This window comes from Nuphar pumila, chromosome 3 (assembly GCF_984573655.1).
Source record: "Nuphar pumila chromosome 3, dmNupPumi1.hap1.1, whole genome shotgun sequence".
Lineage (NCBI taxonomy): Eukaryota > Viridiplantae > Streptophyta > Magnoliopsida > Nymphaeales > Nymphaeaceae > Nuphar > Nuphar pumila.
In genome coordinates, this window is record NC_143251.1 from 13391946 (window position 1) to 13464034 (window position 72089).

The following is a 72089-nucleotide window of genomic DNA, read 5'->3' on the forward strand; positions in this document are numbered from 1 at the left end:
AGTTCATAAATAACGACATAAACATCATATGAATTCACACAAGTTCGTAAATAATAGAGTACATTCACACAAAATAACTGTAAAACTTCTTGCCTCGCATCACATTGTGTGAATGTCTTCTACTTCACAAATAATGGAGTACTTTCATATACAATTAGAAATTCATAGAATCAGAAATTCACCTACTGAATATGCATTAAATTCAAACATTCACATGTTATATATTCAAATCTCATATTGATTCAGAAATTCATCTGTTGTGTATAAATTTAAATTCAAACATACATTCGTATGTTATATATTCAAATCATATACATTCAAAAATTCAAATGTTTAGAAATTCACCAGTTGTATAAAAATTTAAATTCAAACATGCATTCACATCAATAATATATATTTAGATTTAAATGCATATAAACAACTAATCAATCAAATTTATAAAAGTATTCAATTACAAAAGTCACAGGTATGCAAATACAAAAATATTCAAATAGAGATGTCATTGTTGTAGATATGTTATATATATATACATACATATATAATAATTTAATGAATATATATTCAAACTAGTTATCCTAAAAATATTCTTTACACGTACATGTCAAATTATAGTAATCAACAGTTATTTTACAAACATGCTTTTGATTTAGACTGATATGTAGCATTTTAAATACTCAACTACAAGAATCAAACTAGTTATACTAAAAACATGCTTTATATATATATATATATATATATATATATATATATATATATATATATATATATATGATAATTTGCTGTGAGAAGTACATGTCCACCAACGAACCTTGTTTGTCGGTGCAACTACTTCCTTGAATCATGCACTTACTCCTCCAATAGCTTATCTGTCACCTCCACCTTAAAGTCCTTAGCCCCTTGAAGACCCTCACTCTCCTACATGTCTTGAGGACCATCCATATCAATATTCACCTTAGCATCTCCAACTTCTATATTAATTCTTCACAATCATTTTTACCTCAGTTTTTGCATCCTCCCATTGCTAGGGTACTTCCTCCACCCTTTCCCTCTCTCTCTTCATCTCACCACTCTGCAAGTGTTCACATCTCTAACATCCTCTAACCAGGTATTGAGGTTAGCAACAACCTTATGCTAAGCCAACGACTCCATCTTCTTCACCACCGACTGTACACACGAGTCCCCTTCTCTTTCTTTGATGCTTCTAGGATGAAAGTCATAGATTTTCAGCCTACATTTTTTTTATAGTAAACAACGAACACCCAAGCTTCTAACCACAAAAAATGGTCCCTCTCTACCCACTTGTGTATGGTTTAGGTAACTAAGCATTATGATCATTAAGCCCTTAAGTGACAATGTTACTTGTAGAAGTCATTGTTGTTTGACCAATTGTAGTTCACATACAATGGACATGACATGCATTAATTTGTCTTATTATAATTCTAGTATGAATATAGGAACTTATGAAAGTATTTTACTAAGTAACATGAGTAGATATCACACACCAAACTTAACCATGGAGGACGCCTCAACATACAATGATAATAATGAAAATTCATTAAAAAATGATTGGGTAATTGAATTTCCAAAATATTTTGAATCTCTGTATGAGATTTTACATGTTTTCATTAAATTTGTTCTGCATGTTTGTTTTTATAAGTATAGACTCTCATCTGATTCTAACACAGGTAGGTTTTTATAAGATTTAAAAATCAATCGTTTAAATTTTTTTATAAATATTTAAGGCTTAAAAAATTATATTTTTCTAAAAAACAAAATTCAATTGTCATTTCCTACCTAATCAACCATGCCCAACACATCTATAGGGTTAGATTTGCAAAAAATAATCTGAAAATGCTTGTTTGCTTGCAGGGTAAAAAAGTGGTAGGCAACTACCACTTTTCACACACACACACTATATATATATATATATATATATATATATATATATATATATATATATATATATATATATATATATATATATATATATATATACGTGTGTTTAATGGATTTAAAAGCCTATTGTAGCTGGTTGAAACTCCCGACTTGCAAATTATAAGTGCCAAGTTGGAATTCCATTATTAGAGTATTTTAAATAATAGTTTTTTTTAATCTTTTCAGATTTTTTCATATCAATCCGTAACTTACAAACTATTTACAAATCCATCCCTTCCTTATAGCGACTGCGATATTCATCCTTGCCATTTAATTAATCCTTCCGAAATCATCCTTAAGGTTAATTGTCGTGAGCTGAACTAACGAAAGCCATCAGAATTAATGAAATGACAAACTTGCCCTCGAGGATGAATAAGGAAAAAGGATAAGGTAAGAATGGATTTAAGAATTTGGCACAACGTGGAGATTGATTTTAGAAAATGTTGTTAACTTACTTATAACTAGGGGTGGCAATCGGGTCGGGTTGGCGTGTCAGCATACCTCAACCCGAACGACCCGTTTATTAAACGGGTCGGCTGTGGCAAACACGAACCCGACCCGTTTAATAAACGGGTAACCCGACACGACCCGTCAACCCATTTAATAAATGGGTTGGGTCGGGTAAACGGGTTTTCAGGTTGGCGGGTCAGGTTGGCGGGTCGGGTTGGTGGGTTGACGGATCGGGTTGGCAGGTAGGCAGGTTGACGGGTCGGATTGGCGGGTTGACGGGTCGGGCAGACGGGTTGGCGGGTTGACCCACCCACCTAACCCGTTTATTAAACGGGTCAGCCGGGTTGGCATACCCCCAACCCGAACCCGATCTGTTTAATAAACGGGTTACGCGGGTCGACCCGTTTATTAAACGGGTTGGCTTAAGCCCAACCCGAACCCGCCTAAGAGGCGGGTTGGCGGGTCGTGTCAGAAATTGCCACCCCTACTTATAACCTGGGCCATTGAGATATTAGGGTTGAGGTTCTCTCTCTCTCTCTCAATTTTGCATGTGAAATCCCACGAAACAAGTGTTGCTAGGGCACCTTAGTAAGGTAGGCCAATTTATCATAAAATTCACCCCCTGCGTAAGCCGAAGCTTGGCGACTCCCAAGGTTGAAGGAGTAAGCCCTCAAAGTTTTATGCCGACATGATCATAGTAAGACAGGTTGAGCCAGTGCGGCTAGGTCTCTGCGCCTGGTGGTTTTTGCTAAAAAAAAAAAAAACAAATTAAAAAAAAGGTTCAAATCCAAACCGCACAATAATTGTTTGTCACGGTCTCTACATAACATGTACATGATGTGTGTTTACCACCAAGGTGGTATCCCATGTGGTAAGTGGGGTCTTGTGTCAAGCTGAAGGCCTAGTATCGAATCCTTCTGCCACATGGTTGTTCTGGTAGGGGTCCGCCTAACCCCAGCTTGCCTTTCAAAAAATCTAAGATTGATCAAGCTTCGCACATTTTATGTTTAACGAGCCTGAGCTTTTGTTCAAGCTTGGCTCATTTACTCACCCGAACCAGTTTGAGCCGAGCCGAGCTTGAGCTAGCTCGTTGTGCAACCATACTTCAGGAGACTTTCTTGGGTTAGGTGGCATTATCAGAATGGATGGAAGTAGGGATGCAGATGGGTCCGATTCAAGATAGAGGTCTTACAATTTTTGGCCGTTTCGGATCCCATTCCGATCTGAATCTTCATGTATTTAGTTCCGGATCAGAAGATTCAGAACGGTTTGCATCCCTAGATAGAAGTATCAGATTTGAAATCCCAGGGCGTTATCTCAAGTTTACCTATCAAAGAAAAAAGACAAAGCTCCACTTGCTTTTGGTCCTTACTTGACCCGACCCGACCCATTTATCAGTTTTGAAAGCCGCTGAATCAACTTTAACTGCCACGTCGCTTGCCGGTGCCGCGAGAAGAGTCGTAAGAACGAAATAAAAAATTCTTCCCTTTTTTGTTTCTTCGATCCGTTCGTCTTTCGCTCTTTCTTGCGGATCGTGGAAGAGGAAAAAAAACGCCAAAAAAAAGATCGTCTTCGATTTGGGCCTCTTTGCCCTTGTTTCCAATCGCGAGGAATCTTCAGAAAGTTGGGAAATTAGGGTTCTGTTGTGTGACGCAGATGAGCGATCGAGCTTCGGTTCGATCGTTCTTCTTCTGAGAGATCACCTATCAACAAACCAGCGATGGAGGGCAATGCGATGAGTCTGGGGAGTTCGTTGAAGCACGAGAGGAGGTGGCGATCCCACGCCAGATCCTCCTCTCAGAGAAGCATATCAGTCATCCTCATGGCCTTCTTCTCCTGCCTCGCCTCCCTCTACATCGCCGGACGGTCTCTTCCTTCTCCCACGCCCCCACTCCGTTACGTTTCATATCGAGTGCTATCGGTGGCCTAACTCGTTCGTTCGTTTGATTGATGTCGTTTGCCAGGTTATGGCAGGACGCCGAGAACAGGATCCTCTTGGTTACCCTTCTTCAGAAGAACAGCGCACAGGTCTCCCTCTTCGTCTTCGTATCTTCCTTTGCTTCCTTGGTTCTTCCTTCTTCTCGTTACCGCTGTTGACTCACTCTTAAACGATTTTTTCTAGCGAAAACATTCATCCGCGCACAAAAATGTGAGTTTTCGACGGATCGAAGCGTAAAACGTTTTAGCTCCTTGAACTATTTCTGGAAATGCTGTTGTTGGGATTGTGGCATTGTGTTTTAGGCATCGTCATCTTCATGATTTTATTTGGTCTTTGTAATTTGATTAGTGATCAGACGCGCATTTTGTGTGTTTTGGATATTAGGTCCCCAAAGTTCTTTCTGTGGAAGATAAACTACTGAGCCTCGGATGCAAGTGAGTTATATTGGAATGGGGAATCAAATTTCATGTGGGAGAGTTTCTTTGTTAGATGCTTTTGGTTTCGATATGTGGTTGATGCATTGGTTTTATGGTTTTCAGGGATTTGTCAAGAAGGATTGTGGAAGCCGAGATGGATTTGACGCTGGCGAGGAGTCAAGGGTACCTTAGAAATCAGTTGGTCAGGGATGGTTCTTCGTCTGGTCGAAAGTATCTTGCTGTTATAGGAATCTATACTGGGTTCAGTAGCCGCCTGAGCAGGAACCGGATTCGGAATACTTGGTTGCCAAAAGGTCAGAACGGTTGAGTAATTGGGTCTCCTTTTCACGGTTCACTAATAATTGTGATGTGTGCGTAGGTTGTAGAACGCTTTCTGCTATCATGAGTTTCATCATGGTTACATTTGGTATGAAATTGCTTTGTCTCTTATATGGTTCTTGCACAGTTAGTTTTGGTGGAATGTGTTCTCCTGAACTGCTGGTATACTTCCATATGATCGATGAGTTTCCTTGTGATTGGTTCTATTTGAAATTCGTGGTGAGATGGTTGGAACTGGAAAGTGTTCAGTTTACTTTGTTTGACTCGCAACATTCAAGCAAACTTATGCGGAGGAAAAGAGGAAAAGATGCATTCTGCATTTATATAATTGAGCATATTGCTTTTATATTGGAACTGGGAACTGTTCAGTTTAACTTACTTGACTTGCAACATTCAAGCAAACTTATGCGGAGGAAAAGATGCACTCTGCATTTATATAATTGAGCATATTGCTTTTATAATGGCAGGTGATGTTGTCAGCATGATGGATAATCATGAGGATTTTTTTTTCTCCTCTGAATTGCAGAGTGTGTTTTCTTATTGTTTTAGGAGAACACACACACATGCATGCACAGAGACGAGCATGCACATTAATGAACCATCATGCAGAATCATGATCCGTACTTAACTTTGGAAAACCGTTTCACTTGATATTGGAATCAAGTATTATCATGCAGATATGTTTCGATGTTACATTTATTGGAAGCAGAAAGTTCCTGTTTCCCATGCAAATGATCCTTGGATCAGCGTGATATAATTAGACGAACTCGTTACCACTCCATAGTTGGCTTAGAAACCTGCTGATTCATAAATGATATTTCTATTTAAGTTTTTTAGTTGTTAAAACTGATATCACATTATTATTTTTTTAATTGAAGAAAATGTTGAATGCCATTTGTCATGATCTTAGGTGATGCCTTGCGGGAACTTGAGGAAAAGGGTGTCATCATTCGGTTTGTGATTGGAAGAAGGTCTGGTTCCTGCATTCATGAACTTGAACCCAAAATGGTTGTAGTGATGAATTGCATGTCTGTTCTTCTTGATTTTTGTCAATGTATAGTTTGTGACTTCTGCAATTTCTTTTATACATCGCTGAGGGAATTCTCTTTAATGTCCTTGATTGAATGAGTATACCATTTTTGCATTGATACATGGCAGTGCAAATCGTGGTGATAGCCTAGACCGTAACATTGATGAGGAGTCTCATCGAGCAAAGGATTTCTTGATTCTAGTAAGCTATTTACTCTTTTTAATGATCTTGTCCTTTATACTATTTGTTATGGTTTTATGCACAATCACTTCATGGTATTAGAAATTTATTATGTATTGCTGGTCGGCAAATACTTGTCCTCCTGAACTCTGTATGATTTTAGGAGTATGGAGCTGTCAACTTATTACTTGTCGCTAGCAAGCATAAAACTAGGCTGTAATGAAACATCTTGAATCCCTCATGAATGATAATTGTACTATGAAGTTAAAACAGAATCTGAAATGTTCTTTGAAATCATTCTTTCTTCTCTTGAGGTTTTTTCTTCTGAGCAAAAGAGGAAATTTTCCTCAAGTTTGAATAATCACTTCTCATTTTCTTGTTTTCACGAGTCCTAACTTCACGGCTTTTCCTCTTTTGATTTGTCAGCTGCTCATTATCGCTGATGTGAAACTCTAGTGCTAGTTCCCATGAAAATGTTCCAAGATTGCAAGTGATTTAGCTCATTCGTTGATTGACATGTGTCCATGATTGCTATGCATGCGTGTATTGTATGCATTTGTTTGTGTGTGCCATATAACTCTAATGCAAAACTTAATGCTGATTCACATGAGAAAAATTTCAAGAATGATGGTGCTGTTCAACTTCAAACATGTTTTGGTTGTTTGACTAAAAGTCTCATCATTGTTAAAACCACGGTCCTGGTTGTATTATTGCAAATCCTTAAGTGATTCAGTACTACTACAGTTAGTGCATACTGTATGTTGTATCTCATTAGGATTAAGTTGTTTCTTATGATGGAGAAATAGAGCTTCCTATTTCTTCTGCTAGTTGAGTGGCTGCATCTTTTCTGTTCATCACTATTACAGATTGCAAAATGTTTTGCTTCTTTTATTTCAAACTTTAGCTTGAAAAAATGTTTCTATAATGAATTCACTTACTAATAGATGCATGACATGGTACATAAGTTGTAATCAGTGGCGGAGCCAGAAGTTTTTCGTTGGGTGGGCAGACTTGGGGTCTCGGGGACAATGCTATGGTCTTGAAGGACGATCCATTTATCCGGACCAGTGGCGGAGCCAGAATTTTTTTGCCCACCCATCGTCTGAAGAAATTTTGGTTGTGCGTGATAGATCTGACATGCTCTTCCAGAAGCAGCCTCCCTGGCCGAAGAAGGCGATGGCCATCAAGTTGATGGTACCATCTGGTTTCATCATTCTGAGGGCCTTCATGGCATCGGCCTGCCCGTGGTCAGGCTACAACACACTTTCAATCCCTCTTTTCCTCCATTTAGTGAAGCAAGCATAGTGTTTTGCATGGCACCCATAACCAGATTTAGGTTCCAGTCATCCATATCGTCATTCCTGTGATTAGGACCTCACCGATGCAAGTTGTTTTCATCAAATTGGACCCTGTGTATGTGATCTACATCATCCATTTAGTGAAGATTGGCATTTGAATAGACAGAATCCGACTTATGTGCAGGACTTTTTGCTGATTCAAAAATCAATAACCATTAATAAAAACATGGTTTTTTTTTGTTAAAGAACACTGTCAAAATAAATTGAAAATCATGTTTTTTTTTTGTTAAAGAACACTATCAAAAGATTGATTTCTATTAAATCAACCGTGCTGAACCCATCGATAGGGCCAGATTGATCAAAACAACTTAGTACCAATGAGATCCCCGGGGGAGTTATGACCACAGAGGATGATACAGGGATGAGTGGAGCCGGGTTCCCCATAAACGTAGGTTACACGGTTTCACAAAGAACAAATGACAAAAGAAGAAGCTGGGGAAAAGCACACAGATCTTAGTTGAATATTCACAAGAGAGAACTCCAACTCCCACGAACTAATAACCCGTCTCTTCTGCAGTTTTTACACAGTTCAATAAGGTAAAAAAAATTAAAGGAAAAGATTAGCACTACCATCGCAGAAGAAAACACACATGGACGCATATTCTTTCTTTAACATCGTCAGAAGATTTTTTTTTCCGGTTTCTAATTCTGGGGTGGGTGACCGCCCACCCATGCCCACCCCTGGCTCCGCCAGTGGTTGTAATGATTGCAGTAATGCCGAGAAATGTTGGTACAACCAAGGAAAATAACATTGCATCATACACATGGAAATGATGCTCACTGAATATTATGATCATTTGTGGGTATTATTTTAGGTCAATCTAGCCTCATCATCATTCTGCCAACTTTATATTTGGGTACTACATCTTCAAGCAAATCAAAATCCATATGACTATTGTTGAGGCAAATTAATTTTGCATATGATGGATGGCACCTTTATTTCATGCTTTCATTACCACGGTATTTGCCTAAGGCCATTTCTCAACAGGAAAAAAGGACCTTATGACCTCTAGGACAATGAGAGGATAAATGTTTTTATTATTGTGATAAAAATTAAAAAGTCAAATCAAAAGTGTAGAGTTAGAGATCGTAACAGCACATGAATGCATGACAATGTGAATCTTGAAAGGAAGAACTGAAGATACTAGTAAGAGAGTAAGAGAGGAGACACAGGAAGAAAGTAGTTCAAGAAGAAGAAAGTCGTTGATTCTTTATTAATCTTAAACTACACATTGCACAGATATTATTATAAGATAGAACAACAAGAAACTCAAATTCCTAGAATTTAAAATCTAATGCAATTACAATGACTACATAAGGAAACAAAGACCAGGATGCCCAATATGAGCAACATTTCCCCTCAAGTTTTGGCACACTGCAAAGAGGTTAATGATGTCAAATTGCTCAGTGTATTAGAGGTTAACTTTTTATCTTTCATTTTATTTTAGATGTTGGCAAAAATAATTCCTTTTAGACAAAGGAATATAAATTCATTAAGAAAAAAATGAAAAGATGAAATGAGAGGACATTCGATGATTTGATCACTTGGACAAAAGCAGTTACTTCAAGATGATGATAGAAAGGGAAGACACCAATCTGCAAATGGTTGGGCATGATATGGTGCATGTAGCTGTTCCCAATTCGATATTCCTTGCCAACATGAGGAACAAAGAACATCCTTATCTGCTTATAGATAAATTTTCTTATCTATTTGATTTGTTTTTGTCCTCTTGTGATGTATGGAAATATGGACATTGCCTTCATATCACAAAATCAAAGTCATATGCCACCGTCACAACAACAACAACTACGCCTTCATCCCAAAACAATTAGGGTCGGCGATATGAACCAAAAAAGAAAATCATTCTGGGTCTTCCACATGAATCCTTCTCCTCCAATCATTTCTATCCAATGCCATGTCCTCGGTGAGGTTCAAAGCATTCATATCCTTTCCTATCATCTCCATCCAAGTCTTCTTAGGCCTACCCCGACCTCTTTTAACTAATATATTTTCCCATTTCTCCATCCTTCTAATTGGAGCATCATTAGGCCTTTGTCGAATATGTCCAAACCACCGTAAACGATTCTCTCTCATCTTATTTTCAATGGGTGCAACGCCTACCTTCTTATGTATCTCCTGTGAAATTGTCTATGAAGAGACAATACTCATACAAGCACAAATACTCTATAAAAGAAGTGCACGAAAGCACTCTCACAACACTTGAACAAAATATGCAAAAAGCATATAAATAATAAACATGCAATAATGCATGTATTTCATAAATAAAAGCAAATGCTTGAGACTCTCAAGCTTGAAGAATTACAAGGGGGAACACCCCTATTTATACAAGAAATGAGAGGTGCAAGGGGGCTCCCCAAAGGAGTCGTTGGGGAGCTCCCAATGGTCACAATTGTGACCGTTGGGGGCTCCCCAACGACTCTATTGGGGAGACCCCCAAGGCACCTTTTTGTAATTACAAAAAGGAAAAATATAAAAAATAAAAAAAATTAAAAATAAAGAAAAAAGGTACAACATATTCCAAATGGAATATGTGCAAAATGTAAAAGGACTAAAATACCCTTTTCAGGTAAAAAGGGAAAAATGTATAAATATATATACTTATATATAGAGATACTTATACATATAACATATGTATACGTATCTCTATGTATATAAGTATATATATTTATACTTACAATAATGTTTTGAGTATACATTTTAACACCCCCCTCAAACTTACGGTGTGATAACCGCAAGTTTGTCAAGAAGGAAATGAAATCTAGGCGAACAAAGTGCCTTTGTGAAGAAGTCCGCAAGTTGATACTCAGACGTCACGTATGGTAGATCAATGACCTTCTTCAAGTATTCTTCCCTGACATAATGGCAGTCCATCTCTATATGCTTTGTTCGCTCGTGAAATGTGTGGTTTTTGGCAATGTAGATTGCACTTTTATTGTCACAGCAAAGCTTTGTTGGTTCTTTGACAACTACTCCCATATCTTCCAAAAGACGTCTAATCCATATTATTTCCATGGTGGTAGATGCCATGGCTTTGTATTCGGCTTCAGTAGATGATAAGGAGACCTTCTGTTGCTTTTTACATCGCCATGAGATCAAAGATTCTCCTAAGAAAATACAAAACCCAGTGGTGGAGTGACGGTTACTAGGGTCACCTCCCCAATCTGAGTCAGTATAAGCAAGCAATTTTAATTCAGAAGAAGAGGATAGGAATACTCTCTTATTTACCGTTCCCTTCAAATATCTGATGATGCGAAGCACAACACTCATATGAATGGTTGTAGGAGCATGCTAAAACTGGCTGGCTATGTGTATAGCGTGTGACAAATCGGGTCGAGTAATGCTGAGATACATTAAAGAACCTACCAACTGTCTGTAAGGAGTAGGATCGATTAGAGGAACACCGTCGTCAATCTTCATTTTTGCTCCCACGACTTCAGGGGTTTCGCATACTTTGTCATCAGAGATTCCTGATTTGTCAATAATCTCACAAGCAAGCTTAGACTGAGATAAAAAATAACCACGTTGCGAATAGGCAACCTCAATTCCAAGAAAATATGTCAGAAAACCCAAGTCTGACATCTCAAATTTTGAAGTCAAGACGGACTTAATACCCTTGACTCCTTGAACATCATCACCTGTAATTAACATGTCATCAACATATAGTAATAATATTACAATCCCTGCCTTAGATTTTCTAGTAAATAGAGCAGTGTCAGTATAACAGGAGGAGAAACCATTTTCCAGCATTACACTGGTAAATCTGTCATACCAGGCTTTGGGGGCCTGTTTCAAACCATAAAGGGCCTTTCGAAGACGAAGGACTTTATCTTTAGGGATCTCCAGGCCTGGTGGAGCATCCATATACACTTCTTCATTAAGATCACCATTTAAAAAGTCATTTTTCACATCCATTTGAAAGATATTCCAATTTTTAATAGATGCAATAGTGATAAGACATCTAACTGTAACCATTCGTGCTACAGGAGCAAAAGTTTCTTTATAATCAATTCCATACTCTTGCCCATACCCTTTTGCAACTAAGCGAGCCTTATACCTTTCAAGGGATCCGTCGTTCTTAGTTTTAATCTTAAAAACCCATCGACAACCTATAGTTTTCTTTCCTATGGGTAGAGTTTGGAAATCCCAAGTTTCAGCCTTTTTAAGAGCATTAAGTTCATTTTGCATAGCTTCTTGCCATTCTATACATTTTTTTGCTTTTTCAAAATTTCTTGGTTCAAAATAAGAGTGATTGGCACTAAGGCAAGCCCTATATCGGGGTGAGAAGGAGTCAAAGGAGACAAAACGAGTGGGAGGTCTCCTATTCCTCTTCGATCTTCGGTGATCGAGAGCAGGAACAAGTTCACTATATTGATCTATAACACTTCTAAAGGTGTCTTGGTTTCTACGAGAGTATGTTATAGGATCACTTGAAATCCTGCCTTCTTGTTGGTTATGCTCTTCGACATTACTTTCAATGTTCTCATCATGGTTTGATGATACATCATCATCACTAGATGTATCATCATTACTAGATAACAAGTCAAAAAGGAAGGAATAATCAAAATTTTCTTGTTGAGAAACATTTTTTTCAAATCTACTTTCATTTTCCAAAAAAGTTACATTTCTAGAGACATAACTTATCTTCTCGAGGATCATAGCATCGAAATCCCTTTTGAGTTTCAGAATATCCAAGAAAAGCGCAGTGAATAGCTTTGGGAGATAGTTTGTCATTCTTATCTGTAAGTATGAAACACTTACACCCGAAGACTCGTAACCTATTATAATCCGGTTCGAGTTTATATAAAATTTCAAAAGGGGATATTTTCCCTACTATTCTAGAAGGCAAGCGATTTATCAGATAAACAGAAGCAAGAGCTGCTTCAGCCCAAAAATTTTTAGGGATGTTTTGGGAAATAAGAAGGGTTCTAGTGGTCTCAATGATATGCCTATGTTTTCTTTCGGCCAAACCATTCTGTTGTGGGGTTTTAGGACAAGATCTTTGGTGAATGATTCCTTGATCTTCAAGATATATTTTAAATTGGTTGGAGAGATATTCTCCTCCAGAATTACTTCTAAAAATCTTTATGTTACTATTAAATTGATTCTTGATCATTGAATGAAAGGTTCTAAAGCATGAAAAGACTTCATGTTTGAATTTAAGAAAAAAGATCCATGAATATCTAGAGAAACCATCCACAAAAATAACATAATAAGAAAAGCCTCCTTTTGAGACTACAGGTGCGGGTCCCCAAACATCGGAATGAACAATTTCAAAGGGTTTTGATGAGAACATAGTTCTTTGCTCAAAAGGTAAACTTTGCATTTTTCCGAGAATAAAGTCATTACAAGAAAAAGAACTTTTACATAGATCCTTTGCAAAATGTAAATAAGATAACTTGATGATATTAGGATGACCAAGTCTTTTGTGCCACATATTTATATCTTTGTTTCGGGCAACATTACAAAAAGATTTTGGAACTTGAAGAGATTCCATATAGTATAAATCACCTTTTCTAAAGCTTTCCCCAATCAATTTCCCGGACAGGCGATCCTGTATTAAACATTTATCACATGAAAATTTAATATCACAACCATGGTCCGAGAGTTGAGAAACAGAGAGAAGATTTAAGTTAAGTTTGGGTATAAATCTAATTTTAGGAATAAAAAAATCTTGAGTTTCAAAATTGCCTATTCCTTTAATTTCAAGAGAGGTTCCATCCGCAGTGGAAACAAAGGACGGAGAAACATTTTTTGAATAATCGGAAAGTGAAAACATGTTTGGGGACATATGAAAAGATGCACCTGAGTCCAAAAGCCAAGAGACTTTACCTGGAATGGAAGAAGTAGATACGACGGCACCGAATGTAGCTCCCTTGAGAAGAGGTTGAAGGGCTTCCATTATTTGGTTCAACGAGAGTGACCCACTTGATGATGCCTCTTCCTTTTGTGGTGCACCGGTGGTGGCCATAGCGAGAAGCTTCTTCCATTTGGGACATACAGGCTTGATATGCCCCAGTTCTTTACAAAAATGACATATAGTCTTGCTATAGTCCCTCTTTCCTCTTTGTCCACTATCTCCTCCTTGATTTTGGAATTTAAAATGAGGGGGACGATAGGTCTTTGCATTATTTCCGGGTCTTGATACGGCATTAACCTCATTGTTTTCTTCATGATTACAAGGAACCATAAGAACACTTGGTCCTTGTTTGCATAAACTCATACGAGTCTCCTCACCACTTAATTTGGTGAGAACATCTTCAAGAGAGGGAAGAGAAAATGTAGATAGAAGTGATGACCTTATTTGCTCAAATTTCGGTCTCAACCCATTTAAAAAATTGAAGAAACGATCTTCTTCAAGTTGCTTGTGGCGAAGTTCAATTGCCTCTCCACTCCATTTTGGTTCGAGCATAGAGAGCTCATCCCAAATAGAGGAAAGATCGACAAAATATTCCCTAATCGACATTTAACCTTGAGTAAGGGAGAGGGCCTTCTTTTGAAGGTAATACTTATGGGATAGATCTCTCGATGTATACATTTTCTCGAGATAATGCCAAGCTTCCGATGCTCTTTTGAATTTGATAATGTTGGCATTAATCTTTGTTTCGACGGATGCGAAGAATCAAGAAAGAATCTTGAAGTTCTTCATTTCCCATTCGTCGTGTTTCTTGGAGTATTCCTCAAGAGCTTTGATTCTTTCCTCTCCCTCAAGAATCTTGATTTCGCTTCCGTCCTTTACGGTTATCTTGGGTTCCGGTTCCGGAATCGTTCCTTGCACATAACCCCACAATCCTTTTCCTTTTATGTGGGCCTCCATATTCTCGGCCCAAATATGATAGTTGGACCCATTCAACTTGAAGCCAAGGGCAAAGTGAGACTCTTTCTCACCCATTAAGGCGTAAAGAGAAGGAAAAAAAAAGACGTACCAATACAATGTTTCAACTTCTACTTTGCACAAGATCCTTCTAAAATATTTGAGAAGCAAGATCCACCACTTCAATCTCTAAAGATCCGAATGCACGGTTTTCGAGGCACTCGAACAAAAGAGGATCCCACGATCTTCAATCACCAACCGAGCTTTGATACCATGTGAAATTGTCTATGAAGAGACAATACTCATACAAGCACAAATACTCTATGAAAGAAGTGCACAAAAGCACTCTCACAACACTTGAACAAAATATGCAAAAAGCATATAAATAATAAACATGCAATAATGCATGTATTTCATAAATAAAAGCAAATGCTTGAGACTCTCAAGCTTAAAGAATTACAACGGGGAACACCCCTATTTATACAAGAAATGAGAGGTGCAAGGGGGCTCCCCAAAGGAGTCGTTGGGGAGCTCCCAACGGTCACAATTGTGACCGTTGGGGGCTCCCCAACGACTCTATTGGGGAGACCCCCAAGGCACCTTTTTGTAATTACAAAAAGGAAAAATATAAAAAATAAAAGAAATTAAAAATAAAGAAAAAAGGTACAACATATTCCAAATGGAATATGCGCAAAATGTAAAAGGACTAAAATACCCTTTTCGGGTAAAAAGGGAAAAATGTATAAATATATATACTTATATATAGAGATACGTATACATATAACATATGTATACGTATCTCTATGTATATAAGTATATATATTTATACTTACAATAATGTTTTTGAGTATACATTTTAACATCTTCTAGTTCTGAATCTTATCTTTTATTGTATTTCCACACATTCATCTCAGCATACGCATCTCAGCTACACTCATTTTTTGAATATGATGTCTCTTGGCAGCCCAACATTCCGTACCATATAGTAAAGTGGGCCTAATAGTCGTCCTATAAAACTTTCCCTTCAACCGCAATGGCATTCTACGATCGCACAACACTCCAGTTGCACTCTTCCATTTCATCCACCCAACCTTTATCTTATGATTTACATCTCCATCAATTTCTCCATACTTTTGAATGATAGATCCCAAATATTTGAAACAGTCATCCACCAGTATTTCTTGCTCACCAAGCTTCACTACACTCCCATCACTACTTCGTTGCTTACTAAACTGACATTCTATATATTCTGTCTTACTCTTACTCAACTTAAAACCTCTTGCTTCCAATGTCTGTCTTCATAATTCTAACTTAGCATTAACCCCAACTCTAGACTCATCAATCAAAACAATATCATCAGCAAACAACATACACCACGACACATTTTCTTGAATTAATCTTGCAAGCTCATCCATCACTATAGCAAATAGATCCTTGATGTAACCCAACCGTTATAGGAAAATTGGTTGTCACCCCTCCACAAGTGCGAACATTGGTTACTACTCCTTCGTACATATCTTTAATTATACTAATGTACTTGAAAGAAACTCCTTTCTTCATCATTGTCCACCAGAGAACATCCCTAGGTACTCTATCGTATGTCTTCTCCAAATCAATAAAAACCATATGCAAATCTTTGTTCCTCTCGCTATATCTCTCAATAAGTTGTCTAAGAAGATGTATAGCTTTCATAGTTGATCTTCCAGGCATAAAACCAAATTGATTCTCCGATATCATGACAACCTTCCTCAACCTATACTCAATCACCCTCTCCCAAAGTTTCATAGTATGACTCATGAGTTTTATACCACGATAGTTTGTGCAATCTTGTATATCACCCTTATTCTTATATAGAGGCACCAAAGTACTCTTCCTCCACTCATTAGGCATCTTATTTGTCCGCCAAATCTTGTTAAAAAGATTTGTCAACCATTCTAAACCTTTCTCACCTAAGCATTTCCAAGCCTCGATAGGTATACCATCTGGGCCAATTGCCCTTCTTGATTTCATTTTCTTCAAAGCCTCTGCAATTTCTTTCTTTTGAAGCTTGCACATGAAGTCACGATTCATCTCATGAAAAGGAACGGAGAAGTCTCCAAGATCCTGAGCATGACTTCTATTAAATAACTTATCAAAATAATATTTCCATCTCTTCTTAATCTCCTCATATTTGACTAAAACCCTTTGTGTTTCATCTTTGATACATCTAACCATACCCAGATCCCTCAATTTCCTATCTCTCATCTTTGCAAGCCTATAAATATCCTTCTCGCCCTCTTTGGTATCCAACTTGTCATAAACCTCTTTATATACCTTATCTCTTGCGTTTTGAACTACTTTTTTGGCTTCCTTCTTTGCTATCATATACTTCTCAAAATTCTCATTATCACGACTCTTACTTAGATTTCTATAACACTCTCTTTTAACCTTAATAGCTAATTTGACATCCTCATTCCACCATGATGTATCCTTACTTAGTGGTGCACCGCCTTTAGACTCACCCAATACCTCCTTGACCACCTTTCTCATGCCACCCGCTATCTTATTCTACATTGATTCTGAATCCTCCTCGAGACACCAATCAACTTCCTTAACTACCTGCTCTACAAACATTCCTTGTTTAGCTTCTTTCAATGCCTATCACTTAATTTTAGGATCTATCCTATGTCTATCCCTTTTGCTGCATTTTCTAATTCTAAGATCTAAAATTAAGACTCTATGTTGTGTAGCTACACTTTCTCCCGGTATAACCTTACAATTGATGCAACAACCCCTATCTCTCTTTCTAAGTAGGAAAAAATCTATGTTACTAGGTGAGACTCCCTCTTCCTAAACCAAGTGTTTGCTAAGATCATATCATAGGACAAACCAAAATCTAAAATCCTTTCTCCGCTTTCGTTTCTTTCTCCTATACCATAGCCTCCATGGATACTCTCAAATCCATCCCTACTAATGCCTACATGTCCATTAAGGTCACCGCCGATGAAAAACTTTTCTCCATAAGATATCCCTTGTACTACTCTATCTAAATCTTCCTAAAATTGATGCTTAATGGAATCATCTAAACCTACTTGAGGTGCATAAACACTAATAATATTAATAATATCCGTACCTAATACTAATTGAATAAGTAAAATCCTATCACCCTTCCTACGGACCTCAACTACATTATCTATAAACTCACGACTAATAACAATCCCTACTCCATTTCTATTCCTATTCCTATTTATTCTTGTATACCAAATCTTATATCCCCAAGGTTCTATCACTTTTGCTTTCTCACCTACCCATTTGGTCTCTTGTAGACATAAAATATCCATCTTTCTCCTACACATAACATCTACTAACTCTACCAACTTACCAGTTAAAGACCCTATGTTCCAAGTGGCTAACCTAATTTTATGGTCTTGAACTATCTTCTTTACCCCCACCCGTCCAACAAAGTGAGAGAACCCTTGCCCTTGACACCACACCCGGGCGCCGGTGTGACGCGTCGCTTCTGGGCGACGACCTAGCAACCCTTGCCGATTTATCATTGCCTCCGGGCCTATAGAGTACAACGCGTCGCTCAGTAGGGAACGCCCCTGTATGACGAGAAAATGAAATTTGTGTAAACATATGATTTTTGATACCACAGGTGCTTTTATCATGTTCAAACATAACACATCATTTGCTCTATATACTTGACTGAGACATTGGTTCCAATTTCTCTTTGTATATAGATGGACATTGCCTTGCATATCACAAAATCAAAGTCATATGCCACTGACGAGAAAATGAAATTTGTGTAAACATATGATTTGATACCAGAGGTGCTTTTATCATGTTCGAACATAACACATCATTTGCTCTATATACTTGAGACATTGGTTCCAATTTCTCTTTGTATATAGATTGCAATGTTTCATTTCTTTTAAAGTGATGTTGGTACTGAGTGTCTCCTTACTTTTTTCATCATGGAAGTAAAACTCCCTCTTGTCCATTTGTTCATGTGGGATATCTGCTTGTCACACTATTTATCAGTGCTTTATTCAATGCTTACCCTTAATCCTTGAATGCTAGTTAGGTGAATATTTGTTTACTTGTAGAGGCTACTTGTTTCCGTATTGTGGACTTCAGATGCTTATTTCTTCATGTTTTATATGCAAAATATTATATCAAATTTATTATGTGATCTTTGGATTTATGCTTTAATGCCATTCCTGGAACCTGGATTATAGTGATCAACTGCTCTTCTTTCCTTTAGGAAGGGCATGAGGAAGCTCAAGAAGAATTGCCTAAAAAAGCTAAATTCTTCTTTAGTTCGGCAGTTGAAATGTGGGATGCTGATTTCTATGTTAAGCTTGATGACAATGTCAATATTGACCTTGGTAAAGTATTTCAGTAATTTAACCTATTAGAATTTACTACCTCCAACTCTTGATTTGTCCATCCTTTTGAGTAAGTCATTAAGATATCTTGCCTTTCTCCATCAGATGGACTGATCGGGATTCTTCAAAGTTTTCATGGTCAGGACAGGGCTTATGTAGGATGCATGAAGTCTGGGGAGGTCATAAGCGAAGAGTAATTCACTTCTTAACCAAGCATGATTCTTCTGATGCCAACCTTTTGTTTTCTTTATCATTCCAACTTCTTTTCCTTTACATAGGCTCGTATTAGATCTATTTTTTTTGGCTTATTCTTTTTGTCATGTAATGCTAATTGCAGCTGTACTATTGCTTCCCTATTGTTCTCAAGCAGAATATATTCATGTTTTTCTGGGTTTCATCCAGAGTTACTAGAAGCTTCTTAGGTAGGTGGGAAGCTCATTTCTAGGAAACTCGCTTCGAAAGCGTGATACTCCTCACTTCCAAAACTTCATGGGAATCTCGATTCCCCCACGCTTCTTGTTATGCTTCCCACACGCACGGTCTATGCTTTCTCATGTTTTTTTTCATGTTTTTCATGTATTTTCTCTCACGCTTCCACTCACTTCTCATGTACTTTTGGTAACCATCATTGTTAGATTTTAACAAAAATTTAACTCTTTTACTGAAAAATCATGAAATATGAGAATAATCAATTTTATTTTAGTTTTTATTTGTTTCTTGTTCGATTCATATTCAGTTACCAACTTACCATATTGCTTCATTTTTTTATTCATATTTTGCTTTCAACTTCATACTTCGCTTCCCGCTTCCTATAAATTTTAAAATGCCTTGCTTCTCGCTTTCGCTTCCCGTATCGTTTCCCGCTTCCGCTTCTGCTTCCTAGTTTGACAGCCTTAGTTTCATCCAATACTTCTGAAGTTTGATATTTTATTCAAAGTTCACACTGTTGGATAGTTGAAATCTTTACCTACTTGAAATTTTGGTGAGCAGAATCTAACTAATCTATCTTTGTCCCACGTATATGCCTTATGATATTGAATTAAATGGTGATTAAATCTTTAATGGCAGAGAAATACAAAAAAGAAAAACAGAAAACTTATGTGTAAATACAAATTTTTGCAATAAACATCTCATTCTATGAGGTACACTTCAGCAAAAGCTATATGGAAGTGGAGATGAAGATGAGTGATGGCCTCGAAGGGCAAAAAGTTTGCAAGTTGCATCTTGTTAGAAAGATGAAAAGACTTGGGGAATCATTGTCAACACAGTGCACTGGTTGCTCCAATTTCATTTTCTTGAGAATGTGGAGGTTGATAGTATGCATCTTGGTTAAAGGTTCACATGCATCTTCTATGATTTTTTGTCGACATCTTCACTTTCAATTCACTCAGTGGTGTTTTTTTATCTTTGAGGTTCTTATGGTATTTAGTTCATGAACTTCTCTATCCTCTTCCCTAGTTTTGCAAGCTTCCCAATATACTCATGTTTTACCTTAGAGAGGTTTCAAAGGGGGTTATAGTTTACTTGTGAAAAAACAAGCTTTACATGAGTCAGATTTCCTGATTTTATAGGATAAAATTAATAATTTTATTTAACATGCTTATCATAAAAATAGCCAACCGTAGATATGACAGATTTCTACTATTCCATGTACAGAGAGTAAGCATCGCCAAGTCACATATGATCTTGGAAATATTTTGGAATGTTGGGAGCCAAGTGCTGCACCATACACCTCAACCAACACAAAATAAAAACACTTTAAAATAAAAACACTTTGTTCTCTGCCTCCAAATGGTCCGCCTGTTTCTGTTGAATAGTTAATATAGTAGTATCCTGTGTATCACTAGCTATTTGTGCTACCCTCCCTTTAGTGTAAGTGTACATATCTTTATTCTTTGGGGGTATTTATGTAATATGTTAATCAGTTATAGTCCACTGTTTCTGTTATTTAGTGGGATAAGGGGGTCCTTCTATTGGCCAAGGTGTGAGGTGGCCACTTAAGGGTTCAATCAAATCCAGCCACCTCACCGCTCATCCTCATTGGGCGTCTTGGAGGTGCCGCCCAAGGGGGACTATCCTCTTACTCTTGGTGGCTCTCTATTGGCCAACCAAGAGGAGAGTAAGACCTTTATTGGCCTCTTGGGAGGTGGCCTTCCAAGGGACCAATGGGAGCCACAACCACTTTCTTCGCTCTTTAAAAGAGCTCCAGAAAATTGTGGGGGGTTTTTTTTTTTTTGCATCTTTGAAAAATTTGGAAAAGTTTTGAGAAAAAACTTGGAGAAAGAATGAGCAATTTTGGTGTTTTGAGCTGAACTTAGAGTATTCAATCTTGGAGCAGCTGAGTAGGGCACCCTCCATCCTCGTTGCATCGTGCTTTATGTGAAGGGCGTCCACCATTGCTGTTCGAAGTGCATCGTTGCTGCTGTTTGTGACTCATAGTGCTGCGTGTGTTCCTTGGTGGCAGTTTTAGACTGCACTTCTTATCTTGTGACCATTGGAGTTGAAGAAACGTGTTTGTGGCTTGAACCAGCCAATTTTTGTCTCCATTGGTTTAGCTATAACCTGGTTGCTTTATTAAACTTATGTTGTGGATGTTATTATTGCTTCTTGAATCTGTCATCTCATTGATAGAGTTGGATTGTGTTTGCACCATATTTGGAATCTGTTTGTCTTTGAAAGAATTCTGATTTGTGAAGCTATTTCTTGAAATCATGTGTGGTTGAATATATTTCATGTTTGGGTTGAGCATTGTCTAACCGGAGTTGGGTTTCGGTAGAAGTGTATTTTTCATGCAGTGTGAACTTTAATCGTCCAAAAATTAAAAATCGGAAATAAAAACTTGTGTGTTTGTGTTTGTTGTGTGTTTCTGCATTCTGACCCGTCTGACTCAGTCTCAGTAATTAGAGTGTATCTCCTTAGATATAGGTCTGTTTTGTGCGTGCTCAGATTCGTTGAAAAGCTAAAGAACTCCCCTATATTTCTCGTGTTCGGTCCACTGACAAATTCTGTCTTTACAGTCACTGAAAACAGACCCGAATAGAGAGTATAATCATTCGGTTGACTGTATTTCTGGTGCGTCAGTCAGACCTGTTATTCGTATCATATCTTGGCACCCCGATATCGAAAAATTATAATTTTTTATTCGTTGGAAAGACATTTCTGTTGTCTGCGTTTTCTCTGTTGATCATTTTATCAAATTCAGTGACTTACTGAGGCGAATTCCAGTAGCATCAGTCACTGTCATATTCTTGAAATTTCACTTTGACTGCTTCTGTAATAGAATTTCGTTTTGGTGTCTTGGTCGCGAACCGACTCGTTGTCGGTCTGTACCACATGTTCTCACCAAGACCTGTGAAGTGTTGTTTCTTGGGGGTTTTCATGGAAAAAAGGGTATAAATGCTATGACCCAATTGAGCGAAGGGTTTGAGTATCATGGCATGTTATCTTTCATGAGGACACACCTTACTTTGATAAAGGAGAGCATGAAGGAAAGGAAGTTGTTGACTTTTCTTGTTTTCATTTCCTGAAGGAGTAGTCAAGAAGAGTGTGGAGGTTAAAGGGGTGGAACTTATTGATAGGAGTAAAGGATTTGCTCAGACTTATGTTAGGAAGCAGGAAAATATAGTCGAAATACCTTTCTTGTATAAAATGGAGTTAGAGGATATAGGGAACCTAAAGGCTAATTTTGATTCTTCCCCAGTTGATCCAGAGCACATGAGATTAGAGTCAGTATCACCTCTCTAGAGTGTCTCCCCCCCAACTCGTTTTGTATTCTATGATTCTTTTTCTTCTTAGCATCGTGCCTATTTAGCTCTAATCTTCTCCTATGTCGAGCCTAACTCTTATGCAGAGGCTTCCTTTAAAGACGAGTAGTAACATGTTATGGCTGAGGAGCTGAGTGCACTGGAGAGGATGCATGCTTGGGATCTTGTGGAACTTTCACCGGAGAAAAATGTTGTTGGGTGTACAAGAGTCTATAAGATCAAGACTAATGCTGATCGGTCTATTGAAAGTTATCAAGCCAAATTTGTAGCTAAGGGATATAGCCATCAATTCGGGATTGATTTTGCTGAAACGTTTACTCCAGTTGCTTGCATGACTACCATAAGAACATTACTTGTTGTGGCTGCAATAAAGCAATGGAGTCTTTAGCAGTTGGATGTCAATAAATGCATTTTTGAATGAAGATTTGGAAGATAAAGTGTATATGGAACTTCTTGGTTATTTAGATTCTCGAGGCAAGGTGTGGAGGTTGAGACGAGCTCTGTATGGGATCGAGTAGGCACCTCGTGTTTGGTTTAAGAAGATCAGCACTGTAGGGAAATCACTTGGGTTTGTGCAAAGTCATCATGATCCTGCTTTGTTTGTGGCTTCTTCTGCCCCAAAAAGTGTATATTCCTCTTGTATGTAGATGACATGATTATCACAGGCGATAATGTGCAGAAAATAATTGATACCAAGAGCAAACTAGCATGTATCTTTGAGATGAAACACTTAGGATATTTGAAGTATTTCTTGGGACTTGAGGTTGCTTACTTTAGAAGAGGGCTCTTTTTGTTACAACACACAAACTAGCAAGGTTGGTAGATGACTGTAAAAAGGTTTCCACTCCTATGGAAACAAATATCAAGCTGAGAAGTTCAAATGATGAGAAACTTGCGGATCTTGTGGTATATAGGAAGCTAGTGGGCAGCTTGATATATATGACCATCATTAGGCCAGACATTACTCATGCAGTACATGCACTCAGTCAGTTCATGAGCTTACCTACATTAGTGCATCTGGCTGTTGTGCGTAGGATTATCCTATATGTGAGGGGCACTATGCATTTCGGGATGTTTTTCTCTTCCTCATCCTCTACAGATATTAGAGCCTTTTGTGATTTAGACTTTGGAGGATCGACAAAAGATCGCCTCTCTACTGCTGGTTTTTGTGCGTTTATTGGGAGCTCTTTGATATCATGAAGACTAAAAAACAACTGTTGGTTGCTCTGTCTACTGCAAAAGCAAAATAATCATGGAAGAGTAAAAATTACATAACTTGATAGATCACAATCTCATTGGTTGATCTCAACAAAGAAGTTTTAGGGCTTACACTTCCCAACAGCATTTTACACCTGATGTGTTAATAGATAGTGAATGTCAGTGCTATAGAGGAGAGAGGGCTCTAGGTCTTTCATTTATTTAGGAAAGCCTTTAAATGGGTAATTACAAAAAATTTATAAATGTGACAATATAATCACAATGTGCCATGAGTAAGTGACATAACACAAAATTACAGGTATGCCCTTGCATGCATATCTTAACAGGTAGTGCTTGAGCTGAAGGCACAATGCATTTGTGTGTGCATGCACGTGTCATGGCAATAAATATCAGCCTATGTCACATGGGTGCGGGTGGAGGGAGCGGGATAGTCTCAAGAAATCCTATTTTCAAGAACCTAGAGAAATTCTGTGCTAGTGTCTGATAGAGAATCCATTGCCAGTATGTACGCAACATAGCTTCTGAAATGGTTAATCTTTGTAATGGTTTCATAATTGGCATTATGTTGATTAGCCTTTTTTTTCCTGCTTTTCATTGTGTTTGTTTTTGGTCTACAGGGGAAAACCGTGGTATGAACCTAACTGGTGGAAATTTGGTGATGAGAAGTCGTGGGTATCTGATTACTAGTTAAACTTTTGAACGTCTTTAATGTTATTTAATCTTTAGCAATGTCTCATATTTATGTTTCATTTTCTTGTAATATCTTCTCCAAGATAGATTTTGGTCCTTTATTGCAGCTATTTGTTATTGATCTTGCTGTATTTGGTGGCATAATTTGTTAAATGCAGGTATTTTCGTCATGCCTCTGGGTCAGTATATTTTCTCTCGAAAAATTTGGCCCGTTATATCAACATAAACAGGTCTGTATTGCGGCTCTTAATCTTGTCTATGTTTAGTTTCTTGTGTTTTAGTTTGCATGTTGATCAAAAATGATTTAGTGGAAAATAACATGAATTTTGGAGGTGTAGAGAAAATTATAATATGATAATAAAGCATGTTTTTGTCATTTAGCCTATCATTAGTGAACCAAAGTATATGACAGGTCTTAAATAACTTCTCAATTTTTTCATAACAAGACCTTAACATAATTTTGCTGAAAGCTAAAAGTATGGTTTTCTCTATCGATCATTGTCCATTTTCTCAAGCAATTGTTTAAACTATTCAAACCATGTCGTGACATGATATTTTCTTTTATATTCTTGTAGTAGGATGAATTTGAAATAGAAATGGCTAGTTGTGAGAAGCGCCTTAGGGCATCAAAAACACACATCAGAGATGTGAAACCTATGCGCTTCGAAAGAAAAAGATGGAAGCTGGCTAACCCTTGTATGGCGATCAAACTTCCATGATATTTGAATTGTATTCCTCTACTAGAATAACCTGAACTTGGGATGAGTTTTTATTTTCATGGTAAAACTAAAAAAATGTATTTAGATAAAACACAGATTCCTGACACTTTCAGTATCTACCTGCTTCCTAGTTTCTGCTTCCAGTGCTTCTTAAACGTGTCATTGTATCTTCTGTACACTTGTTTCTCACCACTTGTTTTTCTAATTAATTCTTGCCCCACTTGCTCTGGCAACTATGCATCACAGGCCACACTACACAGATTATACTAGTAGATCCGTGTTCAGTTGACTCATAAAACAGCTGTCTGAGTAGAATTTCACGTTGCATCAATACTTGTTCTTGGCCAAACCTCATAAAATAGCTTTAACTTGTTCTTGACCAAACAACTTCGTAAAACAGCTTTGTGCTTTGCAATTATGGAACTATAATATTTGTGGGTTGATGCCGGTCTGCAACACAGTTTTTCCTTGCTGTAACTAACCAGTTCTATTTAATTTATCTTGGCAGTGCTTCATTGCTGATGTATGCTCATGAGGATATTTCAGTAGGCTCATGGATGATGGGCCTGACAGCAAATTTTGTTGACGATACTCATCTCTGCTGCAGCAGTTCATCACAAGGTCTCTCTCTCTCTCTCTCTCTCTCTCTCTCTCTCTCTCTCTCTCTTTCTCTCTCTCTCTGATCGACGGAGATGGTCGGACGACCTCCTCCTCAGAGTAGAGCAACATCTCCCTCTCTTCTCCCGCAGCAAAGCACATCGTCGCCCTCCATCTCCCCAACAACGAGAAGAGCAGGGCCAGATCAACACTCTTTCTCCCTCTCTCACCAGCCCAAATCTCTGCAACTCAGGAGGCAGAGCAAGGCAGGAGAGCTGGTTTGGTTCAACACACAGGGAGGAGCGCTCGGGGCATTCTACCGCGAAGCCGCCAGAGGACCTCATCTTATTTCTGCTACGGAGATCGAGAGTCATGGCTTCAAGTTCCGGAGAGAACAGGTTTTGGAATGGTGAAAATGCCCCTTTAGTTGGTAGTTCAGATCAGTTACCGAAGCTTCTTAGGCTGAAGACATTGTTTCATGACTAGAATTTTGCATCTGTATGACCCTCTCCATCACCACTTTGTACTACCCTGGCCTCCACCATCTCTTCCTGAATCACGATCTTCTTCGACGATCCCTCCACCTCCATTCCGCAACACCTCTCTCTCTCTCTCTATATATATATATATATATATATGCCCCGACGACCCGTTTTTGGGGCCTCGCTTGTTGGGCTCGAACCAGCAAGCCCTCCATTTCATCCAGGTTGCTATCAATGATTGGGGGCTGCCTTTGCTCTCCGTCGGTGGGGTATTGACGTTGTCCTCCCTTTCAGGCTCAAATATAGGTTTTTCTCTTTGCTTTTGGCGTCGCTGCGCTCCTGCCTTGCCGTGGGCTCGCTTCTCATCTCGGATGTTCAACATTTCCTGCGTGGAGTAAGGCTGGAGCCTCTCGTCGCGTGCTTTGCTCAGGCAATGCTGGTTCCACTATTCTTCTTTCGTGTGCCATCGGTTTGGGCGGCAGATAAGTCGTGGCAGCAGGTTCCCTCTTCCTGGCAACGTTCCTTTCATGCCTTTCGCTCTAGATCTCAGTTAAGCCTTGCTAGGCCGGGGGATTGGTGGTGTGCTGCTTGTTTCTTCCTGAATTTTCATAAGCGCCTTCACTGTCACAAGTTCGATGCCTCCTTTTTCTCTCGACGTCACCCGGTTTGGATGCACAAACGTTCTGCCTTTTCTCCTTCGCTCTTGGTGGGTCCGTCTCTTCCATCCCAAGCCCATGCTGGGTTGGGGCATTTTCATGCTCACCGAAGTAATCCTCGGCCAATCAGACATCTATCTTTCTCACTGTGGGTGCAAATCGGTGATCTTCAGTAGCCGACGAATTCCTTCCTCGCGGTCAAGATTGGGTCTATCTGGGTCCCGGTCCGGCCGCCGCCCAGTGCTAAGGTTTCTCAGTCGTTGTCTCCGACTTCCCCTGTCTCTTCTCCGGTGAAGGATATCCTCGTTCTGACCCAGCTCGATGCGCATGTCTCCCAACCGTCGGTTGTTCTGTGCGGGTCTGGTTTTCCTGACGCTCTTTTCCGAGTCTCTTTGGCGGCTCCTTCAGGTATGCTTGAATGCAGTGGGGAATCAGACCTTCATCATTCAGTGTCGTCGCTCGTGCTGCCTGGTATGGGCTCGCATGCCTATGCCCAGGCCTGCATTGATTTTTCTGTTGCAGCTCATACGGTCAATTTGTCTTCTTCTTGGGACCTGACACCTTTTTCATCCATCTCCAGGACGTCGGCCGTTCTGCATGGGGAAGGACCCATGCACTCTGTCCCTTTCAATGATTTCTCTTCTCGGGACCTGGAGCTTTTTTCTCCTCCTGGGCAGGGCCTTCAGTCTGCTTATTCTTGCGCGCCTTCCCAAGTCTCGTTGGTGACACCTTCAGGTTTGCTTGCTCGAGGTGGGCTTGTGGTGCTTCTGCTTTCTCCTTCGTAGCTCGTGCTACCAGGTTTGGGCTCGCAGTCTCATGCCAAGGCATGCTCTCTTTTCCATTCTCCATGTTAGTCGGTCATTTCTTCGCATCTTTGGGACCCAACGTTTTCTTTGACCTTCTCCCTTTCCAGCTGCTGCTCGATGGCGCGGGTGGACAATCTTGCTCATGGTGGCCTTAGTTCAATCGCTTCCTTCATTCTCTTTTCATTCCGAAATTCTGCTTACCCTGTTATCCATATTATGGTGACTCATGCTATTTCCAACCAGGCTAGTAACAGCATGGTGATTGGCTTCTCGATTCCTCATCCTTGCCCCTTTTTCCCTCGTGCCCCGAAGGTTATCTCATATTCCTCGTGTCCAGTTTTTTCTCCTATCATTGGCCCCGACGGAGGTCTGTCGGGGTGTGTGTCGACCCACTTGCCTTCCTCTCTGCTCCATCTTCATCCCGGTCCGCACCTCCTGGGTATTGAGATCGGCGACACTGCTCGACTGCTGGATATCTCTCTATCAGCATCTCAGTTGCTAGCTCTATCGGCTGTCATGGATTCGACTATTTCTGGTCTCCATTCTATTTTCGAAGATATCTTTTGCCCCCCTTTTTGTTTCGTTCGGTTCTTCGCAGGATGACTTTCCCGTCAGGAATGTTCAATGTTCCCCCATTGGTAACCATAGATGGAGGAGGACTATCTTTCTATATTCGGTTTCTCCTGGTTGGTCTCCTCGTAGATCGCCCAGGTTGCGGCATCCACAGGTCTTTTCAGATTTTGTGTCATGAAGCTCGTTTGTTTGAATATTAGGGGCCTCAATTCTGCCCCAAGCACTTGTTTTTGGTGAGTTGGATTAAACAGGCTAATCCTTACCTGTTTGCCATTTGTGAAACTAAAATGGGGGACATCTCGTTTGCGGTCGCTTCTTCCATTTGGTGGGATCCATATTTTTTCTTTAAGCCAGCGGTCAACCATGCCGGTGGTATTCTCTTCTTTGGTAAAAAGTCTTCAAATTTATCGTAGCTGAACGTGGGTCTCTACTCTTTGTCTATTGCCTTCAGCTTACAATCGACTGGTTGGAGAGCAGTGGTGTCCGTGGTTTATGGACCTAACCTCGCTAACAGGAGACCTGTGTTTTGGGATGACCTTGATAGGGTGGTTACTTCTAATGATCAGTGCCACCTTCTTATGGGCGATTGTAATTGTTTGCTTTTTCCTCATGATTCCAATTCTATCGTCCTTCCTAATCTCTTTATTCGAGGCTTCCAAGACTTTGTTCGCCGGTATCTCCTTTATCCTCTTCCTCTTACCAGCGAGCGCTTCTCTTGGTCGAATAGGCGATCGCGCTCGTGCTGTCGGGTTCTGGACAGAGTATTTGTCACCCCTTCTTTGTTGGACCTCATCCCTGACGTTAAATGTGTTTTGCTTGCGCCCTCTATCTCTGACCTTGGTCAGCTCATCACTCTTTGGGGGGATGACTTCTCCTTCATCAGACACTTTGTTTTTTAGCAATGGTGGCTTCAGGAGTCGGATTTCAATTCGGTTATTTCGGCCTCTTGGTCTAAACCTTCTGTCGAGCACTAGGTTGCTCTTCGGGTTATTAGCAAGCTTTCGCGTCTTGCTAAAGATATCAGGGCCTGGATCCAGAATTGCAACTTTGTGAAATTTCAGCGTTTGGATGCCTGGGAGCGTGAACTTTCTAAATTGTACCAGTCTATGTCTTTTCCTGACGCTTTTTCTGAACCTCAACTTTTGAGTTTCCAGGGCAGGTCCATTGAGCTATCTATATTGTTGAATAACTGGAGAGTCAGGGATGAAATCCATTGTAAGCAGCGATCCAGGGTGAAGTGACTCAAAGTCGGTGATGGCAACACTAAATTTTTTCACTCCTATGTGTCCCATCGCCATGGGAGGAAGGCCATCCCTTCTATCTCTATTGAGAACATATCTTTCTCTGATCAACTTGTCAACTAGGCCGTCACGCGCTATTTCAAGTCTATTTATGCCTCTTCAGTGGTTGCAGAGGAAAATATTGGGTCTGTCATGATACAAGCGATTTCCCATGACCAAGCTTGTGCTTTACAAAGAAGATTCTCAGATGTTGAGATCCTTCGTGCTATCAAGGATCTGTTTGGTTGGAAAGCGCCCGACTTTGATGTGTTCCATGTTGACTTTTTCAGGATTTTTTGGGATTCTGTCAAACCAGACATGGTTAGCCTCTTCGATGAGTTTTATCGCAATTTCAGGCTGCCCTACCTTTTTTATTTAGCCATTATTTTGCTTATTCCTAAAGACGTCGACGCTTCGGATATCTCTCGGTTTCGCTCGATCTCGGTGATGAGTGCTCTTTACCGTATGATTGCCAAGGTTTTGGCAAACAGGTTGAAATCGGTGGCTCAGCAGATCTTCTCCGACTCTCAGTTCGCCTTCATCCATAATAAGAAGGTTCATCATTCTTTTATCATGGCAACCGAGGTTGTGCACTCTTTGCATCTTTGTGGTCAGCCTTCTTTCGTTCTTAAATTAGATTTTCATAAGGCTTTTGATTATGTGTAATGGCCCTTCTTATTTCAAATGTTATCGAACTTCGGGTTTGGTCGTCGGTTCTATGGTTGGGTTAGGGAACTAGTCTCGAATTCTCAGGCTATGTTGAATATCAATGGCACTTTCGGGGAACAGTTCAAGCTGGAGCGGAGTCTGCATCAAGGTTGCCCTTTTTTGCCTTTATTGTTTAATGCGGTCGTCGAGGGTTTTGTTGTGCTGCTTAAGCGGGCCGCTGCCTGCATTTTCATTGACCCCTTACCGGTCCAGGACTTCCACGCTCATGCTCTTATTTATGCTGATGATATGATTATTTTCGGCCGCGCTAGTGTTCATCAGATGCTTCAATTCAAGCTTATTCTTCAAATTTCTCTCTTTTCGGCCTTTCTCTCAATGAGCAAAAGTGTTCCCTTTCTATGTTCCACGTCCAACCCTCTATGTTAGCTGCTGGGATGAAGATTTTTAAATGTGTTATATCTGAGCTGCCGATGTTGTACTTGGGTTTGCCGTTACAAGTTAAGCGCCTTTCCTTTGTGGCCTGGGCTCCGACGCTTCTTAAAGTTAAGCGCAAATTACTTTCGTGACAAGCTTCTTATCTCTCGTACGCTAGCCGCATAACTTTAGTGAAGCACATTCTCTCGACCATTCCGGAATTCTTCATGTCCATGTTTCTGATGCATGTGGATGTGGAAAAGCAGCTGACACGTCTGCTGGCAGGCTTCTTTTGGTCTGGGTGTCATCTCAAGGGTAAGCGCCACCTGGTTGGCTGGCGTTCGGTGGTCTTGCCGCGTTCTATGACCGGTTTAGGTGTTCCTGCGCCTAGACTTAGGAGTATTGCCCTGGTCTCTAAGCAATGCTGGCTTGCTCATTAATCGGGTAATCCTTGCACTATTTTTCTTCTCTCTAAGTATGGGCTTCCTGCTTTCCTTCCGGTTTTCCTCTGCTCGCGGCGTGGAGCGTTTTCCCATTTGCGTGAGTCATGGTTGTCAGCTTTAGCTTTCTTCAGCGACAATTTTGATGATCAAGCCGATATTGGTAACTGGGTGCATGGGCTATTGCTCCTGTCGGGAGGTTCCTGAATCGTTGCTTCTCCCGGGGGCTGCCGGGTTGCTCGAATCTGCGCTCTGGGCGAAGGGCCCTTCACCCCGTTCTCGGGTCCCGGCTTAGTTAATCTTTCACGATAAGGTCCAAACTCACTCTACCTTAAAGAGGTGGGGCTTCCAGCTTCCGAGCTGATGTGTGTTTTGTCATGCTATTGAAGAATCCTCGTTCCACCTCTTTTGGTCTTGCCTTACCTTTGTGGAGATCTTTCGTAGGACTTGGAGACACCCGGAGGTCCTGGTTATGGAGGAATCCTTTGCGTTAGACCTCATCTTGGGTTTGCCTTCAGCACAGTAAGCAGTGAGTTAATCTGGAGGTCGTGGTTGTTTGCCATTTAGTGGTTCGTTTGAATGGCGCGCAACAATGCCCTTTTTCAGGAATCTCCGGTCGACATTAATCATCTTGCGCAAAAAAAATTAGTGGACGTTTACGCGATTCTGCGTATTCATCTTCCCGTTCTAACGTCTCCTCCTGTTGTCACTCCGCTCCCTCCAGACCTTATTGGTTTTGCGGCTCCTGTGTGAGCCGCTTGTTTTTTCGTTTGTTTGCTCCTGCCCTTTCTGTGGCTATGTTGAAATCCGGTTTCGGCTCTTTCTCTCTCAGTGGACAATTATTCTTGCTCGGTGGTGGATGCTGGTCCTGATCCACCTTTAAAATTATGACAATCCATAGGTTTGAGATTCTATTCTCTTACCAAGTAATAAGAAAAAGGTTTATAATTATGACTGGTTTTATGGTTTGTGCTGCAGACAAGATATGCTCATTGGTTTAAAGGCGTGTTGATGGGCCTCTTTTTGAGTCTTATGAGTTCATCCACTGCACTACTATTGTGAATATTCACATTGCTCACACAGGCCGGTACATTTGCTGGCTGCCGAAATCCGATTCACTTATTGAAAAAAGCAGAAAGACCTGATAACGGAGCATGTATAATATTCTGTCGAACATGTGAAAGTGAAAACCATTACATACAATTCATGTAGCGGTTACTGCTTTTTGTTTAACAGATTCAATTAATGAAAACGATATACAATTTGCCTAGCAGTTTTAGTTTCTTGTCTTCTTGTCTTGTTATTGATTCATTATTACAAGGCTTATTTACCGAAAACAAAGTAGCATAAAAGTTGGAATTCATATCATACACTGGGAATAAAGGTTTAGTTGGAAAGTAGTAAGCATCGATTGATTGCAAGTTTGAGCATTACGAGTGGGAAGATATTTTGTTAGAAACTGATACACATGATTGTCCACCATATTTTACAGTAAATTTTCCTGTTTAGTTTTGCTTACAAAAGCAGTGTCTCTTGTTCACCACATCAAAATAAATTTAGAAACGGGGCATAACCAAGATATAACATCGGGATAATATTTAGTATGCAAGTGAAGGACCTCAAAGCCTAATCAACATTGTACCAACCAACTATGGTCGCCATCCCACCTTGCAGTTAATTTATGAAGAAGTTTTGGGGTTCGTTTGTTATGTGCAGTCCTGGAAGCCAGTTTTGCAGTAAACAGGCTCCACGTGGGGGGTAAGATCCCATTTTCATACGAAAATGGGGGGATCCCGTTTACATGGGATGGGCCCTACAGCCACTTCCCCGTCCCTGGTGGGAAATAGCCTCCCTTTCAAACATATGAAAGGTGCTGAAACAAATGTCTCATTGGGGGGCATTTGAATCGCTGAACAAAGCTGCCTGGACCCACCAGGCGGCTTTTGTCCAGAATACAAATGTCATGAGAAATCACTTTGTAACTGCAAAAATGCAAACTTGGAATGAATATGAAAAAGAAAAGTGCAGATGATGTTGAATTTAACAACTATTGTGGCTTATATTAAAAGAGGTATGGAGGTATTAAACATCGTATTCATAATAAAAGAAAGATGGGATTATTTAGTCAAACTGAGGTGGGTCTTTATAATGCTTTTCCGATATGGACAGAATAAAGTGGGTCTTTCCCAACACGACTCTTCGGGTCAAGGCAATGCTTGTAGGAAAAGATCTCACCTCGAAGACTTTTCAAAGAGAATGGATAATTGTTCTTTTCAATAATATTCAAAATAGAACGAAAGTCGGTACCACAACTAAATTTTGAATCTCAAAAGTTGATGGGGCCTCTGTTCTTAGTAATACTTAATATGCATTTGATCGAGTAGTTTGATAAGGAAATTCATCATTTAAAAGGTGATCATAATTTATCTAATAATATAGATTATAATGCGCATACCATATACACTAATTCCATTCTAACAAAAGTATATAATGATATCTCATATTTGTACCTACAATGACCATTCTACTATTCTAGTTCCACCATTTGTAGGCTGCTTCTAGGATCATGGGTTATGCGTGCGTGTGTGTGTGGGTGCACATGCATGTGCTTTGATTCTAGTCTTGTGACATGGATCAATTCATCATATCCTCATTTATACTACTCTCAGCGAAGAATTTCACAAAAGTGGATGTGTCTGTCCTTGCGACATAGATTCTAGTCGTGATATGAAATTATGAAAATGCAAGTTTCTTTTCAGTTACATTGATGATGTCAGTTAAATGATAAGATATTGAATAAGTTAGTCTAAGGTAAACTTTTCAATTTTATATTTCAATTTATTTCTATAATCTTTTTAAGATGGTGATAATCTACCAATAATTGTAGCTGCTTTGAATGATTCATCAAGATGCATACTCTCAGATTAACTTAATCTGATTTGTCAGAATTTACATCTTATAGACTTGAAGTGGTAGTGATAAAAAAATTTAAAATTCATAAACTTATTAACCAAAAATTTATGATTTCTCTCATCCTCCATCTTGTATTTGCTTTTGAATGCTTGTCATAGCTTCTTAGCTATACCAACTTTGAGTATAGGTTGAACAAGGTGTCCGAAAGAACATTCAGGATGTGGTCGTGATGTACGAAGTCATCTTTCTTTCACTTTCTTCTTTTTTTATTTTCAACGATGGCATCATTCTCCCGTTCTTTTGGATATGTATCCCTGAGTACATACCTCAATTATGAGAAAAATGCAAACCTTATACTATCAACTTTTGAAATTAGTGTCATCCAATGAGACAACTTAGGTGACTTTGGTTGCCAATATTCACAATTGCAATTATGCAGATCTTTCGCTTGAAAATTATTGAAAAAATTCACTCAATATTTATGCCAACTAAGCTTGAACCAAGTGCGTTAAGAGAAACAAGTTAGACATGATATCTTTTAAGCAATAGTTATTTCACTTAGGATAAGTCCTTGATGTAATGAGTATTCATGCAATTTTGCTAACAAGATACAACTGAGCTTTTGTTTACTTGGGAAGGTCGGCTCACGCCTTGCATTGTGTGAGACCAAAAAACTCGATACAAATCACCTTGAATAGCCTTTTGACTAATTTAGGTAGACCCTAAGCTGAACTTAGGTAGAGACCTTGGGCTTAACTTAAGTAGAGTCTTGACTAAGTTAAGTTCTAAACTCATTAGAGTGAGAAATAAGAAAAACACAAAGACGATAGAAATGAGAGAGGACTGCGGTATATATAGGTCCATCCCCAACAATTAGTAATCAAAGGCCCGGGCTGGCCAAACTGCCAGTCATAAAGGCCTAAACAGCTAGTCAAAACAGACATACTGGCTAAGCATGGTAAATATACGAAAAGGACCAAGTAAGGGTTTGGAATGACTATCCAGGCAAAAAATGTTCAGAATCTGGAGCGTAGTCAGCAAAGCATGGGCAGCTAAGGGACATTGGGTAATAAATGGTTACATGCATGCCCGTTAGATCAGGTCAAGGATGCTGCAACAACTAAGTTGATTGGGTCTTCGATCCAAATGGTTGGTCAATGCTCTTAAATGGGTCAGTCAAAAGCTAGAGGGCCAATCTTGGTCTTGGGGATAAAACTATCTCAAGAACAAAAAAAGAATGATCAAAGTTTAAAAATGACCATGATCAAACCAAACCAAGGCTGAGCCCGACAACTCTAAAGACCAAAATTCGAAGTTCAATTGATATGTTTCCATTGCAACTCTACACTATTTAAAGCATGTGAAGTTCTTTAGATTCTTCAACGTGGGACTACTTTTGAAATGTTCAATAAAACTCCTTAACTAAGTAAATGTGAGACAGAGTAGGCTACATAGTTTTGAGACAAAACCCCAACAAAATGTTCCAAGCTATTTCTTTTTCAACACTACTTAATAAGTTTTACACCTCCCCCCCCCCCCCCCCCCTCTCTCTCTCCTCCCAGGTAATTAAGTAGATTTTTGTTGGGGTAAAATTATTTTGAACGATATTAGAGATAGACTCAGACTTGAACCAGAAATAATCCAACCCAAATTGAAGCAATAATGCTCCCACCCCAAGTGTAGAATCCTGGTGCCCCGCTAGTAATTTTCATTGATGGCTTCAACAAAGAATCATGTTTCCTTAATAAAGAATTATAATTTTAAAGCTTTTCAAAGTTGTGTGCATTTAGATGAAAGGCAATGCGATTACAACCAAAGGGCTTTGCTTGAAGATGTTAAATATGCCTCTAGTGAATGCGAAGTGTTTTGCAAGGTAATGCAACCAGCCACACAAAACATGGATTGATGTGCCTGACCATTCTTTATAATGTTTATAAGCAAAATATGCTCTGTAGTTTAACCCTACATGATTAACCAATTTCTTTCAACTTAACTCTTTTGCTTTGCTGAGTAGGTCGCCGATCTTGTGTCACAATGACTACGGTCTTGGTTTGAAGTGATTGATGTGTAATTGATATTCAGTGGCTCATAATTCAGTTGCCTTTCAGTGAATCACAGATCATACTGGGTGGTCCATACAAAAGACTTCTTCAACCCCTTCCCCCTCTCCGTTCTCCGTAGAAGACCAGATCAAAGCATTAGGAAAAAGAGAAAATAAAGAATAACATTTAAAAGGTCAAGAAAGCCCATAATTTTCCCCCTAGAGTTCAATTGCTTGAGTGCAAAGAAAGTGAAGTACTTAATATATATATATATATATATATATATATATATATATATATATATATATATATATATATATATGTATATATAAACTGAAGTACTTTAAAAAAATATTGAAAAATTATTTCATTCAGTGGGTCAGGCATCCAAGCTTAAACCAGATGTGCAAAGAGGCATGCATTACATGTGCTATCTTTCAAGAAATAGTTGTCCCACTTATCAAATCCTCAATGCAATACTTTTGCAACTATGCTTTCAGAATACAACCGAGCTTTCATCTTCTCATGAAGATTGGACTATGCCCTGTACTTGGTGAGACCGATTAACCTCGACATAGACCACCTTGAAAAGCCTCTTTCCTAAGTTAGGTTGTTCTAAGCTTGGCTATGAGTTAGATCCTAGGCTCAAATTTGGTATGGATCTTGAGTTCATATTAGGTAGGATGCTGAGTACGTATTCAGGTATGGATCCTAGGTTCAACTTGAGTAGGGACCCTAGGTTTCACCTGGGCAAAGCCTTGTCTAAGCCAAGGTCTAGACTTATCACAAAGGAAAGAGAGTAGGAGAGAGAGAGCTAGGAATCTCACTTCAATAGAGAGAGAAGCTCGAGAGAGGAGGAGAGAGCTTGATTGGTGAGAAGAAAGGGAGAGGGTTGGGGTTTATATAAGCCCAACCCTCATAAAGTCCTTAAAAGGGGCCCAAACGGCTAACCATTATGAGCCTGGGTTGGTCAAACGGCTAGCCATAATGGCCTAAATGGCTAGCCCAAAGAGAGCACTGAAAAAGGATTAGAAGGGCATAAGGTAAAAAATTACCCTCTTGTAGTTAAGACCTTCTAGATGCAAGTTAGAAGTCACGATCAAAGGAGAAGAGCGCCACAATGACTGTTTGACTATAAATGCTCATGCAAGGACCAAATGGATATGGTCCAAGGTACAAAAAAATCCAAGGTGATATAAGGTTGTGTTAAAAAAGTCTCATACAAGTCTATTAATGGGTTGCTCAAAGGTTGATTTTAGACTTGAAAATTAAATCGGTCCCAAATACTAAAAAGGTAGGTCAATGATGAGATTAACTGAACTGAAACCAAATCTAAATTCAAATCCAAAGTTTAATATCCAAACTTATTGAAAAAACCCAAGATCCAAAAAGGCCTTGCCCTCTAAGGCAACACAGTGAATGTGGATCATATAAAATGATGGGTGACATTAACAACGTCACCCACCAATCATAGCCACTAACACCCATCTCCTTGAATCACACTTGAACATAAGGAGGCAAAGGTTAGTAGTTGTGGTTGGTGGGTGACATTGCTAATATCACCCACCTTTTATACAAGTCACTCTCCAACACCTCCTATATAAAAAAAACAAGAGAGGTTCTCACAACCTTCAATGTTGGCCCGAAAGGCTAGAAACACATAAACTTTAAGTAAATAAGGAAATGTGTAGGAAACTTAGGACAGTTTTGAGCCAAACCCCAACAAAAAGTACAAAAAATTCATATAATACATAGGTGCTCTTTTGACTAATACCTAGGCACACCCCTTCTTTCTTAGATTTTCATGTTCAACCTCTAGAGCCTTAAAAAAGTTAATGTTCTACACAAATTCACATATCTAATGCATATCATGCACATAACCCTTAGCACGAAGTGGAACAGGAGGGTATTAATTATAATTAAGATGAGGAGAAGAATGAAGGGGGAAATGGAAGGGAAATTGGTTGGGGAATTCAATGCATCAGTTATGGGGGTTGTTGAAAAGAGGATGGCTCAACAAGAGGCTGTGGATGAGCGTGACCCTACTGAGCCCTCACAAAAGAGGGCATTGGAGAAGCTAGAAAATTGCATTCCCTGTGGATATTGTTGGGACTTGGGAGGACCTGCCAAGTTAAGTTAGGTTTGCTCATGAATAGCAAGATGCTTAAGACTTTTGGAACTTCACTTCAAAAGAGCAAGATAACTGGTAACTTTCCTCAAAGAGTATATGGATGTCTTCAAGCAGTCCTACCAAGATATGGCATACTGAACAATAGGCTGAGCCCATCAAACGAAATCTGAGGAGGATCAACCAAAAGGACCGAAGTGCAGCTCAAAGCTAACTTGCAAGATTAGCTGAAGTTAGATTTAGTTTGTTTGCCAAATGTCAACTACCCCAAGTGATGAAAAGTCCTTGTATGCTTAAACTTATAAGACTTCATATCGCAACTCTAAAAGGAAATTTCTTCTTGCTAACAATAATCTAATAATCGATAATATAGCATGTTATGAGATAATTCTCTTGTATGGACAGCTTTTTGTGTTATAACAAATTGGTCATGAAGGAGCTACCTGAAGCTCTTTCACTATACAAAGAAAAACTCTTCCTTTCAGAGTAATGTGATTTGGACTAAAGAATGTTGAAACAACGCATTAGAGAGTAATGATGACCACACATCATGAACAGATTCACAAGCTCGTGTAAGTTGGCAGTGTGTGATGTATTGGTCAAAAAGGTCATGAGAAATCACTTTGTAACTTGCAAAAATGCAAACTTGGAATGAATATGAAAAAGAAAAGTGCAGATGATGTTGAATTTAACAACTACTGGGGTTTATATTAAAAGAGGTATGGAGGTATTAAACATCGTATTCATAATAAAAGAAAGATGGGATTATTTAGTCAAACTGAGGTGGGTCTTTATAAGGCTTTTCCGATATGGACAGAATAAAGTGGGTCTTTCCCAACACGACTCTTCGGGTCAAGGCATTGCTTGTAGGAAAAGATCTCACCTCCAAGACTTTTCAAAGAGAATGGATAATTGTCCTTTTCAATAATATTCAAAATAGAACGAAAGTTAGTACCACAACTAAATTTTGAATCTCAAAAGTAGATGGGGCCTCTGTTCTTCTTAGTAATACTTGATATGCATTTCATCGAGTAGTTTGATAAGGAAATTCATCATTTAAAAGGTGATCATAATTTATCTAATAATATAGATTATAATGCGCATACCATATACACTAATTCCATTCTAACAAAAGTATATAATGATATCTCATATTTGTACCTGCAATGACCATTCTACTATTCTAGTTCCACCATTTGTAGGTTGCTTCTAGGATCATGGGTTATGCGTGCATGCGTGCGAGTGTGTGGGTGCAAAAACATGCATGTATTTTGATTCTAGTTTTGTCACAGGGATCAACTGAGTTTCCTAGATTTTCTTTCTATTTTAATTTCCAGTTGTCTTTCTTCGGACTAATTGATGTAGCTGACCAAACGGAGGAGGGAAGGGCTCCAGCCTCAGAGACGAACCGTCTTCATACAAGTTATATGGTGTCATGACCCTTATTATTCTGAATTCTTTGTTTGCTTTCGTTGGACTAATAGATCTAGTTGAGCAAATGGGGTAATCCAATACTATTATATAAACCTTAGAGATGAAAAGTCTTTGTCCTAGGTATATGGCGTCATAGGTGCTGCCACATATCATCCAAAATTGGAGAGAGAGAGAGAGAGAGAGAGAGAGAGAGAGAGAGAGAGAGAGAGAGAGAGAGAGAGAGCATAGTCACCATGAACCAAAGGCTAAATATAAAGTTTTTATTTGTAAGACTATCTTGGAATCACAAGAACTGAAGCCAAATAGAATTCACTTAGAATGAAAGGTCGGCCAGGCCGAATGCTCTTGACACAGCCTTGCACCATGAATCAAACCGCTTTCTTCTGTGCTCCTCCTCCAAGAGAGGGTAAAAAATTGCAGGGTTTTCCCTCTTGTCAACACCAGAAAATATGTCATCTTCCGTCCAAACTCCCACTGATAATCCAGCTGCATAAGCTGCCCCGAGTGCGGTAGTCTCTATGTCTGCTGGCCTCACCACTGGACTCCCCAGTAAATCTGCCTGCGTACACTCAAGCATGATGATGTTTATCAAAGTGTTAGCTCAACATCCTAAAGCCAATTAAATTAGATAAACTGCAAATCTAGTGGAATTTATATCAACCTATGCAGTTGAGATGAACGTTTCACTCTAAAAGTAATTACAGAAGAACAGAAAAATGGATGGCATTCATTGCAATTAGCTACATTGTCTGCACAAGTTTTACCAGAAAGTATAATGCAATGACTTCAGAAATTGGATCCAAACAGACAGGTGACTGTACATAACTTCAGACCCTCAAATGTGGATAATTAATTAATAAGTCGTGAAATTCGTGCATTAATTTAAGCATTGATCTTATCTATTTCAAAGACTAGAGCTCATATTTGGTAAAGTTAGGCTCCGAATAAACAGGCAGACAGATGCAAGTCCCAAGTTTTAGCAGCCTTCAAATGCAACATGAACATTTATATCCAGAATTTCAGAAGAAGCAAGTAATCCACAGAAAAGTTACCTGAATCTGCATGAGTAGATTATTTACAGTAGCTCCGCCATCAACCCTCAGCAAAAACTCACCCTTCTCGTTTTTTGCTTCCCCTTCCCCTGCATCCTTGTGCATCGAATTGAGCACATCCTTCACCTGAAAACACATGCTCTCAAGCACTGCGCGTGCTATATGTGCTTTGGTGGTAAATCTCGTTATTCCTATACACACACCACGCGCATCGTCACGCCACCATGGTGCAAACAAGCCATTGAATGCAGGAACAAAGTATACACCACCCGTGTTCTCAACCGAGTCCGCCAACAGCTCGATGTCAGCAGCAGTCCCAATGATTCCAAGGCTGTCTCTCAGCCACTGAACTGCCGCACCAGCAATAGCAATTGACCCCTCCAGTGCATAATTTGTTGGAGAATTAGGCCCCAACTTGAAGGCTACAGTACTAAGCAGCCCATGTGAAGATGGCACAATATCCTCACCGGTGTTCAAAAGAATGAAAGCACCTGTGCCATAGGTGCTCTTAGCCTCCCCTTTCCTACATGCTTGTCCCAGCATGGCAGCATGCTGATCACCCAGGCAACCGGCGATTGGCACACCAGAGATTGGCCAACCATTAGCAATTTCTCCAATCACCTCAGCATTGCTGATAATACGCGGCAAGATCTCTCGAGGAATGCCGAGGATCTCAAGGGTAGGGAGGTGCCAATCTAAGGTTTTGAGGTCCATCAAAAGGGTTCTCGAAGCATTAGAACAGTCAGTAACATGGACGCCATGAACTTTATTCTGATGCCTATCTTCACCTTCACAACCACCAGTTAGATTCCAAATTAACCAAGAATCAATGGTACCAAACAGAGCATCCCCTGTTTTCACTGCAGTTTTTACTTCGTCAACAGATTCGAGCATCCACAACAGCTTAACAGAACTAAAGTAAGTACTTATGGGCAAACCAGCTGTTTCCACAAAGTGGGTCCTTCCCCCTGGCAATTGCTCTTCTAACCTTCTGCCAGACATTAAACAAAAGATAATTAATACAAAACAGAGCACTGGAGAGAGAGAGAGAGAGAGAGAGAGAGAGAGAGAGAGAGAGAGAGAGAGAGAGAGAGAGAGAGAGAGAGAGAGAGAGAGAGAGAGAGAGAGAGAGAGAGAGAGAGAGACCTGCAAATTGAGCTCGTCCTAACATCCATCCAGACGATTGCGTTATAAAGAGGCAATCCAGATGACCTACTCCAAACAACAGTAGTTTCTCTTTGATTAGTCAAGCCAATGACTTTGAGCCCCTTATCAACATTGTACCCATCTGCGGTAGCCTTGTCTACTGCTTTCTCCATACAAACCCTTACACTTTCAAGTATCTCCAAGGGATCATGCTCCACCCATCTTTTAATCGATTGAAGAAAAAACAAAAAAACAAAACAAAAAATGAATCATCAAAAAGAAATTGATCAAACACCCATCGAGAAAACAAGAAGATTACACCATCAACCTTCGAAATAATATAGGGATCCTCAAATAAACAATTTATATTCATAAAAAGTCTGTTTCGAGGGTACCCACAAAGAGATTAAGAGAATCTCATCATCCAGACCCATGAAATGACAAAATCACTACAAGAAATAGCACCCATCCTTTTGTGGGTAAGAGTGAATTCACCCCTAAAAACATTTGAAACACTGCAACTCTTAACAATTAGTCCCTGATACAAGAAGCAACGGTATTAAGAGGGCAACAAGAGCCCAAAAAGAGGAAAGAAAGATGGGGATGAATCATCAACCTACCCTGCTTCGGGATAAATCTGAGTGAATTCCACTTGGTGAGAAGCGATGGGCTTCCCATGGCGACCGTATATGAAGAACCTCGTGCTTGTCGTCCCTTGATCGATGGAACCAATGAATACCTCTTCTTCTTCTTCTTCTTCTTCTTCTCTTCTCTCTTCAGCCATCGTATCTTGGCACTCGGTGAAACAAGTGTTTCTCTCTCCTTGCTGATTGGAAGAGAAGGAGGGGGAGAACCTATGCTGCTATAAAGATCCAGGCAGTGTTCCTTCTTGGAACATATTTGGCAGCGGATAAATTATATTAAAGACCACCCTCTTAAATTTCAACGCTCGACTTATGGAACACTTTTTCTTTGGTCTCTTATGCTTTTCTGGTTTCCCATTTGGTAGAAATTCTGCCGTCTATCTAAAAAAAATAATTAAAATTTATTGATCTTGGAATGGGATAGGAATCATAGGATGCAGTAGGAACCTTCCCACATTCACAATTGACCATTGGTTTTGTTTCTCATTATTGCTCTGGGTGTTTTTTTTTTTTGAGAAGTGCTTTGGGTGATTTCAAATGTCCAACTAACTTTTGGTCCTAATTAATGTATCCAGCAAAGTACCTCAATTTTCAAATATTCTCCAAATTTTGAGCCTGATTTAAGCAAATAATCTTATGGGTTAACCCTCATTAGAGATATGGCAAAAATGACTTATTTATCCATACAAAAATAGCCAAACAGCATTTCAGTTTGGGCCTTTTAACTCCTGATTTTTTTCACCTCAGACAATGAAAATGATCGAAAATAAGAGCTTCAACTTTGATTGGAGACTCAACAATAATGAACGAAAATATACTAAATGTCTTAAAGGTAGGAAAATAAATTTGCACCCTACCTAAGAAAAAATTGTAAATACATAGCCATAGGGGTAAATGGCAATTTTAACTTTATAAACAACAATAACCCAGGATTAATATAATGGTGGTAGAGAAATGGAGATATTTGCTTAAGAGTGGCAAAAGTTTGGGGTTTTCTCATAAATGTGTATTTTATTCCCTATTTTATTATTATCATTATTAACAATGATATAAATGTTAGAAACTATATTGATAATCCCAAACTTATGATATTTCTTCCAAGCAACTAGGCCTGCCAACTACCTCACCAAATTCCTAATATGTCGAAACACGTGTCCATCGTTGGTTGGTCATAGGTGTCTAACTCAACGCCCCTATTAAATTTTAGTTTTTTTGAGATAAGAGCAAGGTTTTCTGGCGTCGTTTACAATTTCCGGATTATCTGCAATTGAATCGAACAAAGCTGTTATATACTTATATTTAGATTTTCACTTTACTGGCGTGGAGGTCAATCCCAAATTTCTAGATGGGTGGGACCCAAAAAAGTGCAAAATGGTCTTTCATGAGCATTGAACAGCTCCCCTCATAAGTTGGGGATTGGAATCCAATTAAGTAGAAATATAAGTGGATCTTTAAGGCCATTTAATCACAAATAATACATTTTTTTGAATCGCAAATAGCAGCTTTCTTTTTTAATCAGGCACGACGAAATCTTCATCATCTTATAAGAATAATTAAGAATATAATGGCAGAAGCAACATGCATTACTAAGGAAAGTCTATTTAACTCTTCCACCTGCTTAAGCTTTTGTTGCTTTCTTTAGCCAAGATTCCCCCTTTAGACTCGGTGGTTGCCTTGTGAAACTGAAAACCCATTCAATGGAGAGAATTATATCTCTTAAATTAGTGTTCAAGAAACAGGATTAACCAAGCACCACCCAAGAATTCCATTCTACTTTTTTCTCTGAGAATGGATGATGGATCCACGAGTAGGAGCAAAGTTTGACAAGATTTTCAGCCTCTCAAAACACCATATTAGCCCAAATCAACTCACAAAAAGGAAAAGCCCACAAGGGCTCCACACACCTGGCTAGGTGGGTCGGTTAAGACTTTCAAGTTGAAAGAAGTCGAGAGTTCGATACCCACAGTATGCATCCTTTGCCGGAAGGCCTTAGGGATGAGAAACTAACAGAGCCTGGGCTTGGAAATACTTTACACATTACTGTGCTGTACTCATGTCCAAGGCAATTGTATACATAAAGCGAACCTTGATTTTTCTTTTTGGGAGTTTGGGGAAATCAAAGCTCTAGTTTGGAAGTCTTATTACAGGCTGAGGTGTGTCACGCTGGCCATAGACTTGAGGCTGCATCCAAAGGGTAAAACTCTTATAAGTGCTCTCTCTTTCCCCCAGGACATGGTTTCCCATTTCACTTAGGCCTTGTAGGTCTGGTAAAGAAGCCAAAGGAGCAGAGCTTAAGGTGTTCAAGCTTTGCTCATTCTTGCAGCAAGCCAAGCCGAGTTCAAGCTGGCTTGTTTACGGAAGAAATATGTTTTTTGGAAGAATTAGGATTGCAAAAAAATGCATTGTTTCAGAGCTAGAAGTAACAAGATTTAGCCACCAACAGGGGCTCCGCTTGTCTGGTAGGAGCAGCTAGTGCACGTCACCTTGTCTTGGGACGATGCAAGTTTGAATCCCAATGGTATCATTGTATAACTGGTAGGGGTCTACCTCACCCCAGCTTGCCTGTCAAAAAAAAAAAAAAGAAATACGATTTAACCACTAAACCTGCAAACCAAATAGTTCGATCATATGTTCTCTATATATTATATGATGTAAAGTATTATTACTTAACCAGCTCATACAGGTGGAGCCAAGGCCAGTACCTATTATTCATATTTTTGTATGAGTTTGAATAAGCTCTTTATGGCCGAACATATAGTTCCTGTAGTTGCATTAATTCATTGGCATTTTGAATGAAAGCTACAACATATTCAGCCGTTCATAATGCATGCTTAAGATAGATTAAAATATGACCAAAAAGCTTTCTAAATCTCTAATTCCAAAAGTTTCAAGTCCCAAGTACAGCGGAGAAAGACAGAAATTGCAGTGCTACTGATTTTTCATCTGTTATAATATTGGAAAATACTTAATTCGGGCTCGCGAGCACTCTGCTCATCTGGTAGGAGCCACTTGTGAATGCCACCAAGTTGGCAAATGTTAAGTTCGAAACCCATGCACGTGTCCTTTGCCGTGACGCCAAAGCTGTTTGAAATCCCTGGTGGGCAAGGGAGAAGGCGTTTTATGCCAATGAACTTAACGAGCGAGGTGGTTTTTCTTCAGTTATACAAAAAAGAGGCTATTTTTTTTATGCAGAGTTGATGCCACGGCTGACAGCCACCCATCTTGACATTTTTCTAGATAGAGACCAAGCCTAAAGATGGCAGTGGACGGGGGACAAGGTCTTCACCCCTGCTCCAACTCAAAATTTTGCCCTCCATCCCTGTCTCAGAATTTCCATTTCCATCTCAAAACAACTTTATTCCTATTTTAAAAGGATTAAGAAGAAAATAAGGAGATGAAGGGTTTAGGGTTATATATATATATATATATATAGATAAAGATTTTATAATATATAAGGGTATATTAATAATTTCATTAACCAGTATCAGGAACAGGGGTGAAGCGGGGCAGGGGCAAGAGTAAGTTCATCCCTGAATGGGTTTTGATTTTCACCTTCATCTCCGATCCATTCTCCATTTTATGTCCTTCATCCCCAGTCCAAACGGAGTGGATTAGGATGAATCCTTGTTTTTTTCCATTCCGCTGGCAAGTTGGATGGCTGTCAGTGGCGCTGCATGCAATGCTAACACTGAAAAAAAAAACACTCAAATACTAGCATCCAGACAGAAAACAGGCGAGCTATTTTATTATTAGACTGGAGGAGACAGTTTGCTTGCATGGTCTAACCCCAGTAAGTAAATTATGTCTAAACATACAAACAAGGTTTATAGTTTACATAGTTTACAGTAATGCAATGTGAAATATAATGGGGCTGCAACGACACAAAAAAAAGAAAAAGAAATCGACATTGTTAACACTTCAGCTCTCTGAATTTGGCGCTGTTCTTTCTGTACAAACACTGTACATCAATAGTGTGAAATGAACTGGCAACTGAAAACGTATATACAAAGCCCCAATGGAATTGATGATGACCTGCAGGGAACACAATAAACAACAAATCTTGTTGTCATAGGAATTATTCGGAGAGGAACCTTAAGAAAGCGATAAAGGATTTACATCACATATCTATAAGTAAAAATTTGAGAAGCATCAGGTGACGAATGCATCACATAACATCACCATATCCATAACTGTTACGGTAATTAGTGTTTTATCAATGCATGGTCTGCGTGTGTATTGATGTCTATAATTATAGTTCAAGAACGATAGTAGAAAATTGCAACAAAAACTAATTTGTCCAAAAGCATAGAGAAGATAAAATTAGTTTAGAGTACATTCCAACCAAGAAGAAAGCATAAATGAACAGCTTATATCAGTCTCTTGAATTCATGAATGAAAATAGAAAAATTGGAAGCAATCTAATTTGAACAATCAGGATAACACAATAACATGGCTGCTTGTACAAGAAAATTGAATCAATCTAAAGAATCTCTCAAACAAATCACCGAAAGAGCTCCTAGAAACACATTTCATGAGAGTGCTCGAACAGTCACATGTTGCATCAAGAATATCAATTTCCCGGGAAGTAAAGCAAGTTAATGTTCTGTATATGTGCACTAGCAGCTATTTGGAGACAATCAATAACATGCTCTTTAGAATAATCACAATTTAGGGCCTTCTGTTGAGGGATTTTCTTCCTTAATAGAAAAGAAGACCACATAAGTGGATCGGTTAAATAAATACTCAAGACTAGATAATACAGTCACCAGTTTGAGATTCAGCTGAGGTTACAAACTTACAAAACTTGTCACCACCACACAATATTGTCATAAATAATTGGTTTTAATATATTGAATTAATAGTTATATATACGAAAGACATAACCATGATGCATCTGTGGCAATATGCTAACTGACTTGGGACAATATCATCGCTATTGCCAAGAATAAAGCAAAATTGGGTGTATCCAGGGGCGGCTCAAGAGAAGTTGAGGCCCTAGGCATAAATCATTGGAGGCCCATATTTCTCCATATTTTTTTTATTGGAGGCCCTCAGCATGAGGGCTTCAGCATGTGCCATATTTCATTGGAGGCCCTCAGCATGTGCCATATTTCATTGGAGGTCCTAGGCGGTGGCCTCAAATTTCAAAGAGGCCAGCCGACACTGGGTGTATCGTACGATTTTTGACAATTTCCAATCTTTATTCATCTCTTATATTCTCTCTTCACCCTTTCTCTTTTTCCCTTTTTTATTGTTTCTATTTACTTTTCTCATTATTTCTCCTTTTTCCTGTCTTTCTTCCTTTTGGTGTTTCCTGAGGAGATAAGTTGATAAAACGCCTAAACCAAACTTGAGTAAAAAATATTGTTTTAGTGCTGAAATGTTTTTTCCACATTCCTTTAGAATAGTTTAGCACAAATTGGAGTGAAAGAATCTTCCAGTCTCAAATCACTTCCTGGTCTCTAGAATTACTACATAGTACAGACAACACTAACCCTAAACCCTAAAACAATTGAACTGGATTGGCCATAGCAGAAGTTTGTTAATTAACTTGTGCACTGACAACATCAATTGTGGTCAACAGACTTATTTGCATACTAACCAATGGCCAAATCTAAAAAGTTAATCAAAGTATGTGACCAAAACTTCTTAATGACACTATCACAAGTTACATATTCCTCTTTTAAGAATTAATTTTAACCTGCATCTAGATTTGTGGTAAAAGTATTTTGAGATGAAATACTCTTTAGGTGGTTTGATCATGCCCTGAGGAACCAACCTTTCAGGCTGTTTAGCATTTCAGTTTGCAGTCTTGGATTGGCAGAATTGGTTAGCAAACAAGCACATAAAATCATCACTTTCAGCTGCATGCATGTGTCAACACATACAAACCACTTCCCAACAAGCAGCATCCTATGGTTCTTAGGACAGTCGACAGGCTCACCATCAAAGCAAGAAGGGCTCAAAGAGGAAGATGAGAGGTACAAGAAAATTTCATTGATTCTAAACAAGAGAGAGTTACAAAAATATATGGGAGCCAACTCCCCTACTCACTGACAAAAATTGTTGACTTAAAAACAAAGAATGAAACAGTTCAAGAATACCCTTATAAAATAATAAAATGTACAAGAGAGAGGGGTAGCACACAGGATAGTGATACATGTATTACATTTCTCAACACACACCATGATTCATGTCATTAATAACCAATTGATGATAAAGAAGCAGCATTTGAAGCACCTTAGAAGAAGTGGAAAGGAGCAGCTGAAAAGGCCCAAAGATATTATTTTGTTCTTCAGCATCAGCAAACGTAAAGTTTAACTTCCAATTTCACTTTAGCATGTTAATCCAGGGAGGTAATGCATAATAAATGGAAAATAATGGATCTGTCACAAGTACTGTTACTGTATTATCTAATCTTAAAAGACCATACATATGCATAGCCAGTTAACTACACGTATAGATACACATTTGTGAGGATAGGGAACAGAGAAAGATATTTGAACCCTCTTTATAAATAACCCATACAACAAACTAGCAATATGGATCTAATGGTTCTGGAAAACCAATGTCTCAAAAGTTTGTTTACCAGCATCACTTTAGGAATAAACTTAAATTTAGGAAACCACATCAAAATTCAATAAATCCACAGTAAAAAGGGTAAAAGGAAAAGCAATTCTAGAAAACTACCACCTTATCTTCCTTTTAATCAGTCATTTCTAATCCCATTAAATCATTTAATCTAAATAATCAAACGGTTTAAAATAACAAGTATGTGCTCCAAGAGCACCCTGTCATTATTCTACATAGATAAACACTAAGTGACCAAGAGACACAAAATAAAGCAAACAAGAAACGGTTACAAATGGTAGCCTTAAACTCTGGCCTTTTGAGTTCTCATCCCAGGCCACTTGGATTTGGCACTTATATAAGATTTGTGTGAAAACCTTCCACAAATAAGGATGCCAATGGAATAGGTTAGGGTTTCCGACCAAATCCGATTAGTTGGGTTTGGCAAAGCATGTGCTATCCAATTAAAAATCAGATTCAAATTCATTGTGCAGCTTTGTATCCCACCTGAATCCAATGGATAATCTGACCTGATTACATATAAAACATATTTGATTAAATAATTGGATCCAGATTGGGCATTACCCTTTTCCATCCAACTCCAAATCTGAATCCAAACCTAATTAGGATAGATCCAAGTACATTGGACTCAGTAATGCTGAGACGCAAACCAAGTCTGACCCATTTACATCCCTACCCACATGGTTAGAAGCAAAGGGGATTGGTGCCAGCCTGGAAGGAAACCTCCATTTTTAAGTATCGAGCATTGGAAAAAATGTTTTGACTCTTCCATGACCCAGTGGTTTGACTTGACCCGACCCGACCCAATTTGATATAAGGTCAGGTATGGGTTTGAAATAAATATCCCCAGTATGTTTCGGGTGAGATGCAGATTTAGGTACTCCCAACAAAACTGTACCCAACATAATGTGACCTGATACCCGATATGAACATGCATAGTTGTCTAAGTACATCTACAAGACTACAATTTTATATACTATATAAGAAACAATGTATAAAATCTTTATGAAAAGGAAGAAACAATGTTATATATCAAGTTATTATCATAGAATTATAAGATAATAGAATGCCAACTGACTGTTAATATATTCACAAATTAGGAAAGTTATTTATTCATTTATTCTTCTAAATAAGAGATTTTCATACCTACTGGCATAATAACACAGTCTAATTGGCTCGACCCAATCTGAACCAGATTTTTGTCCTGAACCCAACTAACATTTGCCATGGATCTAGCTTTCTAAACCCCACCATAAAGCACAACACAAATAAGTTAACTTCAATCCTACCTGAATAAAACCATTGCCAACCTAGTTGTAGCTGGCAATCCTGAGGGTATATTGGTGATCCATGTGGAAGAGTATGGTCAAGATGATACACAAAATCATATATACACAAATACATCCATAGTACAAGCAGGATATTTTCTATGTTTTTAAAGAGTGCATTAGGCACGTGGATCTTTTTTTCCAATTCATAGGAGGTGCACCTGAGTGTTATTGCTAGAGGCATAGTCGTTCTTTCTGGTGTATAGTTCTTTTACTACTTTCTTCAAGAAAAAACCTTGATTCTCACAACCAAGACTGTTCTATAGCAGGAGACAGGTCATATGAAGTCAAGGTAAGTGTTTCTATATTCAGTGCGTTAGTGATATCTTGTCCTTTTCCTATAACAAAAAAAAAATAATACCTTTTTTATCAATAAAAAAGTACTTTTAAGTAGGTTCTATGTGGGTGCACACAGTTTAGGTGTGGATACCCTAAGTGTACTGATGAAAGCCATAGCTTTCTGGCAATCTGACCACATGGATGTGTCTCTGTGGTCATTTGCTAGGAACCACCATTCAACCCTTCCACCATATTTTTTCAATGAAAAACACGATCTTTTAAGTCTTGAAAGTTATAAAGTTATGGACTTATGGGTTGTTCAAACCTTCAAAAGCCTTGTTTACATGTCAGAAACAAAAGATCCAAAAGTTGATTCCCACTAAATCAGCCATTTAGAGCACAACTGTATGGCCAGATTTCAAAAAAAGATGGTGGAAAATGGGCATGCACACCCACTCCTTTCCATGTGTGTTTGTGTATCGCTTGGAAAAGGCTCTTTGCAACCTGATAGATCAAAGTTTGTTTAAGTGACTGTTCTTTGGAACTTCTTATGGATCTCTAACTACTAACTTCTTCATTACCAAGTATTGCTGAGCTGGCCTGAGGGGGATGTTAGATCCAAATGGAAAGGAGTTAGCAAGGTAAATAGGAGTTACTGGAGAAGCTATAACTATTGACTAACAATAAGGATCTTCTAACCTCTTTTTTCTCACAAAGCTCAAGTGCAGATGTTGCTCCCTTTTGAGATCCTTTTGGAGGAGCTAGGGAGTTACTAAAGAAGCTATTAACTATTGACTGATGATAAGGAACTTCTGACCTATTTTCCTCACAAAGCTTGAGTGGAGAGGTTGCTCCCATTTGAGATCCTTCTAGAGGAGCTAGGGAGTCCGGTTAGAGTCCTGTTAAGAAGATATTTTTTGGGGGTTGTTTGGTTTTGAAGGGAGCTTGGCTGCAACAAAAGGGCCAGCCTCCAAATCCTAGCCTGGAATGTTATTAGCTCCAATAGACCTTCCTATCCTTGATTAGACAATCTATTTGACCTTATATATACATTTATTTGTTATTTATTTATTTATACAGAGAGAGATGTCACCTCATCAATCATCTCCAAAAGAGTACAGTCTAGTCGAGATATTTGTCACAATCACGTAACCCAGCAAGATCTTGAATTTCTTATATATTAAATTGGTATATTGTAAAGTTAGGAACCCCAAAATCCAGAAAGGAACTCATGATCTTGGCACATTTGACATTATTGTAATAGTTTTATGATAATTGTGAAAATATTATGAAACTAACCGTGTTGTATTTTTGAGAGAGAAAAAGCAAGTTTGTATTCATGAAATATGGCAATTATACATCATATATTTACAGCCAAAGTAACCGTGTTGTAAACTCACAGCATTCTTGGATTTTAAAACCCCAAACTTTTGGAATGATAAAAACGCCAAAAGATGATGAATTAACCTATGTTTTCTTAAATTGTTAGGAATTTCTAAATTTTGTAATTAATATTCCTAAGAAAAAGAATTGGCATTTCATCAATTTTACATGACTGATACAAGTGACCACAATATTGTTCTTTTCATCCTCATAAAGAATGCCTAGCCAAAGATAAAGAATTAAATGACTTTCTTAATGAACCATTTATATCTGGAAAGATGTACCCAAAATGATCCGCGGTTTTGAATCAAATGGAAAAAAAAGAGGTGACACACTTAGGAAACTCCAAACACCATGCATCCAACAGAAATTCAGAAATAAGGAGGATGGAGATTTTGCTGATCTCCACATCTCTCTCCAATTATCTTGAGTTTCCGAAAAATGATCCTCGGTTTTGAATCAAATGGTCAAAAAAGAGGTCACTTAGGAAATTCCAAACATCATGCATGTAACAGTAATTCAGAAATAAGGAGGATTGAGATTTTGCTACTCTCCAATTATCTTGAGTCTCCAAAAGTGAGGCTTGGGAAATATGGAATCCACTAGGCTTCCAATAATCTCTAACAGTTTAGAACCAAAAGGGCCCTGGGGAAAAATGGAAGACAATGCGCTAAATATTTTAGATTGAAATGTAGAATCTTAGAAAATTTTGACGTCACTAGTGTGTGCAAAGAAAGCATGAGAAAGTTACTTCTAACTGTTGGAAACATATACCGCATGTCTATAACTCCAGGACAGATCAACTCACCAGACTCCCAGAGAAGAGTGATATCAAAGAAATCACATAGTTTCCATTTTTAAGTTTCACCTAGTAAAGTATTCCCTCAAAGATTGTTCTTGAACATCAAGTACAAAAATTTGTTCATTTAAACCATGTATGTACAAGTGGTCAGATCCAACTTTTTTACATACAAATTTTATTCAACATACCATCTGAAGCTGAAACGTGCACTTTATGAATCAAACAGCAGATTATTGCTCTGGTTATTCCCTTTACTCACAACATTTAAGGTAAACTATAAATAGAAAAGCAACATTCAAGACCAATGTAAGGTGATTAGACTAAATAAACCAATTTTCATTGCCAATTTCATACAACTCTTCATAATTTGCATTATTTTCCTAGCATATATCTTGTTTAACTTTCCATTTGTTTTCCTATTACTTCCTTAATTTTTGTAGATTTAAATTATTTAATGAGGATTACATGTAGTGAGACATGGACACATCACATTCCCTCATGACATTTATGCACATGAAAAGCATTTTGCAGCTTCCAGCTCATCCTGTGCAGGACCCTGTTTATGCAATATTTTGCATGACCAAGAGATTGAGTAAGATACAAGTTACAATTCATGCATGCCTTCTTTAAATTCTCACAGATATTTTTCTCATTCACTCGTGTCTCTGTCTTCTTAATCTATGTGCTCTCTTGTCGATTGTCCAGAACACTTTTTTGGCATGATTTTTCTTCAAGCTTGACTCCATTATATAAGTGCATTACAAGGTAGTAATGTTTTTTTTTCGCTTTATAAGGATAAAATTGAGAATTAGGTCCTGATGAAGACAATGCTGAAGAGCTGTGTGTAGGGAGAGGATGAAATTCCATGTCTTTCCTTTCAGCACATGCATGGGAGCTGAGCTCTGTGATAGAGAAAGGAGGTAACCACTTCGAGCAGGAGCTTCATTTGGTAGTAAGGGATATACATTCACAAATTAAAATTAAAATATATGCTAAAGATGGAACGGTAGAGCTTCTTGTAAGAGTGTTATGTATGTCTCAGGACCTCTACAAGATTTTTCATCCTATTACTTTGTTATGCATACATGAAAGTAGCAGGAACTTACTCTCAAAGCAAAAAGAAAAATACCTAATCATCTGTGCAGTGGGCACTAAAGGCAAATAAATCCAAAAAATATAGTTTCACTAATACAATACAAAAATAATAACACTAATGTATATTGACAAAAAGAAAAAGTAAATGTCCAAATAAAATCACGACTTCAACTACATGCTATATAAATTACCATATTAAATTTGAGGACACAATTGATTGTCATAGCCTGTCAAGCGCTTCATTATTTTCTTCCTTCTTCTCTAAGCAGACTCCATTATCCGTGCAGGATAATCACATTTTATCTTGGTAGTCAAACCATTACATATCATCAGCTTTCTTCAAGCAGCATAACGGACAGAGAGGATCCAGCTTATATGCTTCAGAGGTTTTCTCCTCTAAACAGTCTGAATGAAAGAGATGACCACAAACTAAAATAGCTACAACAGAAACATCACTAGAGGTCAGCAACTCCCGGCCAAGTGATGACTTGCTCATTAGAAGCTTCTGGCATAACCCACATGTGCTCCTCGCCATGCTGGATGGAGGTGGATCAATTACGAAGTTGGTAGCCTTGATTCTTTCAGGTCTATAAGAAAATCCATGCTTATCCACTGTACAAAATTTGTAAGTATGAAAAGGGTTCAACCACAACAATAAGTAGAAAAACCTTCCACAAGGTAAAAATTTATAAATAACAAAAAAGGTTAAATCCCAAATAAAGAATACCTTGATGAAATGCAGACGTCGGGATGGAGTTGTTTCTGGTATGCATTAGAGAAAGCCTATCATCAAGCAAGGGAGCAGTACTCTTGTGCAGTGAATTTATACCATAACTACTGTCCGACACTCGGCTTGATAACCACCAGCCATGATCATGATGTGAAAGCCTTGTGAAGATTGGATAGTTGTCTCTTTGATGATAATGTGAATGATAACAATTTGGAAGCATTATATGATTGCTAATCTGCCTTTTGATAGAAGGAAGAGGTCTGACTGATGACGAAAATGTTATGAATCTCTGCATATAAAAACAGCATATTAACATAAAAAGGCCCTAGGCCCTAGGCCCTAGCAATTTCCTAGTACAATAAATGGATTATGCAAGCATATCTTAAAGATATTGTTTCCAAGAATTTCTAAGCAAGGTGATAACTTGGGGTTTGTGGGAGAAAAGACAATTTGAAAACACACACACACACACACACACACACACACACACACACACACACACACACACACATATATATATATATATATATATTAGCTAATTCTATTTAAAATTTTAAAAAATAAATTAATGTATAACCTTTTTACTTCATTTTCATAAAAAAATATTCAGAAAATCACATGGTAATATTGCAATCATATTGTGATAATTTGTATTTGGTGATAATCTAAAATATCACAAGATTTTGCACATTTATTTTTAAAATTGTCTGCAAAAGTATTAAAGATGTTTCCAGGGCATTGAAGATATTCATGGGGAAGGAAAAAACCAGCAAAGAAACAAACCTCTTGTGATGGCACGTCCATTCTCAATGAGCTCAGCAATAAATCTACAGTTTTCCGTACACACAGTCAGTTTATTATGATTTGATATAATTTTGATATAATCTTCTCAGTCAGTTAATGATCATGTCGAGTTTATTGGAGTCAAAAAGTAAAGAAGAAGTACATAAATCATAACATTAAGATAGATAAGCAAAGACTTGACAGCCAAAATGATATCATACAAAGAATTATGATCTTGAAATTGGTGTAGTGAGATGGGACCTAGGCCGCTAGGCAGGTGGTATAGGTTCAAATCCCATGGGTGTCACCCCTTGCACAAGCCGAAGCGTGGCGACTACCCGGGGGCAAGGGGTAAGCCCACGGAGTTTTACGCTGCCAGGACAGTGACTGTAAGTACGGCAGGCAGAGCCAGCATGGCTAGGTCTCTGATCCTAGGGTCAGTTTCTCTGTGTAAATATCAAAAAAAGGTAGAACTAGGAAGACTCATCTTACATTAGCAACCCTATTAACCTATTCTTACAACAGGTTACATGAAACTAACATGATAGCATATCTCACATTTTCCACGTTGTACTCACTTCCAAAGAAATAACATAAAAAACATTGAACAACAATAAAACAGAAACATGAATAGATAACCAAATAAATATGAGACCATTCAGGACAGCTTCTGGTTGATAATATTTTGATGTTTGATGTCTTTCCAACTACAGTGATATAATTGTCAACACAAATGACAAATTCAACAGTGATATTATTATTGAAGTGTTTGACCAGGTTTGTTCAAAATTGCAGTCATGTAATGGTATAGAAAATGAATATGCATGTGCAACCCAAAATATACAAGATAATTCACAAGTCAATATAATGGGCCCACTTTAAATAACAAAATTATTGTACTTCTTTGTAATCTTCTAGCACAAATCAAAACTTGTAAATCACATGGCTCAAATTGAAGATAAATGGAAACTGTAGGTCTGGATCAACACCAGGAATAAATATATTTTCAAAATGAAACTGTTGCTTTCATTAGTTCATGATACCAACTTTTCAGGCTAAGTTTTACATTTTATAACGAACAAAATATCTAATCCAAAACAAAGCAATTTTCCGATGAAAAAAAAATCAAATAACTAAAGAGAGACCAATATATCAGAGAAAAAAAGGACAAGCAATATTCACCAAGTAGGCCTATGTATTTCCAAGTTAAAATATTAACTTTTTGATAATCTAACCCTTGTTTTTTATAACTATAATTCAAGAAAAGCATTCCTTCATGTGCTATGAAAGTAAGGAAGAGAAGGAATGCATAAGCGCTACAAAATTGTTATACCAAATAAAAGATTAGCATAGTGAAATCAAATGGGTTCCTCTAAAGAGCTTTTGAGGCAAAGTTTTTCCATCAATGTTTATCATGAGAATAACAAGCAGAAATAATTGCAAGTGGCTTTTCCATATTTTGTCCCCCAGGGATGTGTCTCAACAATTTTTATGATTCAGTTCAGATTCACTTCCTTTGTTTCCTTGGCCAAATCATAATTTTTTTCCGCTCATGTCCCAATTCTTGATAATTCCAGAGTTGTATAGCATGCTTGAGACATCTCCACTGCCTTTCAGTACACCAATCGTGTAATGCATTTCTCCAAATATCTGTATTCCCTTTCTATATCTTACATCTTTCTTCATCATATAATGATTTTCTGCAAGTAGCTGCATTTCCTTTCCATATCTTACATCTTTCTTCATCATGAAATGGTTTCTCCAAGTAGCATACAGAGTGATGAACTCACATGAACCATCCGAGTGGTCAATTTTCTTGATCTACCTATCAGGTCACCAATCACCATCCTGGCCAAGGTTTAGGGTGCCAAACTATCAATCCAAATGCTTTCTGCATGCAATTCCCTCCAAGACTTCCTTGCTGATTTCCAATTATTTCACTTGAGACTCGATCATGCACATGATTTTCTGTATAAGCACAATGCACTTGATCTACTTCTATCCCTCAACCCTGTAAGATGGGATCCCTTGTACAAATAACTCCAGAGAATGAATAGAAGTGTACCCACTTAGTACCTTCATCGATGCTTGTTCTTAAACGAGAAGGCGGGCATTCTTACATAACACAAATCCACATATTTATTATTCAAGCATTCACATTTCTGACTATACTACAGAATGGAACAGATTTACGTGGAGACGAGAAATCAATGTAACGAATGGTATACCCCAAGCTTAACCCAGATGGTATACCTCTGCAATTTACAGGCAGAGGACCACAGCGAAAGATGGGCAGTAATTATGTTTCTTCATTGAGCATTCCTCTTTGCTTTTAGAGTAGGAACAAGACCACCAACAATACAACAAAAGTAATCCAAATTTTTATCATGCAAAAAAACAGGGAAATTTCACCCATTTTACTTCGAATCTGAACCCTCGAATTGCTAGTGCTGCCAAAACCATGAAATACCAAAATTTTGGTGCATCTCCTGCACCTGTAGGCGCACCTCATCATGTAGAGGGTAGCATCTAACACCCCGTCTTCAAGTTCTGAAAACAGCCATCCAAATGCAACACATGCAGACGCTTCTTGTGATCTCAAGAGAAAACAAGAATTCTTGGGTTTCCTTCACTTTCGAGAGAGAGAGAGAGAGAGAGAGAGAGAGAGAGAGAGAGAGATGTACCTGAACCTACAGGAGGAGAGGAGGAAAGTGGGGGGAGCGGCGAGGGGAGACGATCGGCAGGGGAGGAGGAGAGAGGGATCGGAGGAGGGGCGTGGTGGAGGGGACAGCCGAGGCCAAAGGGAGGGGGCGCCGCCACGCTCGGCCCTTCCCCACACCCCTCCGTGCCTCCTGACCCGCCGGCCCTGCAGCACGCTGACCCCGTCTTTTACCTCACAATCTCCCTCTCTCTTTCTCCCCTCCGCCACAACCACCACCGCCAGGAGGAGAAGCGTTTTTGGGTATTTCTGGGAGGGCGGGAAAGCCGTTGCCAGCGTCCACGTCACGACTGTCGAGCAGTGTGCTGGACCCTCCAAATATGGCTAAGGCCACGTCGATGGCGTGCGGGCCCCGCGTGCAATTTCATTCGTTCACTTCACCCATACAAACGGGCGTCGAATATGGATCGGATCATGTTCCATTGGACGCCAGATCCGTCTTTTGAAATGCGAGTCCGGTTAAGGTTACGGATACGATCCGGATCCGGTTATTGCAAGGTACTTGATCCATTGAAAATGGATAGGACACTTTTATTTTTCATGTAGAAAAGATGGAGCGGTTTGGGTTAGACCTGATTCTGACTTGAGAGTGAATATATATATTTGTTTACCCGATTCCGAACCCGGGCCAAAACAACATGGTCGTATCTTGTTTGGATTCGAGTTAGAATTGTACCCGATTTGCATTCTGCTACTCAATTTTATGGTCCTTTGTGAGTCTTTGGATGTACCCACATATCCAAAAACCTAGATGTACCCACATATCCAAATAGTCACATATCCAATATGTGAGTATTTGGATGTACCCACATGTTGTGGATCCCTCCCCACAGCCTAATATCATGCATTCTCTTTCATTTATGTAGAGAAAACAAGTACGAGTAGGTCAATTTGACCAATTCAATCCTGCGATTTTCACTAGGAGATCTTTAAAGTTGGCAAAATTAATGAAAATAAATCATGATTTTTTTTGTGCTAATTGACTAATTTATTTCCCCATAAATGAACTCATCTGTTTTTTTAAAGGAGAAATAAAACTTAATTTTTTATTAAAAGCTATAAGAGCCGCAAACAAAGTCATCGACCCCAGCTTCACAAAAGAATTCATAAGAACCTAGCAAAGAGAGGACTAAATCCAATCAAGATCCATAATTGGGGCACCTTATAGCCACCATATGAACAACATCATATCCAAATTAAGTCCTTACATTCCTTTCACGCCAAACCAACAACCAACATCTCCACACATAGTATCAGTGACTGCCTTTGGCCGGCAGCCTCGGGTGAAGAAGAAGATCCCCCACAACGGACGAATCATAAATGGAAAGGTCCCCAAGCTGCCCCGAGGACCCGAATATATAGAACTTGAAAATAATGGCAGAACCACAGCAAATGCAGGGTAGTTTCTCTTAGCGTTTATCCTAAAAGCACCATTTGAGGATATCACCAACTCATCCTAAAGATCATTAAGATATCAAATTAATCCCTATCATATCGTGATATCATTAATGATGTCATCATTTGAGGGGATATCGTGAACGATCTGTTATCACTAACGATATCATTACATCCTTATCGGTTTTATGTTGTAACAAATGATAACAGCACCCATTCAATTGTAATATTTTTTTTTTGTTCTCTATTTGTATCATGTGGTTAATGAAATACTAGAGATATTTTTCAAGTCTTCAACTTCACATGGTACTAGAGTAGTTGTCTCTGCAGCAGTGATTATGTTATCAACTGTAAAAAAGAAAATGAAGGTCTCGCAGCAAGTCTCATGACAGCAACATCCAATGTTTCAAAATATAATCTCAACTTCAAACCGGGAGCTGATGCCAATGTAAACTCTAATAAAGTCAGTTCAACAAGTGGAGACAGTTATAACGGCATGTGGTTCTCGTATTCACCATAGAGGAATACCAAAAGCTTGTGAAAAATTGTCCGAACCCCTCATCTCAAACCTCCAATGTAAACTGTGCAAGTATAATCGACCCTATATATAATTTCCTCGATTCATTCTTGGATTATAGATTCAAAAGCTAGTCAACACATGTATGTCGATCAACATTTGTTTTATAATCTTATTTCATATGATAGTTCAAAGCCTGTTAAATTACCTAATGAGAAATCTATACTTGTTACCCATTATGAATCTATTGGCATTGATTCTTTTGAATTACATGATGTTCTATTCATCCTTTCTTTTAAGATGAATTTGCTTTCGGTTAGTTGAACTCTTGTACTACCCAAGACCTTAGGTCAAAAATGATGATTGGGAGGGGTGAAGAAAAAGAAAGGCTTTGTTTTCTACAGCCACGACCACCATTTTTTTCAGCCAATGCTTAGGTTTTGTCAAGCTATGACTTATGGCATAGAAGGCTTGGACATCCATCGATTTCTAGAATGAAATTAATAAAAACTTATGGTTTGCAGTTTCAGTTAGATTTTAACAATTTGTATCATTGTGATTCTTGTCATCATGCCAAACAAACACGACTGATTTTTACTTTAAGTGATATTATGTCTTCATGTGCTTTTGAAATTATTTCTTGTGATATATGGGATCCTTATTCTCAAGCTTCTCTTAAAGCGGCATATCATTTTTTAAGCATCGTTGATGATTTTACTCAAGCCACATGGGTTTTTCTTTTCCGATATAAGTACCTGACACCTTGAGCCTTATTAAAAAAAAATTAATATGGTTTCAAATCAGTTTGATAGTCGTTTTAAGAATATAAGGTTTGATAATGGCTTCGAGTTTTTCTCGCATGAAATACAAAACCTTCTAAATGACTATGGTGTTATCCATCAACACAGTTGTGTTGCTACTCCATAACAAAACAGTGTAGTTGAACGAAAACACATGCATTTATTGAAAGTTGCCAGAGCCTTTCGATTTCAAGCCAACCTTCCTATTCAATTTTGGGGTGAATATGTCATAATTGCAACCTATCTTATTAATCACACTCCAACACTACGTCTTAAGGGTCAAACACCTTTTGAAAGGCTATTTGAAAAAAACCCACCTTTAGTCATCTTTAGGTTTTTGAGTGTATATGTTATGCCACTAACATAGATCAACATAAAACTAAGTTCGATACGAGAGCAAAAAGATGCATATTTATTGGTTACCCCATGGGACAAAAGGCTTATAAACTTTTTGATTTAGAGTCACAATAGATTTTTACTAGTCATAATATGAATTTCTACGAAGAAATATTTTTTTTCTTCTACAAAAGTGACTCCTAATGGACTTGTGCTGCCTATGCCCATAAGGTGTGATGATGAAACTAGCTACAACCCATTGCAACTTTGCCATGATAACAATATTCTTGAAACGTCATGCATTGTGTTGCTTCAAACTGAAAACATCTATGAAAATCCTGTTCAACTTTTCTCTCAAACTGAACCAAGCTCACCCACACCTTCTCATGAAGACGTAAGTAGATGTTCCACAAGGATAAGAAAGCCCTCCACCTGACTAAGGGATTTTTATTGCTTTTTTAGATCTTCACCATCTCCAATCTCTAATTCGACTCCAAAAAACTAGAAAGGTACACGTTATTCTTCATCAAGCTATTTCTCATTCTCAAAGCTCTAACCTTCTCATAAAGCCTTTGTTGTTGCTTTGTTTACCATCCATGAACCTGAGCCCTATGATCAAGCCATGCAGTTTAAACATTGGATAGATGCCATAGATTTTGAAATGTGTGCCTTGCGAGATAACCACATTTGGACTATTACCTCTTTGCCTACTGAAGTGAAACCCATTGGATGCAAATGGCTATATAAAGTGAAACTGGAGTCAGATGGGACTGTTGAAAGTTATAAGGCTCGACTAGTAGCTAAGGGGTACTCTCAACAAGAAAGTCTTAACTACACAAAGACATTTGCCCCAGTAGCCAAGATGGTAACTGTTCGCACTCTGCTTACTATTGCTGCTGCACAGAAATGGATTTTATGTCAAATAGATGTGCATAATATCTTTTTGCATGGTGATTTGTCTAAAGATGCGTACATGCAGATTCCACCAGAATATGGTATACAGGGAAACAATTTAGTTTGTAAAGTCAATAAATCTCTTTATGTCTTAAAGCAGGCACCCAAGAATTAGTTCTCAAAGTTCTCACATGCTCTTGAAGAGTTCAGTTTTAAACAGTCAAAAGCGAATTATTTTTTGTTTGTCTATTCCAATGATCATATTTTTATGGTCATATTGGTTTATGTTAATGATCTGATTATTGCAAGAAATCATTCAGCAGAAATTCAGCAGCTTAAGCATTTTTTACCTCAAAAGTTCTATATAAAAGATTTATGAGCCTTAAAATATTTTTTGGGTCTAGAAGTGACATAATCCAAATCTGGCATTTATTTGTGTCAACAAAAATATGTTCTACAAATTGTCAATGAGATGGGTTTGTTGGGATCCAAACCCTCCAAGTTTCCTATAAAATAGAAGCATGGACTTGATGAAGATTGTGGACCACTGCTATCCGACCCAATAAAATATCGTCAGCTAATAAGACGTTTACTTTATTTAAGTATCACAAGGCCGGATCTACAATATGCAGTCCATGTTCTCAGTCGATACATGCACCAGCCACATAAGTTACACTTCAATGCAACTCTTCGTGTAGTATGCTATATCAAATTCTGATCTGGACAAGGTCTTCTATTCCAACGTGGTATCACTTTGCAACCCAATGCTTTCTGCGATTCAAACTGGGCTGCCTACCCTCAAACTCGTTGATCTATTATTGGCTACTGCATTTTCCTTTGTTCAAGTCCCATCTCATGGAAGACTAAGAATCAAGTGATAGTCTCCCGGTCTTCTACTGAGTCCGAATATAGATACATGGCAAACACTATTTGTGAGATTCTTTGGCTTAAAGGCCTGCTACTCGATCTTCGGGTTAAGCATTTTCTTCCAGTCAATCTTCAGGCTTTTCATATTGCAACTAACCCAGTTTTTCATGAACGGACCAAGCACATTGACATTGATTGTCATGTGGTTCATGATCAACTCATGCTTGTAACTATACACACTTGTTATATCTGCAGCAAAGATCAAATATTTGATCTTTTCACAAAGGCATTTGGACGTGAGTCTTTTCAGTACTTGGTTTGCAAACTGGACATTCGAGATATTCATGTCATAGTTTGAGGAAGATTCTTAGTGTTTATCCTAAAAGCACCATTTGAGGATATTGCCAACTCATCATTTGAGGAGTCAACTTAATTTTTGCCATCAATTAAGGGGATATTGTTAACAAGGATAAATTGTTAACGATATCAACTTATTCTCTATTATATCGTGATATCGTTAACGATTTGTTATCGTTAACAATATTATCATTTGAGGGGATATCATGATATCGTTAAGGATCTGTTATCGCTAACAATATCATCATATCCTTATCGGTTTTATGTTGTAACAAATGATAACAGCAGCACCCATTCGGTTGTAACATTTGTTTTATTCTCTATTTATTTTGTATCATTTGGTTAATGAAATACTAGAGATATTTTTTAAGTCTTCAACTTCATAGATTCAACAAACGAGCCACACATGCAACAACCGCTGACAATGTAGAAACCTCACCTGAACAGGTTTTCCTGAGTTAACACCTTATTCATAGCGACCAAACACGTAAAACCATTTCACCAAGCGAGAAGTAAAAAGAGGTCACCGAGAACTCACATGAGAGAGAGAGTGAGCCCAACTACATTCATCATTGTTTGAATTGCAGAGAACAGTCTGATCGGCCTTGTGACTGCTGACCATCTAACCAGAGTCATGCTCGAACCTCGATGCCTTGACCCTATAGAAAAGAATGAAGCCTCTTATTGATTTGCTTTGCAACCTTGACAGTCATATTGTAAACTAATATAAAGAACTATAGAGATGATGAAAGAATTGATTTAATTAGGGCCTATTTGGAATGTGTAGGTAGGAGGTCAAATCCATTATTTAGTAAATACAAAGGAGAATGGCCTCTCTTCCCATCCCAAATGCATAAATGCCCATCCCAACACCAAGATTCCAAACAATACCATCAGGGTAGTTTGACCAAGATTTTGCCTTGAGACCATCAAATGCATAAATGCTCATCATGTTAGATTTTAGGCAGTGGAAGCGTACCTAAATCCATGTCGATGATCACGATGTGTTGCCTTGTATGTGACAGACGATAATCCAGTTCATACGACTAATTTTTCACACAGTAGGAAAATCATGATCTATGACAGATCGTGTGAGTATAAAGCCTTCTATACGCTATCTTTTCTTCCTCTTATTCTTGATGATGATGGGTCTCTTCAAGAAATATTAGACAATCTAGAGGGACTAAGACTCCTCCTCTTTATATTGGGTCTACCCATCAAGACCCAAAAAAGAAATCCATTTCTTTACCCGACTTGAATTGTAAAATGCTCTCAAAGGTTGGGTCTAAATGAAAATAGATCCAATATTATTTTACTTTATTTTATGCCACCTTAATGAAAATTCTAACAATCTCCCACTTGGCATAATATAAAATAAAATAATTGTAAGTATATCCAAAATACAACATTGGATCATAAGAGAAGTTCCATTCGAATGCACTCTAATAAACATACCCAACAATTATGAATTTACAATTCAACATTCATACTTACAATAAGAAAACTTATTGATATAGATCATGGCGGTTATATAAATTAAATGATATATTTCCTTCTATGCATCATACTATCAACAAATTCACTTAAATAAGTTTTATATGGTAAAGAATATAAACAATCTCACTTTAATGTCAATACGACAAAATCTTCTATTTCACACATGAATGTTAACAAATAAAATAGAAGAAGGTAAACAATCACCCATTATGAGATCTCAAATGTATCAATTACATCATCAATTATCCCATAAAATAAGAATCATACTCATTACATGTCCTGAGAAAATTTTAGGTGCCAAGGCTTTAGTCATGGGATCAACAATCATGTCAGAACCACTGACAAAACTAATTGATACAAGATGATTGTGAATAATTACTTGTATAGAAAGGTATTTAATACCAATGTTCTTGTTAGCACTAGTAGACTTAGTATAATTGGAGAAAAATACTGCAGAGGAATTGTCACAATGTAAACTTAATGGTTTGGAGATGGAATCTACAACTTTAAGTGCAATGGTAAACTTCCTTAACCATAATACATGTGAGGATGCTTCATGACAACCAATAAACTCGGCTTCCATAGTGGATGTAGCCGCAATATGTTGTTTAGAGCTTTTCCATGAAACTACCCCACCCGCAAGCAAGAAAACATATCCCGATATGGATTTTCTACTATCCAAACAACCAGCAAAGTCTGCATCTCTATAACCAATCACTTCCAAGTGATCAGTTTTGCCATAAGTGAGCTTGAAATTTTTAGTTTTTTGAAGGTATCTCAATATTTTCTTTACTGCTTTTCAATGTTCTATTCCTTGATTGCTTTGATATCTTGCAAGTAATCCCATAGCAAAACTAATATCAGGACGTGTGCAAACTTGAGCATACATTATGCTCCCAAGGACGGCAGCATATGAAATAGTCTTCATTTCCTACTTCTCAATCTCATTTTGTAGACACAGATGGGAACTAAATTTATGACCTTTAAAGATTGACAATTCACATGATGAGCAGCTTGACATGTTAAACCTTTCTAAGATCTTAGCAGTATAGGCTCTTTGAGATAAACCAAGCAGTCTTTTAGTTCTATCACGATGGATTTCAATGCTAATTACACATGATGCATTTCCCATATCTTTCATATCGAAATGATTGAAAAGAAAAGTTTCACTTAAAAGACTCAAATCATTTGTAGCAAGTAATATATCATCCACATATAGAATCAGAAATATAAACTTGCTCCCACTGACCTTTAGGTATATACATTGATCAACAATGTTTTCACTAAACCCAAAGGACAAAATGACTTCATTAAATTTCAAGTACCACTGACGGGAAGCCTGTTTAAGCCCATATATGGATTTCTTTAATTTGCATACTAAATTTTCATTTCCTTTTATTTCAAAACCTTCAGGTTGCACCATGTATACTTCTTCATCTAGATTCTCATTCAAAAAAGTTGTTTTTACATCCATTTGATGTAACTTTAAATCATAGTAGGCCACTAGTGTCATAATAATTCTGAATGAATCCTTTCTAGAAATAGGAGAAAATGTTTCTCTATAATCAATGACTTCTTTATGAGTGATTCCTTTTGCTACAAGTCTGGCCTTCTACCTTTATATATTACCTTTGGGATCACGTTTGGTCTTGAAAATCCATTTACAACCAACTGGTTTATATTTCTTAGGTAATGTAACAAGTTCTCAAACTTCATTCTTTTGCATGGATTCAATCTCCTCATTCATGGCATTCAACCATAAATCAGATTTTTCACTTTCAATAGCTTCTATGAATGAGAATGGATCATTACCAGTACCAACATCACAATCACGCTCTTGCAAATATATAATATAGTCATATGAAATAGCAGGTCTCCTAATCCCACGAGACCTTCTAGGTGCAGGAGTATGGACTATATTATTAGTATCATCATGCGTGTTATTTTGCAGTGGTACATGATCAACATCAACCTCTACAGTGGGTAATGTGATATGGTCTAACTGTTGATCTATTATATCATGATCAATGGGTTCAGACCTCACATCTGTCATAGAGGTAGTAGGTAAAGGATACCTAACTTCCTCAAATTCCACATTGCGTGGAATACTACACATACTCCCACTATTTTTATCATTCTCAATAAACTTAGCAGTGCCATTTTCAACAATCTTAATGGTGTGTGATGGACTATAAAATCTATACTCTTTTGACCATTCTGGATACCCAATGAAATAACAAATAATAGTTCTTAGGTCCAATTTCTTTTCTTGTGGATTATATAATCTTGACAACCCCAAATATGCATATGCCTCAAACTGGGTTTTCTTTCTATTCATAACTCAAAAGGAGTTTTGGTAACAACCTTACTAGAAACTCGGTTGAGGATATACATAGCAGTTTTTAAGACCTCATTCCACAAATTTAAGGGTAAAGATGAATTGCTCATCATACTCCTCACCATGTCCATGAGAGTACGATTTTGCCTTTCAGCCACACCATTTTGTTGAGGTTTTCCTGGCATGGTGTATTGAGGTTCTATGTCCTTCTCTTCAAGGAATCTAGCAAAAGGTCAAGAAATACAACCCAATTGACCATGTCTACCATAATATTCTCCACCCCTGTCAGATCTCACAATTTTGATTTTCTTATTCAATTTATTTTCTACCAAGTCTTTATAAATTTTAAATGTTTTCAAAGACTCAGATTTTTCATGCAATAAGAAAATACAACTATAACGTGAGAAATCATCAATGAATGTGATAAAGTATTGCTCTCCACTTATACATTGTGGAAATGGGCCATAAATGTCAGTGTGAACCAATTCTAAGAGTTCTTCACGTCTACAACCTTGTTTATTCTGGGCCTTGGTTTATTTTCGTTTTCTACAATCGATGCAAGTGTCAAAATTAGTGAAATCAAGATTATGTAATATTTCATCTTTCACCAATCTTAACATTCTTGCTTTTGATATGTGACCCAATCTTTTATGCCATAGCATAGAGGAACTCTCATCAATCAAGCAACGCTTAACACCAATATTCACATTCAAAGTAGAAACATTATTAGAGAATGAGCAATCTGCATTTAATTTATAAAGATCATCACATAAAGTTTCAGTACCTACTAAAACAGAATTCTTAAAAAAACTAAACTTTAAGTTCCCAAAACTGACTGAACAACCCATTACATCAAGTTTTGATAAGGAAATCAAATTCCTAGATACTGATGAAATATAAAAAATGTTATAAAGATCTAAATAATATCCAATATCAAGACAAAGCCTACAAGTCCCTACAACCTTGAGTTTAGATTTGGTCAGAATGCCCATTAAGATGGAGGATTCACTCTCGTTTGGTTTTCTGTTGGAAAGGAATGCCTGCAAAGAATTTGTAACATGAATAGCAGCACCAAAATCAATCCACCAAGAATTAGAGGATACATTCATAAAATTGGTTTCAAAACAAACACATAAATGAGAATTACCTCTTTTCTCAAACCATTTTTTGCGCTTTAGACAACCTGCCTTAAAGTGTCCCTTCTTATGATAGAAGTGACACCTGTCAACCAACTTTCTTTCCTCTTGACCTTTCTTTGGTTGAAATTTCTTTCCTTTTCCTTTTCGAGACTTATAGTACTTTGATGATGAAGCTAAATTGACAACCAGCGATCCTTCCTGTTTCAATCTCTCTTCTTCTTGCACACACATGGATATCAATTCATTCAATGTCCATGTTTCTTATGTGTGTTATAAGATATTTTAAACTGTGAAAATTGTGATGGAAGAGAGTTGAGTACAAACATAACTAGAAAAGATTCAGAGATTGTCATCCCCAATGCTTTAAGTTTCCCAGCTATGTCAGACATTTTCATAATGTGCTTTTGCACTCCACTGGTACCGTCATATTTCATGGAAGCTAATTTATTAGTGAGCATTCTCGCCATTGCTTTGTCTGATCCACTAAACGATTGTTTAATGGAATCAAGATATTCTTTAGCATTCTCATTATCAGCAACAAAACCCCTGATATTCTTTGCTATCGAACTCTTGATTATCATTAAGGACAATCTATTAGAATGCTCCCACCTTTCAAATTTGACCTTTTCTTAATCTGTACTGTTATTAGTAGTGTCATTAGGTTTTTCAGTTCGTAGAGCTAAATCAAGATCTAAACAACTCAACGTGATGAGGAGCTGCTCATGTCAATCATTATAATTTGATTAATTTAGTGCAGAAATATGAGATAAATGAGAATGTAGGGAAGTCAGAGTCATAGCTGAACAATCAAATTAAGCTCACATTATTGTCATGATGCAGATAAATCATTATGTGCAATTCCAATAATCATTAATATAATCACAACTAATCATTCATAATTACATGAATATAAATTATGAACAATGTTAATAATGCTATGATAATGTCATTAATATTTAATAGTCAATTAAAATACTTAAAGGTGAAGATATCTCTCCTTTGGAATAAGACTCTTCGCGTTAAGTAGTTTTCAATCGATTGCTAAATTTCAAGTAATATAGCAAATTATAGTTCCTTTTGAGCAGAACTACAATTCAACACTCTAATGCAATTTTCATTTCAAGAGAAATATCTACAATTTTCTCTAAAATCAACAACCCTATATATTAACACATTCTAAACCCTACAGAGCAACTAGAATAGTGAAAATAAAATAGGATTAGTAAATATAAAATTGCCGACAATTAATATTCATAAATATTTGATGCACTTTTAAATAAAATAAAAGCATAAATATTTATTCCAAATCTTGATCCAATTATTAGATTCATTAATTATGACTTTAAGTCTTTAATTGGATCTTAGTTAAGACCATTCATGCTGAAATTAGTGTATGGATCCTATTAAATCATGACCCGGATTCACCTTATAATATAACATTTCATGAATACATGTAATAATAGCAATTAGAGAAGTCATAAGACATGAGAGCAAAATAGTCAATCATGAGGAGGCAAAACAGTTAATCCCAATAAAGTAAGGCCATTCAGTTTCCCTCTTTATTTCCCTCTCTACATGCATACGGTAATTGAGGGAGTGAAAGAAAAAGTGTACAACTGGATGATGCCATCATTTATAACTGCAGCAATGCAGTTACCATCAATGGATGGCAGCCATCATCCGAACCACTTTACACTACCATGGTGAAGGCTCTTTAATGACAGTCACAGAGGGGTCAGAATGGGTTTCAAGCATAATACATCCCTCTAAATCTAACTTAGATCACGACAACATCGCTCCTGTGATCAATTGAGCAGAACGATGGCAACTCTAATGGTTGTATATTGATATTTATATAACTTAAATACAACCCTTGCAGTCGATTCAACAAGGCTAGCATACCAAAAATGCGACTTACAGTAAATAAACTGTAATGAACTGTAAATATTTCATTAATATTTCTAATGAACTATGAATATTTCATTCAACAAGATCGATTCACAGTAAATACGATTAAAAGAAAAAATAGTTGGTTTTAATCGTTTATAGTCAATGGCTATAATCATTTGATCATCTTAAACAAGAAGATCATCAATATGAGCCAAGATACTAACGTGGCTCTGATACCATTTGTTAGATTTCAGGCAGCGAAAGCGTACCTAAATTCATGTCGATGATCACGATGTGATGCCTTGTATGTGACAGACGATAATCCAGTTCATACGACCAATTTTTCACACAGCAGGAAAATCACGATCCACGATAGATCGTGTGAGTACAAAGCCTTCTCTACGTTGTCTTTTCTCCCTCTTATTCTTGATGATGATGGGTCTCTTCAAGAAATATTAAACAGCCCAAAAGGACTAAGACTCCTCCTCTTTATATTGGGTCTACCATCAAGACTCAAAAAAGGAAATCCATTTCTTTACCCGACTTGAATTGTAAAATGCTCTCAAAGGTTGGGTCTAAATGAAAATAGATTCAATATTATTTTACTTTATTTTATGTCACCTTAATGAAAATTCTAACACATCAATCTTGTGAGAGACCAGTGCCCAATGAGGAGCAAGTACCAGGCGATTATCGAGTAAAAATCCCAAGTATGAGATAGTAGCTTCTGGACCCAACAACCAAACAAGTGTGAGGCGATGGGGATAGGATCTTTGTGACAAATATCGTGAGATTTATAAAAATCTCGCAGATATAACTTAAGAAATTGCTTGAAAGTTTAAAACGACAACTTCTCTTGAGATTTTCAAATCGTGACAAATATCATGATATTTATATTTTTAAAAGATATTTATTGTGAAAGCCCTCATAGATTTTTATTTTTAAATGTGTTTTATTTATATTTTTTATAAAAAATATTTTTATATTTTTTAATTTATTTTTTATTCCCAAGATTTTGCCAAAAAATGCAAGATTTATGAAAAAATTCAAGATCTCTCGAGTTTTTTGCCTGCGAAGATTTTGCCGTTTTTAACTTTGTCATTATGGATAGGACCAGCATCGAAAATAAAACACCTCACTCTTCTGCTCATTAATACGCAAGCCAGAAATCAACGTGAATGCCTTGAAAATACATAAAATCCTCATCATCTGTCCGATAGAGGCTTCACCGAAGATGACAAAGTCGTCGACAAACCGAAGAATTATGAAATCGAATCCATAAAAAAAATCATGGGATTTATAAAGCCAATACTAGTAGCATGATGCAGCATAATGGACAGGCCTTCCGCCACAATATCAAAAAGCAATGGGCAGAGCAAGCACCTCTGTAGCAAGCCCCACTGGAAAAAAAAAAAACTGACCAATCTCACCAGATGATCGCAGCTGCAGATTCCACTAATGCCTTAATCCGAAACCCATACTCTCCGGGGACTGCATTAGAAATGGCTACGAGCCTAAAGTCAAAAGCTTTGGTGATGTCAAGCTTGAACATGAAGGATAATATTGTGTAATGCTTCTCAAGCATGAACCACACAGTCCTACAAACAGGGGCTCGGCTTGTCTGGTAGGAGCAGTTAGTGCACGTCACCTTGTGTTGGGACATTGCAGGTTCAAAACCAATGGTATAGTTGTATAGTAGGAGTCTGTCTAACTCCAGCTTGCCTTTCAAAAAAAAGAACTACACGGTCTTGCACCTTACAACCTTTTATAATAGCTCATTTTGACAAGTTAACCACATCAAGCATATCAACCTTCATCCTATTTGCCAGGAC

General features: G+C 38.0%; 2 protein-coding genes and 1 long non-coding RNA gene across 6 annotated transcripts; 1 reads left to right on the top strand and 2 right to left on the bottom strand.

The window, feature by feature from the left end:
* Positions 1-3826: 3826 nt before the first annotated feature.
* LOC149842034 (hydroxyproline O-galactosyltransferase HPGT3-like) lies at positions 3827-32428 on the top strand. Of its 4 annotated transcripts, none has more exons than XR_016430750.1 (12): positions 3827-4251; positions 4350-4413; positions 4709-4758; positions 4864-5054; positions 5990-6050; positions 6238-6310; positions 18727-18850; positions 18956-19043; positions 24450-24504; positions 24681-24752; positions 25750-25862; positions 32137-32428. XR_016430750.1 is itself a non-coding variant. In XM_089998851.1 (12 exons), the coding sequence occupies exons 1-12, from the start codon at positions 4106-4108 to the stop codon at positions 32157-32159; spliced, it is 1056 nt and encodes a 351-aa protein (XP_089854977.1). In that variant the 5' UTR covers positions 3827-4105; the 3' UTR covers positions 32160-32428. The 4 variants fall into 4 exon arrangements, 3 of the variants coding, with proteins under 3 accessions (XP_089854977.1, XP_089854978.1, XP_089854979.1); XM_089998851.1 differs by having other exon boundaries at positions 24450-24500; XM_089998852.1 differs by having other exon boundaries at positions 24450-24461.
* A 7483-nt stretch (positions 32429-39911) lies between these two features.
* On the bottom strand, positions 39912-42829 carry LOC149842035 (glycerol kinase-like). Its single transcript, XM_089998854.1, has 4 exons — positions 42494-42829; positions 41874-42095; positions 40728-41718; positions 39912-40234 (listed from the first exon to the last, which is right to left on the bottom strand). The coding sequence occupies exons 1-4, from the start codon at positions 42655-42657 to the stop codon at positions 39989-39991; spliced, it is 1623 nt and encodes a 540-aa protein (XP_089854980.1). The 5' UTR covers positions 42658-42829; the 3' UTR covers positions 39912-39988.
* Positions 42830-46272: 3443 nt separating this feature from the next.
* On the bottom strand, positions 46273-55550 carry LOC149842036 (uncharacterized). Its single transcript, XR_016431029.1, has 4 exons — positions 55509-55550; positions 54723-55014; positions 54187-54607; positions 46273-46549 (listed from the first exon to the last, which is right to left on the bottom strand). It is a non-coding gene; the product is annotated as an uncharacterized LOC149842036 (long non-coding RNA).
* Positions 55551-72089: the final 16539 nt, after the last annotated feature.

Excerpts from the sequence above, each read along its gene's own strand:
- LOC149842034 (XM_089998851.1), top strand. The coding sequence starts at position 4,106 with ATGGAGGGCAATGCGATGAGTCTGGGGAGTTCGTTGAAGCACGAGAGG. Across the intron at positions 18,851-18,955 it reads CAATGTCAATATTGACCTTG|ATGGACTGATCGGGATTCTT; the intron begins GTAAAGTATTTC and ends TTTCTCCATCAG. Across the intron at positions 25,863-32,136 it reads CTGCAGCAGTTCATCACAAG|ACAAGATATGCTCATTGGTT; the intron begins GTCTCTCTCTCT and ends TTTGTGCTGCAG.
- LOC149842035 (XM_089998854.1), bottom strand. The coding sequence starts at position 42,657 with ATGGCTGAAGAGAGAAGAGAAGAAGAAGAAGAAGAAGAAGAAGAGGTA. Across the intron at positions 41,719-41,873 it reads AGGACGAGCTCAATTTGCAG|AAGGTTAGAAGAGCAATTGC; the intron begins GTCTCTCTCTCT and ends AATGTCTGGCAG. Across the intron at positions 40,235-40,727 it reads ATCTACTCATGCAGATTCAG|GCAGATTTACTGGGGAGTCC; the intron begins GTAACTTTTCTG and ends GAGTGTACGCAG.